Source organism: Camelina sativa, chromosome 19, assembly GCF_030686135.1.
Source record: "Camelina sativa cultivar CO46 ecotype springtype chromosome 19, ASM3068613v1".
NCBI lineage: Eukaryota > Viridiplantae > Streptophyta > Magnoliopsida > Brassicales > Brassicaceae > Camelina > Camelina sativa.
In genome coordinates this window covers 16,048,138-16,102,227 of record NC_141898.1, presented here as the reverse complement: position 1 = coordinate 16,102,227, position 54,090 = coordinate 16,048,138, and the positions used below count along the sequence as shown (strand labels likewise).

The window sequence follows — 54,090 nt, the reverse complement described above, 5'->3', positions numbered from 1 at the left end:
TCTCCTTCTTCTGTTCTGCATCGCTACACCAGCGATGGAGCTCTCACCGACAGTGTCTCGAAGAGACTTCTCCCCTCCACGTCTCCCTTGATTTTGATCTGAGATCTTTGCCTAGCTGATGCAGCGGTTTACGGATGAAGCACCATGATCCACAGGGTCCTCTTCGTTGCCGGAATCAATGGAGAACCCTACCGACGGTGCACGAGGTTGTGATCAGAAGAGAAAGTGGTTTGAGAGAGAAATCGACGCGAATGAGATCCATGCGCGCAACTTCTCTGAAATGGGTTTTTCATGATCTTTTAAGTTAAATGCTTGTGCTAAACTTTCAACTAAAGAAGTGGGACATTTAGAACAGAAGAACTCCAAAAAGAAACAAAGAAAATGTAATGGCCTTATCTTTAATTTATATGAAAAATATGACCTTGTTTTAAAAGTTTTATTGCTTAGGTGCACGTTAGGTTTCACATTTAAATCATACAAAAACATTTTGTGACAATCAAATGATAGCGAGACGCCGAGACACCCTCATATGCACCTGTATTTATTGTCATATCATTTCTGTTATGAAGTAGTATTATTATGTATGTAGACATGTATTTATTATATACTTCTCTCATCAAACTCATTATATACGCTTTTAAGCTTTCTCACTCGTGGTTAGTGATTGTAGGTGTGAATTTTTTTAAAAGATAATTACATTTTTTTAACATCTATAATTTTTTTTTTTTCCCCTATAAAATGATATCCGAGAAGAATATTTTTTGTAACTATATAATTGTGGACATTAAGATATATGATTTACCTCGTTAGCCACAAAAGACCATGCATGGTACACACAAGAAAAAAAACAAAAAAAAAAGAACAGATCATAAATTGATGTGTCTTAAGATTGACTTCCAAACGTATTCGTATTGTGTATAAACTATATGATTTTGAAAGAATTTATATATATGTTATTTACCATATATGCCACACAAAAATGTTTGATGTATTTTAATATTTAAGATGAATATGTAAAAGTTATGCTTCAAAACATATAAGCCTTGTTTATTGTCTACTGTGGGTAATATAAGACTAATAAATTTTAAATATCACTTTAAAAAATGAGAAAGAGCCAAAGAAGGGAAGTCAAGTGGGGGTGTTGCAAACAACATATAGATTGCCTCCAGCTGTTTCTTATATCAGTTCTCTAACATTAAATTTCGTTTTTAGCTAAAACCATATAATGTTTCTTTTTTATTCAGTTAGCTTTCTGTCTACATGTTGTCTTCTTGTGGATGTCTTCTATATGCAATTGCAGTGCATTTATATGAACTACAGGAGGACTATTTAATTTATATATATATAACTGTCCTAATCTCTTGCTTCGTCATATATAGATGAAGTTACATTGTAATAGTTTTTTTTTTATTGGTCGATCACTAGTAAAAGATGTTCATATAGCTACATGTGATTGTTAGGGAAAAATTAGTAGTAAACTATAACTACAGAAAGTTACAAATTAGTGACAAAGTATTAGTTAATTTAATTTGTAGCTAATATGTCACTAAACGTAGGTATATAATGACGGATAGTAACAAAAGAAAAGTGTAGCAATTATTGATTTCTGGGTTTGTATCGATTTAGGGTTCTTCCATGTGACCCCTTTTCGATTACTTTTCTCTTGTATCGATTTAGGGTTTTTATTAGGTATATAATCTTCTTCTTCTTCTTCTTCCTCAAAATCTATTTCGTCGGCGATTCTTTCCAACGGCAACGGCTAAACTTTCACAGATCTCTGTAACATTTTGTAGGTCTTCTCTCTCTTTTTCTTCGGTTTTGTGATCTATTCTACAGCTCTGTCTCTGTATTTCTCAGCTCTATCTTGGAGCGCTGCTTTGTTTCTGTGTTTGGGTGATTCTCTGTCTCTGATTATTTCTTTGGTTGTATCTAATAACCCCTTCTCGATTTCCTCTCCCTTTTATCTTGATCTCCAATCTCAGATCGACCATGTGTTTCTACTTTCTAATAGCTGATCATCTTAATTCATCGGATGTTGGAACAGAACATTCATTCATTATTGGTCCTTGTTGCAAATAGTCTTATCTGATTTTAACGAGAAGTAGGTAAATTAAACATTCATTATTGGTCCTTGTTAAACGATTCTTAAATTGGCAAGGAAGACAAATTTGCAGGTCTGCTAAAGCTTTGTAGTTTAGTTGTGGCTTGTTTTTTTTTTATTTAGCGGCTAAAAGTTAAAGAGATTTAAGTTCCATGGCTCTAAGACCTCCAAGTTTGTTACTTTCTCTTGCTCTATCCACACAGTCTCGTGCTGGGTTTGCTAAGAGTTTTTTTTTGAGATGTTGTAAATTAGTTGATAGAATTTGGAGATGGTTCTTACAAGTTTAGAGCTTGAAGTTTCTTGCATATTGAATGTCATTGTAGCTCAATCATGAATCATATTTTGGATGCACTCAAAAGTACTCTCTTTACATATACATGTGAGCTAAGCTAAACTGAAATTGACTAACTAGACTACTCATTGTGTCACTTATAAGGTCTCTCATTATTATTTATTACACTGAGATATTACAGGTTTTGCTTTGCTTTTTGATGGTCCTTTTCTGCAGGTTTTGATAAGAACACTTCCTTAAATAGAATTCTTAAGTCATTACCATTTTCTTCTTTCTCTCTCTCAGATCACGGTTAAAATTTGCTTGTTGAGTTGGATATTAATGTAGTTTACTTCAACGAGTCTTGTTAGGTTCTTTGGATAAATGTCGATTGTAGTAGAGTTTTGTTGTTCTTTGTTCATGGTCTCAGACTCTCAGTTGGCAATATGTGTACTTATCTCTTTTAAAAATCTATTTTCCTTTGTTCCCTTGACTCTCTCCACTTGGTTATATGAGATGCATTGCAATCGGTTTCACTTGCAAAGATATTGTAATGTCACTTTTGTTCAATACCTGTTTCTTCGAGCAGGTTCAATGATTTTGGTGAGGATGGTGGCCGATCAGCTAAATCTTTGAAACCAAAATTCAATGCCTTTGTAAACCACTTAACAACTCGTACTGGCCAGCAATTGCCACCTTTAATGTCATGTTTTATGTAATGGATAATTTTGATGATGAATGCAATAAAAAGTTATATATATATTCATTTAAATAAATTTTGCAAAACAGGATTTTTTTTTTTTATCAGCAAAACAGGATTTTAATATGCAAACTATGTGGCAAACACCTTGTCCCAATTAGTAACAAAATAGTGACAACCATCCTTAAAGATTTTTGTGAGTATGTAGCCACACCAATTTTTGTCACGTTTTGTAACCATTTGCTACTAATACGTTTGATGGTAGTTGTCTTAAACCAGCATAGATAACTGTATCAATTAGTAGTAAATGGCGACAAATTCGGCTGTATCTAATCTGTAGCAAGTAGTGACGAATTGCGATGAAGGAGTCAGTTTGTGACGAGTAAATAATTACTAATTGTTTTTGTAACAAATCTGTAACAATTTTTTTTGGCTACGAAAAACAAGAGTTTTCCTGCACATTTTTTTGTAACTATATAACTTATTTTTACTAGTGGATGTTTTCTTATAATTAAACGTATTGATTCTGATTGATAACCAATTATCTTAGCAATACCGATAAATATCATTTAAGAAAATTCTGAATGTAGAAACAGTGTTTCCACTCGATAGCTTGATTCAATAATATGATATACAACAAGCAAACTACGTCCATATTACCGCTTCAGGCTTCACTCTTGATCATTTATATCCTATCTTATTTTACATAAAATAAATAGATAAAACGAATTATCTCTCTATATCATCAAGTAAATCGTAAAAAAAAAAAAAGATGCCAAGATTTGCCCTAAGCTAAGAGTACTTTCAAGTTTACCATAAATATGATATAAGACTGTGCATTGACCTAGAACTTTGTCATGATCTTCATCCTCCTGTGTTATTTTTTCAGTCAGTTTCAAAGTTTTGTTGCTGGCCGTTTGAGAATAGAAAATAATCGCATAAATAAGCTCTAGTCATCGAAACTCGATGTTCGTCGGTTTGATATATATATGGGTGAATCATTCAACCATTTGAAAGCAAATTTTAACATGCACTGCAATATCTATATATATATATATATATATATATATATATTCAAAAGGAAAAAAAATTCATGAAGATGTATGTGCTAATATCAAACCCTCTTCAAAACTACTCCGCGAATATCATAGATGTCTAATATATTTATGAGCTGATCAGGATATGTAACGTAGTGGGTTTTGGTAGTACAGTTAACGTAGTGGGTTATGGTATGATATGTGCACATATCTTTGAAAGAAAATAACTCATTGGGATGTTAAACTTTAAACTTTAAAGAGACCTAAAGAAAGAGCAAAAATAGAAATATAATTTGCGATTATTTCTTTTTCTCCGCAAATTTCAAAACTTTACGTGGTCTAGAGCCTTCTTTTGCCGAGAGCCGTTAAGTTCGTTGCTTTGCCACCACTGATCATCCTCTCTAGCTGTACATGTCCATCAGGAATGTATTCATTTTTAGCAGCAGAAAGTATAAATGTTTAAAATATTTATAGATTCCTATACACATGAATGTGTATTGGGATTCTAAAGTGGGAGATGCGTGTTTGTAACTGTTTCACAAATATATTATGAAACTAAAATACAATAAAACTATAAAAGTCAACTATATCGCACACTCATCATTTCTACCATTTTGAGACTGTCTTGACTTAACACGACTACTAGATTTTCTTTTAAGTAAGAAGATACAATACTTAATTAACTTCAGCTTCGTTCAAAAAAAAAAAAAAAAAAAATTAACTTCAGCTTAATGTCAGGAAGATTAGAATATAAACTAAAAGAAGTAAAGAACAATGGACCGACCATTAAAACCGACACATGGGTGCCACTAATGTTAATTTGGCCGTTCCTGCTTTTAACTTATGCATGGAGACAATACGTTGGTTCGTTATTTAATTTAAGTAAAGACGGATTTTTTTAAGTTAGGGAGAAAAAAGAATAGGAACGTTGGAGGTTTGTGTTTCAAGTAAATTAGCTGTCTCTCTGATACATAAATAGCAATGGGTCGAAGAGAGTGTTATCTTCGAAGCCAGATCCTTCACAGCTGTCTTTAGGTCTCTATCGTTTCTCGATAATAATTTGTCGTTTCAAAATGCATAGACGTGGTATTTGATGGGCACAGACTATTTGTTCTTATCATGAAGTGTTTTAGGAACAGTTTTATTTGCTTGTAACATGCACATGATCTAGGTTTGGTTTTCATCATGCTTAATTTATTTTAGCCGCCATTTGTAACGTTGGTTTCATCGTGACATCAAATTGTTATTAAATTCAAGTGATCTAGTTTAGATGAGCAAAGTGTCTTTAGCCAACAACAATTGATGTTAGCAATGTAGAGACTGACGAGATCCAAATAATTGAAAGAGATGTTCAATTTTCTTTTTGAAGACAAACCAAATAGGAGCTATTTGTCAGCGGAGAAGGTGCAAACGTGTATTAATGTATGTAATGGTGTTTGGCATGAAAGAACTGAGGAGATAAACTACATTCAAGGGAATTACCAAAACCAAGGTTTCAATCAAAACTACAAGGATCACCTACATATGTACCTATAGAGTCACATATGTTGAGAACCCCGAAGACCAAGTTTATCCACAAAAGTCTTTAAGACCATGTACAATATAACAACTATCAAAGAGGGATTCCAAAAAAGCAAACTTGAGAAAATGATGTAACAACTCATGGGAAACTACAAGAAGATTGCTCAAGAGATGAAGAAATGTTTGAAAGCGTGGAAAGAGTTTATAAAAAAAAAAAGGAAATGGATATGTTTAGAATTATGTCAAACACACAAATATTAAATAGTTTAAGTAAAAAAAAAACTTAAATTGAAAGATTTGAACCATCACCTTCATTCTTATTTGTTGTATTAGCTTATATCAGACAAATTTATCTCCCATACCCAGTATGAGTATTGTATATCATATTATCTCTATGTATATATAATCTCAAATATAAGTACACTAGATTTTTTTTAAGGTACAATAGTAATACCATATAGACATGAATCATATAAAATGTTAATTCATAAAACTTTCAAATCAAAATCCGTCGCATTTTCAGATATAAAATTTTTAACTACTTTCGCAAAATTTCCATGTTAATTTTCAAGAGTCAGTTTGTTCTTGAAAATGAGAAATGGACTTTTTTTTATTATTATTAATAATGCAACCTATAAATAAATAGTTTTAACTTAAAAAGGCTTGAAGATCAATCTCTCTACATCTTATTTCAGCCCAAGAATATGAGCCCAACACAACCATCAGCCTAACTCTTTAAAAATGATGTGTTTTTAGTTTTTTACATTTTAGGGGGGGGGGGGTTTGTTCCAAACAAAAAGATAGGAGTCAGATATTAATATTAAGAAAGATTTGTACTATAGTTGATAAATATAAGAAACTTGAGGTTCCTCCTTCCTTCTTTACGACGAAGAAAAAGAAGAGTCAAGAATCTCTTTCTCTCTTTCACGCGTTTCGTCGTTCCGATCGAAAGGTTTTTTTTTTTTTTAGCAGAAAAATTTTCAATAAATTTCGTTGGAGCTTTCTTCTTCTTCAACGGTTCGAGATTTGGTGTTTTTTTTTTTACTTTAAATTTGGTTCATCGTATTAAATCTATCATGATGAATTCAATCTTCGGAAAGCGTAAAACTCCCGCAGGTTCTTCTTAATCCTTCGCTCCCTCTCTCTCTCTCTTTTTCGTCTGTTGTTGCTACTCGATTTCATTTTTTACTTAGTGAAAAATTTCATGTAGGTTTAGGATTGGATTTGAAATCGGATCCAATTAGGTTTTTTTAATGTGTTTGATCGTTTTGATGAAGTGATATTATAGCATTTGATTGGTTTGATGATTTGCCTTTTAATTATGTGAGGATGACTTGTCTCTTTTGCTTTGTTTCAATCAAAAAGGGTTATTACATGATATTTATTGTGCAGTGTTTTGTGTAGCCTTAAAAGTGAAGTTTTGATTAGTTGCTTTAGTTGCTCTGTTTCAAATCATATGTTAGTGCATTGTTTTGTGTAGCTTAAAGAGAGTGAATTTTTTTATATTAAATCATGTATTTTTTTTTTTGTTTTGTTTGCAGAGCTACTGCGGGAGAACAAGCGGATGCTGGATAAGTCGATCAGAGAGATAGAGAGGGAGAGGCAAGGCCTTCAAACTCAAGAAAAGAAACTCATCGCCGAGATTAAAAAGACCGCTAAGCAAGGCCAGATGGTTTGTTTTTTCTCTTCTACCCTACGTTCTTCATTACCTACCATGTATATTTTATTTTGTGTGGAAGTTAAAATGACTAGCTGAGTTAGTTAGTTGACAACTCTGTGCTGCTCCTTCTCTGTTTATAGCTATCCCTCTACAGTTTCTGCATCACTAAATGATTACACTGATGCTAAAAGTAGGTGTCTGAACAGGCTGTGTTCTTTCAAAGTTACGACATACTTGTGTCAATTGACTTATCATTTGTTGGATAACTTTCTCACAGGGAGCTGTTAAAGTGATGGCAAAGGATCTTATCAGAACGCGGCACCAGATTGAGAAGTTCTACAAGCTTAAATCCCAACTCCAAGGTGTATCTCTCAGGATCCAGGTATGCACCAAAAGGTCTTAATGAAAGAAACGCATTATACTTTTATGTCCTGCAAAGGCAATAATAATCAACTTATGTTTCGTTTTCTTCAGACTCTGAAATCAACACAAGCGATGGGTGAGGCGATGAAAGGTGTGACTAAAGCTATGGGGCAGATGAACAGGCAGATGAACCTCCCTTCTCTGCAGAAAATCATGCAAGAATTTGAGAGGCAGAACGAGAAAATGGAGATGGTCTCTGAGGTCATGGGAGATGCTATTGATGATGCTTTGGAAGGAGATGAGGAAGAAGAAGAGACTGAAGATCTTGTTAGTCAAGTCCTTGACGAAATCGGAATCGACATCAACCAAGAGGTAAAAACATCAAAATCTTAGCTACCATTTACTCTACTTTTCCACTTATGGATGTTAAATCTGAATAAACTGAAACATCTTATACAAACTTTTAAAAAAAACTCGATCTTGAAACTGTATACTTGTTATATAGAGCCCTTTAGGTTTTACATTGGTTACCATACTTAACAAAACTGATTGGACTTTTTATATCTGTGTTTCAGCTGGTGAATGCTCCATCTGGTGCGGTCGCAGTACCAGCAACAAAGAACAAAGTGGTACAAGCTGAGGCAACCGGAGCTGAGGATGGCGGAGGAATAGATAGTGACCTTCAGGCGAGGTTGGACAACCTTCGAAAAATGTGAAGCCTTTTTGGGTTTTTTTTGTATCATATTTACTGAGGGGTTGATTACTTTTCAACTTCAAAGGCAAATGTTGCCAACAATATGTTTACGTTTTGGGGGTGGGTTTGTAATAATTTCATAATTTGTGATCACTGAGAATTTATCCCTACTGATTATTTGTTCAAACACTTTGTATATACAATTTAAGTGTGTGAGAACTGAGAACCAAAATTGTTGGAACTATTTTTATGTTCTTCATAAAATTTTCCAAAATCTTAATCGAACCGAAAACTATCCACCTCTCAATTCGGTTTTACCTTAACCAATTTGTCAATTATGGAATCGGAGACTCGATGTACTACAGTACGATATTTTTTTTATCACGCCCAATAGCAACCACAGTAATCTCAAATGAAGATAACGTTATCTATCCAATAAGCCATTTGGAAGCTTAGACGCTGCCACGTAAGACTCATATCTCACACCTCCAATCTCCGAACATCATTTTCCCAAATCTCCCTTGTCAAATACCATTCTCCTCAGCAACTTCACACATTTCGAAAGAGAAGAATCTCACAATATCAATCTAGAGAGACAGAGAGAGAGACCAAAAGAGATCGGAAGATATGGCTTCTACCTCCGCGATGTCATTGGTCACGCCACTTAACCAGACCCGTTCATCTCCTTTCCTCAAACCATTGACTCTGAAACCATCCAAGGCCTTGGTTGCACCTGGAGGCAGAGCACAGAGACTCCAAGTTAAGGCGCTCAAGATGGACAAAGCTTTGGCCGGAATCTCTGCGGCTGCTCTCACTGCTTCCATGGTTATCCCGGATGTCGCTGAAGCTGCTGGTTCTGGAATCTCTCCTTCCCTCAAGAATTTCTTGCTCAGTATTGCTTCTGGTGGCCTCGTCCTCACCGTCATCATTGGTGTCGTCCTCGGCGTCTCCAACTTCGACCCTGTCAAGAGAACCTAAGCTTAACCTATATATCTTTCTTACACCATTGTAATCTGTTCTCTTTCTCTGTGTATTCGTTTGATGTTGCAGCAATGAACTTTTGTCAAAAGTAATATTTGTTGTTTCTTGAATCCGAAAAACCAAATGAGATTTGAAACCATAACGCTTAAGCTTCATTGAATCAAAAAGATTCAACAGAATTCATCATATAGTAGGGTACTAAACTCAAGTTTGCATATTCTGAGTTGTTACATGAAAACTCTCAATGTAAAACCTATAAAATACCTTACCTTATGAGCAAATCAAGCAAGAATTTACTTTCGGATGTATAATTCACCGCATCTACCTTCACCACTGTCATCTTAACTCTTTGTTCATCCCCATACGATTCCTCTTTGATCTTCAGCTTTAACATATACTGATGAAACAGTCTGTCTCTAACAATCTCTGCAAATTCTTCCTCCTTCTCTAGTTCGTATTTCAATGCGTAAAGCTTCTTAGCCGGACATCCCATGATTTCTTCTCCCGTTTCTTGAAACGCAGTTACCCAAGTCAACCCAGTGTGGTCTTGTATCTGCACCTGAAGCAGGTATCTGTAGTCGCAATCATCAGACTCTTGGTTGCACCGGTCACAGAGCCACCTGTTTGTTCCAGACCGTGTCACCTTTTTGTTGCATTGTTTATCTCCAATCATCAAAGGGCAAGCTGTGTAACAGAAGCTATCTGTTTTGATGAATGATACAGTTGCTTTCACAGTGATCCAGTCAGGCTTCTCTGATCTTCCAAGGCCTTCCTCTTTGATCTGAGAAACACTTTTTCTTATCTCATTCCTTGAACTTCCTCCAGGCATGGTATCTCTAGAAATGGAGAAGGATGCAGTATCTTTTCCCCCGTGATCGAACCAGTTCCTCAGTTTATGGGCTTCAGGGAAATCTGGATTTATGAAAAGCTGTGTTGAAGAGATTGTCCCCACAGACTTCCCACTGAAGTCGCTTACTTTTCCAGCTTTTATAGCTAAAACCGGGTGAGAGGCTGAATCAACCATCTCTTCAAGTTGCCGACCATCTCGGTTACAGAATTCTCCCCATAATGTTACCTCTACAGCTTTTCCCGATTCATCCTTCAGATTCAGGATTCTCCTATGGGTTTCCATCCCATTCTTTCTCAAGATTGGCACTGAGGGGTTCACAGAAGTCACAACCCCAATCACATCGAGTATGGTATTGTTCTCAGCGTCCTCAATGTCACCTATAGGACGGAAGGAGAACTGTTGCCTTGGTATGGAGCCATCTTCATCAGGGCAAAGCTCCACAGTCGATGTTGACTCCAAGAAAATTTCCCACTCATTCTTTAAGTGGTTGAAATTTTTCTGTGCAGGCTTCAAACTTCCCTTTGAAATCAAATATACCTTCCCAACCTCAGTGACATCATAGAATCGGTCGACAACAGCATTAAAGCAGGTAACCCGAATCTCCCCTCCATCAGAGTCAAGCAGATCAAACGAGAAAACTTTTCCATCTCCTTTTGCATTATTATATCGTCGGATATCTCCTTTCGCAGTTACTCTAGCCTTAATAGCCCACCGACCTTGGTATGGATTGAGAGCAGCAATAGGGATGACTCGAGCTGGAGCCTCGTTCTTCATTATGGGTCCATGATTTCTGTAGCTTGCAGGCGGTTGATATGAAGGTTGAACAGATGGCCTGAAACTTGAAGTACTGTTGGCTGGATTATGAATGTTTGTGCCTCTGGGAGGTGCTTTATTAACTGAATGCTGAACCGTTGGTTCATTAAAACCAACCCTATTCGAAGGTTGTATATTGCCTACAGCTGAAAGCGTCTTTTGGGTTTCTGTATCTGTTTCTCCAAATATTGCGGGGTTCCCGACTGTCTCAGAATGTGGTACTATTGTCTCCATTTTCAGCACCACAATAACCCTGTACACAGATGCATAGAGGCATACGAAAATTACCATCAAAGAAGGTAAAACTCCTTCAAATATATCATGCTCAACAAATCAAATCTAAAACTATATTTTCCACTAACACAATCAACAAAATAGTCTCCATTTACATCACTAAAAGATACCCAGCACATCTGCCAACCAACCATTAAATACCATGAACTACAAACAAAAAAAACACCACAAATCTTTGGCACTAGTTAATTTTCTAACCAAAATCATTCATCAATACCAGATAAAATAGAAACAGTAAAAGCAACTGACTACAACAGTCCTCAGTGAAAGGTGTCTATCTAAAGCGAAGCTATCATTGCTTTTGCAAAATCATTGTCAGTTTGTCACAAATGCCACACTAGGAATGCTCGAAATCATTACAGGCTATTTACTCTCCTTATCAAGGCACAGAATAAGAAACTTAGTACATCACAGAATCAAAGAGCTGTATCCAAAGCCAAAACTAGTGTACAGATTTCGTTCTCATGCCAAAACTATAGATGCGACTATAAAACACAAACGTCCAACAAAACCACACAGATAAACATTTTCTCCCTTCATACGAAAAATCAGTAACAATACTTATCAAACCTCCAATTCACACTTACTGTACTAAAAATTCAAACACTATCACGTCAAACAACAAATCAGAGATCACTTTCAACACAATGGTGGTCTAGATCTAGCCAGAGAGGAGAAAAAATTACTTGCGGCCTTTGACATCGCTGCAAATGTAATCAATAAGCTGAACGATAGATCCTTTATCAACTTGTCCGGACTTGACCCGATCATTAAGCTGAACCGCGACCATAGCATGTTGAGCTGAAACACCATCGGAAATGAGGAAACGATACCTCTCCTGGCTTCTCTCTTGGCTTCTCCCTATCATTTTGATATCTAAAACCTGCAACAACGGCTTCAAATTGACGTCGCCGGCGTTTATCGCCTTGATTGCGTTCGGAGTCAAACTCACCGGCATAACGAAATGTTGATTTCCAGATCCCGGCGCGAAACCCTAGAAAAATGGAGAAAACCAAATCTATGAATGAACCGAGAAAAGGAATGAGGAAATAAACATACGGCGAAACAGAGCGTGAGGAAGACGGAGATTTTGAACCTAGACGGTGGTGGTGGTGACTGGTGTTGAGAGATGATTCCTCTGAAAGTTTCGCTGAATTTTGCGGGAGAAGCTTAAAAGATGTTGTTGTTGCGGTTGCGGGTCGGGCAAAACATTTCATGAGCATTTTTTTTATTCAATTTTGAAACTTTTGCTATTCAGTTCAAAATGACTATTTTGCCCTCGACTCGTAACTGTGACCGACTTTAATAAACAAAAAAGAAAAAAAATTATTCATTCTCAAAGACTCAGGCCTTGATTGGAAGAGGATACGAAGAAGTTTTTTTTTAATTTTATCATCCAATCAACATTTATTAAGAGAGCATATAAGAGAGCATTTAGAAGCTACAATGCTCTAAAATATTTCCCAAAACATTTGACTCTAAAATATTAATATATATTAAATTAATTTTTAAATAATTAATTTATTTTGTAAAAATAGAAAATTATGATTTTATAAAAGATAAATTTATTTGTTATAAAATAATATATATAAGAAACTACTTAATGTTATTATGGAAAATAATATAATAATTTATTTAATACATTAAAATATTAATATGGATATAACGTTTATAATATATATTTCTGTTTTATTTTAATTTAATGTGTTATTATATATTTTAAAAATTTATTGAAATTAAAAATGTAAATATAGATATAAACTTTTATAAAAAATTATAATATATATTAATTATTTGTAATTAATGTGTAACATTATAAATATATATAATTAAAAATTATTAAATTACACATTTATATATATAACACTTTATAAAATTGATTAAATCTAAAATATATTTTTAAAAAATTATATAGCAATGAGTAATAATTTTTTTTAATGAAACACATTTAAATTATATTTTTTAATTAATATCATATATTAAATATAAATATAATATCTAATACTCCACTATACCAATCAACTAAATGTGTTATATTAATCAGAGCATACAGCTTATGCACCTTAATGCTTATGCTGCATAATGCTAATGCTCTAGTATATGTTGTTCCAATCAAGCCCTCAAAGTATTCAACGAACAGCGATGACGTAATAATTATATTATTATTTTTATAGTAAAGGGGTATAGGATTTTTAATTGTATACCTGTCACAACAACTTATATTTATTTTGTTGACAAAAACATTATGAATTAGTATAAAATGAATTTCTGTTGTTTTTTAAAGTACAAAATTTACATGGTCTGGCTTATAGTACATTTTCTCCTTTAAGTAAGTCTAATGTTAAACAACATTATTTTTAGTTAATACTCCTATAAAATGGTCTCATCCTCACTTTATGTTCCTATAAAAACTGTTCCTTCAAACCACGAGAGCTATAGCCTATACTTATGGAACAATAAACCTAGATTTCTTATTAGAACACCCTCTCTAATCTCTAATTCTTGTTTCCTATAACAATTTATCTCAAATATCTAATTCTTCTTTTCTGTAACAATTTATCTCTAGTAACTAATTCTTGTTTATATATAACATTCACTTCAGAAAAAAAGGTTCTTGTGACGTTAGCTTGAGAATGTATAAGTTCTTTTGTCACAAATTTGTGACTTTTTAGTTACTATGTTGTGACATTTAAAAAAAAATCATAAATTCATAATTATTTCGTCACAATATTATTACGAATTAAGTCTTTACTGAAAATTATCTTTATTAGCGACTAAATGGTGTCGATATTATTAATTGTAACAAGAGTGACAGTTTTATTACAATTATATAGTCACAAATAGTGACGTTTATTTGAGAAAAAAAATATTTGTCGCACATTTGTGACTGTTTAGATATTTTATTGGGGAAAAAATTATACAACTTCGTAATTGTTTGTTATAATAATTTAAGTCATAAGTAAATGGTATTATGACATTTTTTGTTAAACATACATTGATTAACCAGTTAAATATATTTTTACATAGAGAATGATCATTGTATTTTATTAAGGAAAATACAAATTAATAATTAAAAACTTTCTTTTATAAACTAAATCAATTACATCTTGAACATTTCATAATTATCCTTAAAAACTGAAAATTATTATATTGTTTATAAAGTAGATAACTATTTTAACTTATAGTTAATTATCCATCTTAAATTTACTTCATGTCTATCCTTCTCATGTCCACCACTTAATCCCTAAAACAACATGAATATAAACAAAAAGATTGTTATAACACTTAATGATTGTTAAACTGTGAAGAAATATTGTTAAAATAGTGTTATATTTTCATTAATTAGTGGCTAAACATAAAATAGTGTTATGTTTCTTAATAATTTTATGTAGGTTGTTCAATGAAATCTTGGCATGAGTGGGGATAATCTAACCTTGCTTAGAGAAAAAAAGAGATTAAGGAATAAACTGTTGACATTTGACAACAAAAGTAAACGAAAGGAAAATTCAGATAGTACATAAAATACGTGAGAGATAGTAGCAAAATATGCTCTCTACTAGTCTATGATCCCCCAGACTATGACTTTTTTTCTTTTTTTTTTTGACAAGAACTTTTCTTTTTATTTAAAGCCACATAAAACTAAACTCATTCAACTTCAAGCAGGCCTGATTCTCCTGTGGCCACCTGCTGAGTCTCCTTCGGAAGAAGCTTCCATGGATTTGGAGAAGTTGTTGGAAAGATCAACATAAAGATGTGCAACTTTTCTCACGTTATTGTTCAATTCTCGGATCAGACCGACGTTTCGTCCTAGGTTGCCTGGGATTTTGGACTCATGGTTTTGGTTTATCTCGTTTATAAGCAATCGGTTGTGGTCCAATATGTTTTGCACTTGAACAAAACTTTTCTGAAACGTTTGAAGAATCTTCCCATCCATCTCAGCTCCATTTCCCATCATCCCAGAGATTGTGTCTCCCTCCATTATTAGATACCTATCAAACAAATTTATCAATTGGATAAGATTCACAAACTCAAGAGTTGTGAGAAGATATATATACATGATGTATTACTATTAATATTATTGTCATGTGCAGACAAAAATAACGGATTTAGACTATTTCTACAAAGAGCAACTTTTCTTGGGTTTAGTAACATAATAAAAAAAGCTTAAATCAAACAATTAAAAAAAAAATCTCTTTGTAAAAACCCATAAGAACACAAAATGGTGTGTGTTTTTTTTATTGACAAATAAAATGGTTTTTTTTTTACTATTTAGTATTTACTCGACTGTTATCCACAAAACCAAGACAGAAACTAGAATAATATCCATTCCTATATATATTTTTTTTTATTTGGACTATAATAATAATAAAAAGAATAGCAAAAAGGGTCTGTGATTTTATACTTGGGACCAAAAGAAGAATCTGATGATCCAAAGTTAGCAGTCAATGTTTAGCAGGGAGGATGAGACATTTGTGGGTTCTGCTACTTGCTTCAGACAGACCTCATTACTATTCACAACCCATCAAACCATGAAAACAGAACTACCATTTAATTTATACATTTTCATTTTCAGAACCACCACTCAATTAAAAATAATAATATTACTTACATATAGACATATTCAAATTATTATTTTATTGACGACAAACAAAAAAAAAATTATCACGGCCATTTTTTTAATGGTTGATGTTAGTTTTCAAGCTTGAAACTATATTAAGAATTACTGAATAAAATAAAATCATTAAATATGTATGTAGTAGTTTCCTATATAATTATAGTGTTATTGATTAGACATATAAAGTAATTATGTAAATCAGATGTATGATGTTGGATCAAGGGTTAATTCTTTTTGATTTTTTTTTTGGGGTCACCAGATATGTATGTTATTGGATCAAGAAAAATTAATCATTCTTTCAAAATACTTTACATTCTAGAGTTTTATTGATTTTTATTAGTAAACAATAGTGTAAATCTAATCATAAAATTAATTTATGGTAAAATTATTTGAAATATATAGAAATTTCAGCGCAAACATGACAGAAATATGTAAGATTTTAAATTCTTTATTTGAAAGGGAATTATATAGAAATGTCAAAAGGGATTAACCCACACTTCCATTCTTTTTTTTTTAAAGGTTATCTTTTAAAGGTTTTTTATAGCTCAAAGCCTCAAACTAAACCTTTTGCATCTGAAACTGAAAACAAATATATTATTATTCTACATATCCATATACATATTATTATTCATAACTCTTAAGAATGACCAACTTAAAAAAAAAACACCAATTTAAGTGAAAAAATGAAAAAGAAATCAAACAAAAGGCTAAGAACAAATCAACAAATACCGACCGATTCAACTTAAGTAAAAAAAAAGAAGACTCAAAACAAACAACAAAAGATAAAAACATTAACAAACTCGTATAATAATCTTTGTGTTAAGTTTCAACACTGAGTAATTTATTAGAAGAAAAAAGCTATAAAAAATACTCATAAATCACAATTGAAGAAACAATGAAGAATAGTGTGTAATGATGATATGAAAGACAAAAGAAGAGAAAAATTACGATACCTGCAGCAACAAGATAGTATATGACGATGATATATATATAGAGAAAGAGAAGAATTTTCTCGAGAATATTGACAGACAAAGATCACCGATCGGAGGAATCTTTGAGATTTTTTTTTTTTTTTTCTCTCGGAAACTCAGATTTTCTTTCTCTTTCTTTCTCGGAGAGTTGATGAGAGGAAAGAGAAGAGAATGAGATTTGACAGTCACGCAAAAGAGGACCCTCACTGTCTTAAAGATGGAATATATATCCAACCTCTTCTATAGTTCTTCTATCTACCAACTCTGTGTGTCCTACCAAGATTGATGTTTTAGAATATTTTTTTATCCCACAAAAATTGATATTTTATAAATTTCAAGAAGTAATCATTGAAAATATTTAAATTTTTGAATTATTATTGCTTTAAAATTAAATAATATCAGTTTAATTAAAGAAAAAATATATTTAAATTTAGTAATCATTGTTTTCTTTAAATATGTAAAAGCTTCAAAATATCAATATTTGTATAATAGAGAAAGTAATCATTGTTTTTTTAAAATGTGTAAAAGCTTCCAAACATAATGTTTATGGGATAGAGGGACTATTCTTAAATACTTCTTACTTCTTCCTTTGTTTTTTCTTTTTAAATTCTAATTCTATTCCATTTTATATAAATTATTGTTCTTTTCTTTCTAGCCGACTTCTTATAAAACAATAATATTATTATTTAAGATATTCCTACAATGACAAAAAAACGTTTTGGCTCATTTAAAATATTTGGTTCCGAACAGTAACGCAAATCATTACAATTTTATAAGCAAATATTTAAAATAGTGCAATATCGGTTTTACTATCATTTTTGTAAACCTTATATCATCGCAACATGGCATATCAACATGGGATTATTTATCACAACTATTGATTTTTTTTTTGGAATTATTTATTGTAAAAATAGAACATTAATAGTCGGGAAAAATATGTAGTTTTCGTTATCAGCCACACATGAAATATACGTGACTTATTTCCTAACCATACGTAACATAAGTTGTGTTTACATTGAGATACTATATGATGAGAAACGTGAATTATATGTTTTATTGTTTTTTTCTTTCTTTCTCTAAGATAGTGCGACAAAATATGTCTCATTCTCAACGTTAGGTCATATAAACAAGCATTATCTTCTTTTGGTTTTTGTCATTAACTAGCATGTTCTCGAGCAAGTTCTCTATAAGGATTCGTTAATTAAGAATATTAGCTAGCTACTGCAAGTTGAGTGTGTGTATAGTTTAATTTCTCCGCATATTTGTAGATAAAAGAATAAGCAATATTAAGTAATAGTTACCAAAAAGATAAACTAATGAAATATGATTAGAGCTGTTAAGAAAATAGTTAGTCACTTGCTGGTTCTTTTTTGAGAATATTTAACAAGAAAACCCCTCAACATTGACCGGATCCATTTTTAAACTCTCAACTATTTTGTTGGTAAATTAAACCCATAATTTAAAATTGCTAATAAATCGAAAACAAAACCGTTAATAAATTTGACCCTCCATCTATAAAAATATTTATATTTAAGTTTAGTCTGCGGTACCAAAATTTGATTGAACTAAAACAAAAATAACTGAGTGTTAGTTTTTTAAACAAAAGAAACAATAAAACCTTGTAGAAAAATGTAAAATGTTGATTTATGTCAATTTTTGTTTTGTTTTGTTGTTGTAAATACGGCTCATAACGAGGGTTTTGCATAAAATATGAGTAAATTTCTACAAAACCAGAATCAAAAAGAATCGTGTGATTGTGATGTGTTTTAAAACAAATGCTTAGCAGTGTAGTCGATCCTTTTTTTTTTTTTTTTTTAAACCAGTATAGCCGATCTTGTAATATTAAAACTGATTGTTTGGTTAGAATTTTTAAAATTTATATATGAAAATATTGTTAACGTTTATCTTTCAACTTAACTACTAATAATGAACTATTTTTCTAATTAATATTTGGTTGAAATAAACATTTTTAAGTAATAGAATACATGTTGGATTCAATTTCGTTGATTGATACAATACTTTATACTGCATAAATTTACAATGTTGTTTTTGGAACGCCAAATCTGTAGCTCTATGTATATATATATATATATATATATATATCAGCCTAACTACACTTACATTATACGAAAACCTAGTATATATATAGTTTTTTTTTTGAACAAATCCTAGTATATATATAGTTATACCTTATTTATATCTTATTATATAAAACTTAATGTTAAAATTATTCATTAATGAGATTATGACACATGTCAATTGTATTAATAAGATGTTGATATGTGTCTAACATACTGTTTAACATGTTCGCAACATGCGTTAAATTAACGATCTTAGATTTTGACACATGTCTAAGTTAATCGCTAAAAAAAAAGTTAAAAAATATTTACCAAAGACAAAAAAAATTAATCCAAAAACAAAAAGGAAATATTTATCTATCACCATAAGGAAACAGAGCATATGTCTTATTATATAAGGATGTAATATTAAGTGGTATACCATATCAAATCAAAATCTTAAGTACGCTAGAAAATCATGAACACTAAAGAGACAAATACAAACCATGAAAGATCAGAATACCTTGTTAGCAAAAGAAGGTATCATGAGTGATTGTTATGATCGAAAAAACACTTGCAGATGAACCTCATATAAGGCTGAATTTAACTATGCTTTATATATGGATAGACAAACTAAATTAATGTATAACTACAATCTTTATATAATGCTACACATATATCTTTGACTACTTCCACTTATCTGACTATTTACATATCTATGAATAATAGACATCATATTATTTTAAAATTTTCATTGATTTTTATTGTCTAACATAGTTTACTAAAATGTAGGGTTCCCAAATTACAATTTCGTAATAGTAAGAACTTTTATTCTATTTATCTTATACAATTTTGGATGACGAATCTACGTACTATCAATATTTGTTTATTCCTTCTTTTAATATTTTAATTGATTATGTTGTAGAATTTTAAATTTTTTGTTATATTATTTAGTTAAATTTGATTTTCTTATTAGAAATTTGTGATATATTTTTAAAATAAAAGTTTCTATATTATTTTGAGTTTATTTTTTTTCTTTCAGTTAAAGATATGTAAGATCAATATTTATTTATTCTTTTTAAAATAAATATTTTAAATTTCTTATGGTATAGTATTTTTAGATTTTTATTTTAGTTTATATTTTATATCTATAGATTATCTAAGACTCCTATATCATCGTGGTTATAACTTTTTATTTTTTAACTGTATTTTAATTTCTCAAATTTTATTGGGTTGGTCATAAACTCATTGCAATCATATATATATTTTCTCCTTAGTTTTTCATCCAAAACATTTTTTGAGTAAAAAAATTTAGTGGTTAAACAAACTGTCACTACAAATTTTAGTGGTGAAAAGAAACTACGTCAAAGTGAAAGACTGAAAACAAAGAGACAAAAATTATTTTTATTTGTTCACAAATACATTTTATAGGTGGTGATAAAGAACGTATTTTAACATTAAAATATTTTAGGGTGTAAGAATACATTATTAGTGGTAAAACATAGAGTAAAATTGTATGTGGATGCTAATAAGATGACGCTTTGACGGATTGATGCATGTAAAACATTTTGTGAATAAGTTGTTGAACGTTTTGAAATTAGACAATAATAATATTCGTAATAGCTAATGTTTGAAAACATTTTGGTGGTCGATAATTTAGCTTTAGATTATTGTAAGAATTGTAATAATAATTTTATAATAGTAAAAATAAATTACTGTATTAAATTAAAAACTTCTCTTTCACTAAAAACTTTTATCTATTTATTTTCGGAAAATATATTTCACTTTTTTAAAAATTTTAATTTTATTAAATAGTTTTAGAATCCGTGTTCTAATCTAGTATCAATCCAATAAAACTACAATGTGTTTCTCCTCAGGTGATGACACCTCAACATTTTGGAAAATTCTAGAGCTGACACCTCAGTTAAAATACGTAACCAATCAAATTATAAGAATTAATACAACTCATCATTTTTCTCGAGTAATAATCCTCGGTTCCACGTCATTTTACTCTAAATTTTTTTCTTTTTCTTATGTTAATATTGATTAAAAAGCATAAAAAGGTAAATATTACAAACCTAGGAAGCATGGAAACGTGGAAGGAGATGCGTTTCTCGCTCCGGAATCGGAAGTGGAAGCGCTGGAAATCGCTCAGAAGCTTCTCAGAATCGTGATTTCCAAATTATGGTGTTTGGAATCGCGGTGGAATCGCACGTTTCAGAGTTGGAAGCGTCGTAGACTTGTGGTATTCGATCAGAAAAGATGAAACAAAAAGTCATGAAGTTGTTTTGGGCCTTAAGTTTAATTTGTCGACCAACTTATTTTATTTTACAAACGTCAATAGTAAAACCTATTAACCTAATATATAAACAAAGTTGATGCCCTTTTGCAGTTTTGTTACCGTAAGCCTCTGAATCTTTTTTTCCAAATTATGAGTAAATTAAAAAATGTAATTTTAGTTTTGGTTTTTAAATAATAATCTAATTGTACTTGTTATTGTGTGTTTTCACTTTTCAAAGTTTTGTTTGAACATCAGCTTTTGGAGTGTTTTAAGAGTGACACATCATTAAAATTGATATCTAATAAGAACATTTTGATTAATACAACTCCTATACATCATTAAAATTGTGTTTCTAGATTATCTCAACCAATAATAATTATTTCATGTTCAAAATAAGTATTTCTAGATTTTAAGGAACTAACACATCGTTAAAATTGTGTAACCAATCAAATTATAAGACATATTATACACCATATCATATCAATATTTTTCAAAAAAAAATGTTTACACAATTACTTAAAATTGTGTAACCAATCAAATTATATTTAAAAACTAAATTGTGTAACCAATCAAATTATAGTTTTAAAACTAAACTGTGTAACCAATCAAATTATAAGAAATAATAAACAAAAAATAATAAATCATTTACAATTTAAAAAAATATAATGATATCAACCAGGTTAAAATTGTGTAACCAATTACTGAAAAAGCAGTGAAAACTAAATAATCATCTACTTAAAAATTACTTTAAAAATTAACCTAATCCTTATACTATTCTACAAAAGTATAATAGTATTAAAATAATACACAAAATCAGAGAAAAATGTTTTTAGTCAAGTGGTTACAGGCTTACAACATTACCTCTATGACTGATTCCAATGGAATTCGACTCCACTAAATCGCGTTCCAAAATATGTATATGTACTTTGACAAATATTAACTTTTCTAAACAATTAAAAAAACACTATAAAACAACATGTGATTAAATTTGTATTAAATACAAAAAAATACACCACAAGTTCAAACCACACTAATATATCTTCCACATTAGGGTAAAGAAAATAAAAGATAACATACATTAGGGTTAGTTAGGCTATTTATACAATTAAGTCCACCCGATTTAGATGTAAACATTTATAAGTCATTTTAAATTTGAGATTTTTCAAATTTTATTTTATTAGTGCATTTTTCTATTTTATCATTGTATACAGCATAGCTTTTACGATTAATCAATTCTAGAAAAGAAAGTTCATATTTTCAATAATTCAATATATCTAAAAAATAGTTACAAAAAGTATCCCATGACGTAGCGCGAGTCTAACCTATTATATATAAATATTTGACCACTTGTAAAGTAAGTACTGTATATAACCACAATTTAATCTGCTTGACTACCCTCTTTTGGGCTTAGGACCTTCTTTCTCATTTAGTGTCTTTCACTAGGTTGAGAATAGAACTTTAGACTGTAAAACATTTCCCGTGTAGCCGCTTTGTTCCTATTTACCATATCTTTTTGGTCTTTTAGCTTGAATTCGATCAGATGTTTAGGGTTTGTGTTCAAGGATCTTCATCATTTGTTGAGTTTTTCTTCAATTATTCGTGATGTCTTCAGCGATGGATAAAGCGTTGCTGGCTATGTCTCTCGAAGAAGTCGAAGAAGAAGTACCCTCTGAGATGTCAGATCTGCCTGAATTCTTATATGTGGAGAGAAATACCATTAGCCTGATTGGACGTACGCTTAACCCGCCGTGCCAGCCGATGAAGAATTTGATCCGCGACATGCCAAGGAAGTGGCAAAAGCCGGGAAGGATGAGAGGTTTTGCCCTCTCGAACGAAAGGTTCCAATTTATCTTCGATTCAGAGCAAGATCTTGTGGAAGTGTTAGCTAAAGGAGCTCACACCTATAATGATTGGTCAATAGGAGTGGATAGATGGTATGAGAATCCCCCGATAAATTATCTTCAACGTATTCCTATCTGGGTCCAGATCTGGAATCTCCCTGTAAACTACTATACGACTAAAGCTATTACAGCTTTGGGAGAGTTGATAGGGGAGGTTTTGGAAGTAGCTTTTGATCCAGACAAACCGCAAATCCAGGAGTTTGTTCGGCTTAAGGTCCTGTTCGATGTCTCAAGACCTTTGAGAAGATCAAAGGAGCTGAAACTCCCGCATGGAAAGTCTTCGGTGGTGAGGTTTCAGTACGAGCGAGTTCAAAAAAGATGTTACAAATGCCAAAGATTGACCCATGAAAAAGATGTCTGTCCCATCTTGATCCGAAAGTTGGAAGAGGAAGCTGAAGCTAAAAAAGTTGGGGCGTCTGTTGAAAAGAGTCCAAAAATCTTGTTCTTAAAAGAAAATGATCCGCTGTTTGGTATACTGAGAGAAGATCAGGTAGGGATCGACCCGTCTACTGGGAGACAAAGGATAGCTAATGATGTGTTAGAAGGTATGAGACAATACCTTTTGGTTAATAACAACGAGGATGGGCAGGTCAAAGCTGATCGGATCATAAAAACGGTGGGAGAGGTAGAAAAAGATCTGATAGCAAAGAAGACTGTTTTGCGTTTGGAGCAGGCTCCAGTTGTGCACTTAGATGTTAATAAGGTTAAGGGTATAGTCTTTAGCTTTGAAGAGATTGAAAGGGCTCCCCAGAGGGATAGGAGAATGGAAGTGGTTTCACAAGTACACTCAGAGTTGGGTAGAGAAGGCGAGGATAGTCTCTGGTTGGGAAAGAGTAATAACCAGCAGGATCCTGGATCTTTTGGGTCTTTCTTGGCGTTGTCTCAGCCTTTTCAAGACAGAGCTACGGATTTTAGGACTGGGTTCAGTGAATCTAGTCCTTCCGGCTCAAAGTCAAAAAGAGGTAAACCAAGGAATAGACCTCCAACTAGGCTCAGAAAACCAAAAACTAAAAACAATACTCAACCTGGAGTTATTTCTCAACCTCAGATGGATTTAACTCGGTATGCAAAGGATAAGAGGAAAGCAGAAGGTGGAGGAACAAGCACTGCAAAATTTAAAAAGCTGAATCCTATTAAGGTGATCCCAAAGGAGGGATCGCCCAGTGCGTAATGAGCATACTGAGTTGGAATTGCCAAGGCTTGGGACGGTCTCAAGATTTGGTGATTCCTCGTCTCAAGGAAATGCGTAAGAATCATTTTCCTGAGATTCTATTCCTGATGGAGACGATGCAGAGTAGAGATAAATTAGTAGATTTACAATGTCTTTTGGGTTATGATAGATTACTTACAGTGGATCTGATAGGAAAAGCTGGAGGTTTGGCTCTTTTGTGGAAAAGTAGTGTTCAGATGGATGTTTTGTATGAGGATAAAAACATCATTGATGTAGAAGTGTGCATCAAACTTTTTCCTATCTTGTATATATGGAGCACCGGAGTTTTGTAACAGTAAAGAGGTTTGGGAAAGACTTAGTAGACGTGGAGTGGGTAGGAAGGATATATGGTGTATGATAGGTGATTTCAACGCTATTCTGCACAATGGGGAAAAGATTGGTGGCCCGAGAAGGGGTGATAATGTCTTTAAACCTTTTAAAGAGATGTTAGAAGCATGTGAAATGGGGAAATTGCCTAGTAGTGGTAATATGTTCACTTGGGGAGGAAGAAGGGCCGAGTATTGGATTCAGAGCAGACTGGACAGAACCTTTGGTAATAAAGATTGGTTTGCTAGCTTCCCAGCATCGAATCAAGCTTTTCAAGATATGAGAGGATTAGATCATCGCCTTGTTTTGGTCAAGTTGGTAGAGTCACAAGAGTCGTACAAAGGCCAGTTTCGTTTTGATAAGAGGTTTTTACATAAAGCCGAAGTGAGGAAAGCAATCGAAAGGGCCTGGAAACCTGGATTTAATAGAGGTGGTTTATTAGTGTCGCAACGTCTTAGAGATTGCAGAAAAGCTCTAAGTTCATGGAAGAAGGAGAATTATGTGAATTCTAGAGATAAGATTCATCAGTGTGAGGTTTCTCTGGAGCGAGTTCAATCAGAGAGATGGCCTAATTTACATCAAGTTCATATCCTCAAAAGAGAGCATGCAAAAGCTTACAGAGCTGAAGAGACATATTGGCGACTCCGAAGTCGGCATAAATGGCTGAGATCCGGTAATGGCAATTCTAAATTCTTCCATGGATCAGTAAAAGGTAACAGAGCAAGGAAACGGATAGAACAGCTGAGAGATGGTCAAGGGGTTCTTAAAAGATCAGAAGCAGCCAAAGGTGAAGTGGCTGTGGATTATTTTAATAATCTCTTTAAATCCTCCAATCCTCAGAGTTAACAGGTCTGGTTTGATGAGTTTCCTGCAAAAGTGTCAGATGAGATGAATGATAAACTGTTGGTCAAAGTCTCCTCAGATGAGATCAGAGAAGCAATGTTTTCCATTGATGCTACTAAGAACTGGCAGATAGTCGGTAAGGAGGTAATTAAGGAGATACATGATTTCTTTGAAACAGGGAGTTTCCCTACAGTATGGAATCATACCCACCTATGTCTGATCCCGAAGGTGCATCATCCGGTAAAAATGGGTGATTTAAGACCAATAAGTTTATGTTCAGTCCTCTACAAGACCATTTCAAAGATCCTTGTATCTAGAATGCATGATATTCTCCCGCACATTGTCTTAATTAATTAGTCTGCTTTCGTGTCAGAGAGATTGATAACAAATAACATCTTGGTGGCCCATGAAGCTGTACATTGCTTAAATTCACATCCGGAAATCTCTTCTCAGTTCATGGCGGTGAAGACGGACATGTCTAAAGCATACGGCAGATTGGAGTGGAGTTATCTGAGGGAATTATTGATAGCAATGGGGTTTCATACAAGATGGATCGAATGGATTATGAAATGTGTAACATCGGTGACTTTTTCGATGTTTATCAATGATCAACCTTATGGGATGATAACACCGCAGAGAGGTTTAAGACAAGGAGATCCCTTATCTCCCTTCTTATTTGTCCTGTGTACGGAAGGATTAACTCAGGGCATTAAGTTTCAGCAGGAAGGTCCGGAAATTCATCATTTGCTATTCGCGGATGACAGTTTATTCATGTGCAGAGCAAACTTGGAGCAAAGTGATTTTCTGATGGATACTTTAAGTAAGTATGGAGCTGCTATTGGACAATCTATAAACTTGAGCAAGTCAGCAATCACTTTTGGATCTAAACTTTGTCCCCTGATCAACACTAGCATTCAGAACAGAATGGGGATTATGAAAGAAGGGGGATCAGGTACTTATTTAGGTCTTCCAGAGTGTTTTAGTGGCTCCAAGATTGATCTGATGAACTATCTTAAAGATAGGGTTAAGGTAAAGACTTCTGGTTGGTTCACTAGATTTCTCTCCCAAGGGGGAAAGGAAGTTCTGTTAAAGTCAGTGGCCCTCTCTATGCCGGTGTTTGCAATGTCATGCTTCAAGCTGCCTTAGAAAACATGTGAGAATATTAATAGTGTCATGGCGGAGTTTTGGTGGAGCGATGCGGAACATGCTAAGAAGATTTATTTGCTAAGTTGGGAGAAACTGTGTCTACCCAAAGAAAAAGGAGGTATGGGTTTTAGAGATGTTCATACTTTCAACCAAGCACTCTTAGCAAAGCAAGCGTGGAGGTTACTACCGTTTCCAAAGTGTCTTTTTGCTCAAATTATGAAAAGCAGGTATTTTCCTAATTCAGACTTCTTATCTGCGACTTTGGGAACACGACCTTCTTTCGCGTGGCGGAGTATACTATTTGGAAGAGAACTCCTGGTGCAAGGACTAGAGAAGAATATTGGTAATGGAAAGACAATCATGAGGGTTTGCGTCCCCCGTGGAGAAGAAATAATGTTTTCAATCCGAATCTCAGAGTGGCTGATCTGATTGATAGGGTTAATCGAGTCTGGATGTAGAAGCTTTGGACTTCCATTTCTTACCGCCTGATGTGGAGAGAATTAAAAAGTTGAAGCCAGTATCGGAGATTGAGGACTTCTATTCTTGGAAGTTCAATAAGAGTGGAGATTTCTCTGTCAAGTCGGCATATTGGTTAGCTTCCCAATCTCTAAATCCTTTGATTAGGGAAGAAGCTAATCGTCTGCCTTCCATAAACCCGCTAAAAGAACAAGTATGGGGTTTACAAACTGACCCGAAGATAAGGATTTTTCTTTGGAAAGTTCTCAGTGGAGTATTACCAGTTGCTGCGGCATTAAATGGGAGAGGAGTGAGAGTTGACAATGCTTGTCAAATATGTGGAGGGGAAGATGAGACACTTAACCATGTTTTGTTTACATGTACCTTATCTAGACAGATATGGGCAGTTTCTGGAATTCCTTCACCGGAGTTGGGTTTTCATAATGGGTCGGTTTCTCTAATATTCATTATTTCTTATTGAATAAGAAGAATCTCGATTGGCCAGAGGAGCTAAAAATAACTTTTCCTTGGGTGTTGTGGAGAATTTGGAAGAATCGGAACTTGGTTGCTTTTGAAGGCAAAAATTTCTCCCCACAAGAATCAATTTTAAATAGTCATGAGGACTGGAGAGAATGGGTGGAAGCCCAGAAGGAATCTGATGAGGAGGAAGAGGAGGAACTAAGTGACGAAGGGGGCCAACCCAAAGTGCGAGAGGTGATTTTAGCACCAATAAAAGCTGGGTGGAAACGTCCGCCTATAAATTGGTTGAAATGCAATATTGGCATCTCTTGGTCGACTAGAAATAGATTGATGGGTGGAGCGTGGGTCCTAAGGGACCATGAAGGCAATGTGGTGATGCATAGTAGAAGAGCTATGGCAAATGTGCAGAGTAGGCAAGAAGTACAGTTCCAAGGGTGCTTGTGGGCAATTGAGAGTATGAGAAGTCACATGATTGAGAATGTGATTTTTGGTTTACAGGACCAGGTGTTAGTATAGGTGGTTACTAAGTCTGTGTTGTGGCAGTCATTTAGATACCAATCAAATGAGATAGGCCGATTGTTGGGAGGGTTCAAAGGTAGTAAATTCTTTTTGGAAAACTTATTTTCAAACAGAGGGGCGTTTTTGATTGTGCAAAGTGTCACTCAAGACTGCAGACTACAGTCGTATGTGGAGTTGGGATACCCAAGGTGGCTTCATCACTTGTTTGCGGAAGATAAAACTCTGTCCTTTGATTGAATTTCAGTTTTTAATGGCTTGAGTAGGGTTAGCCATTTTTTTTGTATAGGTATGCACTTTGGTGTTTGAAGTGAGACTTAGGAGTCGTAGAGAGTATCTCTGGGTTCGAAAGGGGCTTAAGGCTGGCAAAAGTAAAAAGCGTATGTCTTAGGGCATCTCCAATAACTCCTCATTTTGAAGGGAGCAAATCCTCAAAATGAAGATTTGAAGGTTGTTTGCTCCAACAATCAATCCTCAAAAAAATCCTTAAAAACTACTTAATTTGCAATATAGTCTTTAATATTTACAAAATTCACTAATAATGATAAAAACTCATAAATAAATATATAAAATACATTTTATTTATTATACAATCCAAAATATTATTTATTTTATTATACAACATATAATATTACATAATAAAGGTTACATGATAATATAAATTACATATATAATAATAAAACACACATAAACATAAATTTTACAAAGTTACATGTGAAATAGCAAATTAATCAAGCATTTTTGTGATTTGGGAGGTTCAGGATCCGATTTACCTAATTACTAGTATTTTGGTACAACTTGTAATATATGTGGGTTCAAGTAATTTATGTGTACTTTACTTTAATTTGTGTTAAGTTTGTTTAATGTATTTTTATTTTGTGAGAATCTTGTTTAATGTATCTTTTTTGTAACTTTGTTTTTAATATTATATTTTATAATGTAAACTTTGTTTTTAATATGACAAATTATTTTTTGTTTATTAAATTTATTTTAGTGTGCTTAAGTTTTCTTAATTAAATTTTATACAATTATTTATGAAAAACATAAATATAGAGACTAAACTGAAAATAAAAAGTAGTTTTGATGTTTTGAATAGTAAAACCTCAAATTTGAAGACTTGTTAGATTGTCAAAAAACTCAAAGTTTGAGGTTTGAAGGGCTTGTTGGAGATGCCCTTATGTTGTATGTTTGTACGATATTTATATCAGTTTCAATCAATATAATACCAGTTGATCCAAAAAAAAAAAATATAACCACAATTTTTGTGAAATAAAATTTAACAACATTTGTTTTAAAAAGATTTATCCAATCTCCCATATTGCGGGGCTGTCAGTATTAAAAATGTAATCCAAATTAAAACAATTGGCCGAAAAAAAAGGTAGAAATTAGAAAAGTAAACAAATTTTGAGAATCGTTTGTGGGTTTTTTGCGAAGGTAAAAGAAGAAGATTTTACTTAGCGGAAGTTCATCGTCGCGACGTCGGCTTGTCTCTCTCTCGCTCGCGCACATAGGATACTTTATTCGACAAAATTGCCACTGCAAACAGAGAGCTCTCCTCGGTTTACAAATCTAGGGTTTCTTCGCTGGCCAGCCAGCAATGGCGAGTGTGTACATACCTGTTCAGAATTCGGAAGAGGAAGTTAGGGTTGTTCTTGATCAGCTCCCTCGAGACGCTTCTGATATCCTTGATATCCTCAAAGCCGAACAAGCTCCTCTCGATCTCTGGCTCATCATCGCGGTCCGTTCTTCTTCTTATTTCTGCTTCTCTCAATTTGAAACTTCTTCCAGCTTCTCTATTTAGAGAGTCTACGAGCAATGTGTTTTTAAAGTATTTCTTCTGATTTTTGGTTGGTTTCAGAGAGAGTACTTCAAGCAAGGGAAAGTTGAACAGTTCCGCCAAATACTGGAGGAAGGGTCAAGTTCTGGTACGCACAAATTGCTGCTTTAATTTTTGTCTAGATTTTCCGGTAGTTAACAGTTTTTTGGAATTGAGTAAGAAACTCATTTTATTGTTTCCTTCTTGGCTAGAAATTGACGAGTACTATGCTGATGTTAAGTACGAGAGAATAGCAATCTTGAACGCTCTAGGTGCGTATTACAGCTACCTGGGTAAAACTGAGACCAAACACAGAGAAAAAGAGGAGCAATTTATCTTGGCAACACAATATTATAACAAAGCATCCAGAATCGATATGCATGAACCTTCCACTTGGGTTGGGAAAGGTACTTCCAGATTCTTTCTTGGTTTTGTTTTAATGCTCGTTATTTTCGTTTTATAGTGATCCATAATAAACAAAAACTCGTTTTTTAGACTTATGATCTTCATATTCTTTAGAAGGAAAAACCTATACAAAACTTTCGTTTCCATTTCTCCCTTCGCATTAAGTATTTGAAGGTGGTGGTGCTCTATGTTTACTGGATCCAGAATCCTCACAAGTATTTGTCTGCTTACAGGTCAGCTCTTACTGGCTAAGGGTGAAATAGATAATGCACTTCAGGCTTTTAAGATTGTGTTAGACACTGCCCCTGATAATGTTCCTGCTCTTCTGGGTCAGGTATAACGATTTGTGCTCTCATTTTCTGCCACTTAGCTAAAATATTTATAGGTAGTTGGATTCTATATACAACATCTCAATTCTTAGCCATAGGCCATTCATCAAATTTTCTTAAATGTCTTGAAGCATAAATATGGTTGCCAAGTTTCTTGGAGCGTAATTGTGCTTGAGAAAGCTCTGGGTCAAAATTTAGGAACTTAAAATTTTGGGAACAGTTATGTATTTTAACTTTGTTAGTTCTTTAAGCACAATTAAGTATGTCTTGGAAACAAATTTTGTGTTAGCCATATCAGATTTTCTGGTAATTAGAATTTGGTTCTGATGCTTTCCCTCTTACCAACCACCTAGCCTGAGACAGTATTAGCCTGTTATTTACTTTTCTGCAAATTAATAATTTGATGTATCACATATACAGGCTTCTGTAGAGTTTAACCGGGGACGTTTTTCCGAGTCATTACAACTATACAAGGTATGCTTCTCCTTATAACCTTCTATATTTCTCTCACTTCTTCATTTGGGCTGTAAATCTCATATTCTTTGATTTTAAGGTGATACAGTCTAGTCTATTTGTTGAACAAATTGATAATATTTTAATTTTCCATGTATCGACTGTCTTAAGAGGGCCTTGCAAGTATTTCCCGGGTGTCCTGCAGCTGTGAGATTGGGAATTGGTCTTTGTCGTTATAAGTTGGGGCAACTAGATAAAGCACGGCAAGCGTTTGATCGTGTTCTGCAGGCAAGTGGGACTGGGATGTTTATCTCATCTTTCTTATTACACAGCAGACTGAGTGATTCAACAAATAGTGTGCTATATACCATATTCTGTATCTGCAGCTAGATCCTGATAATGTTGAGGCTCTTGTGGCACTTGGGATCATGGATTTGCAAGCAAATGATTGTAAGTGTAACTCAGTTCTAAATCTTCTGGTAATGCCTGTATGATGAAGAAATTCTATAAACTGAACTTCTTTTTGGCCTTTGCTGATGATGTTACATTAAGTATAGCTATAGGAATGAGGAAAGGAATGGAGAGAATGCAGCAAGCATTTGAGATTTATCCCTATTGCGCATCAGCCCTAAATTATTTGGCCAATCACTTTTTTTTCACCGGCCAGCATTTTCTTGTTGAGCAGCTGACTGAAACGGCATTAGCCGTCACAACTCATGGCCCAACAAAGTCACATTCTTTTTACAATTTAGCACGGTCATATCATAGCAAGGTTTGACATTTTTATCCTCTCTTGTATATTCCATTCGTACGTTGTCTCGAAGATAAGTATGGCGAAGAACTTTCTGGTCTGCCCTAGTACACGTTACGGTGAAAAACCTATGAGCTTGCCTTGAAAAGGAAGTGGAGGAAAAAATTGAGTGAAATATGCGGAAATATTTAATTTGAGTAGAGATATATCTGATGGTTTCTTTCTTCGATGGGCTGTTTTAGAAGAACACATCTTTTTCTGTTTCCTTTGTGTAACCTCCCTGTCGATGTCTGATGATGGTCTTGTTGTAGGGGGACTATGAAAAGGCTGGGATGTACTATATGGCAGCCATCAAAGAAACTAATAATAAGCCACAAGAATTTGTATTTCCTTACTTTGGTAACTTTTCCTTCACTGTTCTACTGAGTCTCTTAATTCTTCGTATGTTACCATCTGTCATTAGCAATGAAAAAGCCTGAGTTTCCAGTGTAGCTCAGTTTGGATTGATGATCTTATATGTGCAAAGTTATCCTGTATGGTCATTTAATCTGCTTTTTGTTGATGTTGCAGGTTTGGGTCAAGTACAACTAAAGTTGGGGGAGCTTAAAGGATCTGTATTTAACTTTGAGAAAGTATTAGAAGTCTATCCTGATAACTGCGAGACGCTGAAGGTTAAATGACTACAGGCATTTTCATTGTTGATCTTTCATTTTATATTTTGTTGTATTTTTTTTAAAAAATTGAAAAACGCTTCATGTGCATGTTTCTTTTCTTTCTTTAGGCTCTAGGACACTTATACACCCAGCTTGGACAAACTGAGAAGGCCCTTGAGTACATGCGGAAGGCCACAAAACTCGATCCACGTGATGCCCAGGTTAGTTTGGTTTACATATTCTTAAGCCTGATCTTTCGAAAGGTGTTGATACTTGCCTGAAGTCTTTAGTAGTAATCATGATCTCCGTTGCCTTACTGTGGATCACCTTCGAGTGACACTTCTACTTTTGTTGCCGGTAACACGAGCACGTTTAGCCTTAGTAAGGAAGAAAAAACATTGTAGCAAACATTTCTGCCATATATCTTTAGAACACCTTGTATGTTTTTGTCACTCTCAGCTCATAAGTGTGGTTGAAGATTTAATAGGGCTATGGATCATCTGCTGACTACTGCAATCCATTCTTCCTTGAGTTACTGTTTTGTCTTATTTTTACATGCTACGTTGGTCTTGTAGGCATTTGTTGGCCTTGGTGAGCTGCTGATACCATCTGACACAGGGGCTGCACTTGACGCCTTCAAAATGGTTAGTCTACTTAAAGTGTGATATTGATAATTGTATTTTATGTTCTAGTGCATAATAGCCTATTGTACATTATTAAAGAAAGACGTAACATTTTTCTGAGAACCATAAATGAAATTTTTCAGGCACGAACCCTCATGAAAAAGGGAGGCCAAGAAGTGCCTATAGAAGTCCTAAATGATATTGGTGCTTTACATTTTGAGAGAGAAGAATTTGAGGTTTGTAATGAGGTTGTTCCTGCTTGTTTGCTTTGAGTTTTTTCTATTGGCTACAATACCCTTTTCCTTGCAGTCTGCGCTTGATAATTTTAAGGAGGCTATGGGTGATGGAATATGGATTAGCTTCCTTGATCAAAAAGAAAATTTAGAACAGTTGGGTGTATCTGTTCTAGGATACAAGGATACTGGCATTTTCCATAGGCTGATTGAAAGTGGTCACTCTGTCGATGTACCTTGGAATAAAGTTACAACATTGTTTAACCTGGCTAGATTACTTGAGCAGCTACACAAAACAGAAGCAGCGACTTTTCTGTATCGGCTGATACTTTTCAAGGTTTATTTCCTACAACTTTATTTCGATATTATTTTCTATTTCACTTTATGATGAATTTTCTAGAGGTTGACATGAGGAGAAAAGAGGAAAAAATGTGAGGAGCCGTTTTTCTGATATTTTGTATTCAATAGATAATTTTGAGTTTTCTCAAAAATAGTTTGCTTCTGTTAAACCCTTCTTTCCCGGGGTTTGTTGTTATTTCATGTACTAAAAAATACAAAAATGAGAACATCGAGTCGGCAGCATGACTTCCGTGGTTTTAGTGTACTGGTTTCTGCTCGTTTGGGTTCAAAGCATCGTTTGGTACATGTGCCATATAATTTTCAGCTTTATGTTTCTTCTATATCTATAGTTTTTGGATACATTTACCATGTCTTACATAATATGCTTCAATGCTCACTCTGATGTATGCTTGATCTTTTTGTTTTTTCTTACGAACATCTGATGCTGACTCTTGATTTCTGTCGACTTAATCTGGCTGCCTATCCGGTGCAGTATCCTGGCTACATAGATGCTTATTTGAGGCTTGCTGCGAGTGCAAAAGCTCAGAACAATCTTCCACTGGCCATTGAACTGGTGTTCTACCATCTTCAGCATTAATTTTATCTTATCTGTATCATCTTGCTTTCTCTTTCTGACCGAGTTTTCCTACTTTCTCCTATAGGTGAATGAAGCTCTGAAAGTGGACGATAAGAATCCAAATGCGTTGTCTCTGCTTGGTGAATTGGAGCTTAAGAATGATGACTGGGTTAAGGCAAAGGAAACCTTTCGAGCTGCTAGTGATGCAACTGATGGGAAGGACTCATATGCTATTCTTTCACTGGTATGTATATACTTATAGTTCCACTTTTCTTTAGCGTTTCAGAATAAATAAAAATCAGATTAAGTTCCTTTTGGGTTGTTCAAAACACATCATATTCACAAATCGATTTATATGAGCACCTCACATCCAAAAATGGTTGTCCCATGCCTTTTCTGTGGGTCCAATCTAATCAGCTATAACTGTGATCTGGGATCTCTTGTACAACACTTCAGTCAAGATAACAATAGGGTTCTTTTTAATATATATATGGAAGACCAGCCCTTCATTCTGTATGTTTCCTTTACCAGCAGCCTGGTGAGAGCTGTTTGTCTAGCAGATAGATATCAAACTACCTTAGACTGGATTCTGTCTTGATAACCTAGTCTGGCGGGGCCTTAGATGATTAGAACTATTATTCTTCAAGTTATATATATATATATATGTTTTTTTGTGTGTAATATTTCATCCTGGAATGGTTTAGGGGAACTGGAATTATTTCGCGGCAATGCGCAATGAGAAAAGAAATCCAAAATTAGAAGCTACACATCTGGAGAAGGCCAAGGAACTCTATACAAAAGTATGATATATTAATTATTTCCTTTCTCTCTTCTCATTAGTAGTAATTTGAAAATATTTCCTGATAGATGTGCATATGGGTGTGTTGAGTGGATGGTGGACATTTGAATATTATTTTCATAGAGTAATTACGAAGTTCCTGCAGTCTGATATTTTGAAGCATAGCTGTTACACTAGGTGTCTTCTTTGTTACTATTAAATTTCGTCAAGTGTAGGTTGTAGAAATAAATTACATGTGTGTTTTAGTTAATTCTCGAGGACAGGAAGTTCTGGGCTAGCACAGTGCATTTAATAAATAGAGTGAGATAATGGAACAACATTTGAATGAAAAGTCAGCTGACCATATGAGTCAAGTGATCTGCTGTAGGTTCCTATTAATTCAGTTATCTTCTTGATAAAATGCCTGGAGAAACCTGAACGTTATTGTTGGAATTTTCTATGCTAGTAGCAGTGCATTCTCAAACAGGCGATGCTATCTTTCCACCAATGTTGATCTTCTTACTAATTGTTGATCGTTGGAATTAACAGGTCCTGACTCAACATAATTCCAACATGTATGCTGCCAACGGCTCTGGCATTGTATTGGCAGAGAAAGGCCAATTTGATATTGCCAAGGATGTTTTTACTCAGGTCAGCTTTTATCATTTACTGTTCATGGTTTAGGCTAGCTACATTCTTCAATTTATTGAAACTTTGTGAATGTTTTAGGTTCAAGAAGCTGCAAGCGGAAGTGTATTTCTTCAGATGCCTGATGTATGGGTGAATCTGGCTCATGTCTACTTTGCTCAAGGGAATTTTGCCTTAGCCGTGAAAATGGTTTGTCATATATATATACATATATACATATATTTTTTGGGGTTGATTTCTTTGTTTTGCTATGTATTCTGTTCATTAACTACGTTGTTTGGCAGTATCAAAACTGCTTGCGGAAGTTCTTTTACAACACAGACTCTCAAATTCTTCTTTACTTAGCCCGTACCCATTATGAGGCTGAGCAGTGGCAAGAGTGCAAAAAGACACTATTAAGGGCCATTCACTTGACTCCTTCAAATTACACATTCAGATTTGATTTGGGTGCTGTAATGCAGAAATCTTCATCTTCCACACTGCAAAAGAAAAAAAGAACAGCTGATGAGGTTAGCCAAAGATCATCTTTTTCCAAGCGACTGATATATTCCCTGGCTTCTTTCGGACTCTAGCCTTTAGTATCCCACGCTTAGAAGACAGGCAGATATCAGCATACATTGATTGAGAATTAATCAGATTATGAGCTTGCTTCTACAGCTTGTGTATCTAGAACTTTTCACGATAACGCTAGTAGCATAGTGTGCTGGTCATCCTTGCTAAGTAATGGCTAACCTTTGAAACCTTAGAAGTGATACTAGGATTTGTTTATGAGGAGATATTTAGACTATTAATTTGTTTGATGCTAATTGATTTCCACCTGACAAGGGAATCTGCTTGATGACTCCGCAGGTACGCTCAACAGTTGCAGAAGCAGAGAATGCTGTTCGTGTATTCACTCAATTGTCTGCTGCTTCAGACCTCCATGTTCATGGGTTTGATAGCAAAAAAATACAAACCCACGTTCAGTATTGCTCGCACCTGCTGGAAGCAGCAAAAGTTCACCGTGAAGCAGCTGAGCGTGAGGAGCTGCAGAACCGACAGAGACTAGAAGTTGCTCGTCAGGCTGCTTTGGCAGAAGAAGCACGCCGTAAAGCTGAAGAACAGAGGAAATACCAGGTAACTATAGACTTGCAAGTTAACCATTTGCAGCAACAAGATTGTTTTGGTGATGGTGGTTTCTATGGAAGGTTTTCAAATCATTGATATGCCTTTATGGGTTCTTTCTCTTGGGCAGTTGGAGAAACGAAAACAGGAGGATGAGCTGAGACGCCTAAAGCAAGAAGAAGAAAAATTTCAACGTATAAAGGTGGGAGGTCTCTTGCTTTTCATTACAATGTATATACATTATCAGATTTCTCAATGTTTCTGTGTAGTGTCAAGGAAAAAATACTCTTTGATCCATTGAATTTGGTTATTGTTAAGGGTATGTGCTTTTGTCAAGATGGTATCTTGAGAGATGTTTAAGACGACATACTGATTTTGTTTTGTAATAATTGATGCGCTAGGAACAATGGAAAACCTCCACTCCTGGATCTCATAAGCGGAAGGATAGAGTGGAAGATGATGATGGGGAAGGTAAGCCCAGTGAGAGGAGAAGAAAGAAAGGCGGAAAGAGAAGAAAGAAGGACAAAGGCTCAAGGGCTCGGCACTACGAGGATGATGAAGAAGAAGCTGTTACTATGGATGATCACAATGAAGTGGAAGATGAAGATGGTAACACTAATTATAACAGGGAAGATGAGATGGCGAATCAAGAAACTGAGGAACCTGTGGATGATGATGCTCTAGCAGCTGCTGGTCTCGAAGATCCTGATGTTGATGATGATGAGGTAATACATAAACTGTGATCCAAATCATTGAACAAACGCAAAAGAAAATGTCTTCAAACTGTCTGTTTTGGTAGGTACAGGTGCCTGCTTCGGTTGTGAGACGAAGAAGGGCGCTATCATCATCAGATGAAGAAGGTGAATTGATGGAGGATCAGCCAAATTCAAGCCCCCAGAGAGAGAAAGAAGAGAGCATTAGGGAAGAAGAAGGTGCTAACATGGAGGAAGAAGAGGAGGAAGAGGCCAGTTGAGATCTTTCAATACATGACGAACAGATCTCTCTTGTGTAACTTTAGTGACAAAGATTCCATTGATTCAATTTTTCTAGAAGTCAGAGTGTGAGGACAAATTACATTCACAGGCGACGGATATGATCAGTATGAATTTTGGGCTTTCTTAGATATTGAGCCTTGTTTTTATTGTTATTGTTAATGGAAGAGTAATATTGTTTGTTTTGGTTGTAACATAGAGATACAAACAACTTGACACATAGTGAATGGTTAGAATGGAAAGTTGTATGTGAAGAAGAGAAATCAAATAGAAAAAGCAAAATAGTAGTAACTTAAAACAAATAAGTATAAAGAAATAAAAATACAGAAGAGTGTTGTCAGAAGGAAGTGGAAGAGTCAGAAACGTGGGTGTGTGGTCTTGAAGGATTTGATACTGTTTCTGCAGTTTCTTCTGTTCCCTTTTGCTTTAATTTTGTGTTTTTAGGATTCATGTTGCTCTCTCTCTCTGTAGACTGTAAGGATCTCTTTCAACTTTTCAGAACATATTGACTGCAATTGTTTTTATAAACAAAATTACAAACACACAAAACAAAGTATATACATAATTTTGCTTTGTGGTGAGTGTAAGAGAATGCAAATCTAAAGCAGTAATAATAATTCAGTTTGATGAGAATGAGAAGTCGTCTTTCTCTCTCACTGAGTCAGAGCAGAAAGCTTTTGATTGGGTGTGTGGCTTTTTCAGACCTGACCAAAGTCAGTCAGGGAACAGAACTCAACTCAACTCGAATGCAAAACCTGTCTTTTCTCATCACTCTTCTCTCATCATTTTTCCTCATTTTTTTTTTCTTTTATCTTTTGTTACATAAACATTAAGAAAATAATTTTACTGTTTAACCAACACAAAAACTACTTATTTACTATCTACAGTGCTGTATATATATTTAAAAAAAAAATCAAAAGATTAGGTTTAAAGAACAAGTTTTTGACAAATCTACAAGAAATATATGATAGAAACTTGAATCCATATAATTGTTGCTAATCCATGACTTGGTTACTTATTCGGTTTAAAATTAACAAGCAAATAAAAACATCTCACATCACTAATCTATCTGTATATAGTTTTAGTTAGCAACATAACTAATACCAACTAAAAGTTTTTATCGCTATTCACATGTGTTGACAGTTTTCTTTAGATAAGCATTAGTGTTTTTTTTTTTTTTTTTTTTGACAAGAGACGAGTGTAAACAATATAAACATTGAAATCATACTAATTTAACTACTTTACACAAGTTCAAATATTTTATGCTAATATAATGCATGGTAAGAGGGGGGGATCTATGAACGGAACACACAAAAAAACTCCTAATCACTTAGAAAAAGAAAAAGAGAAATTTGCATTACCAACTTAACAAGAAACAGAGAACACAATAGACGATCATCAAATGAAGAGCGAAGTAGAAACAGAAGACTTAGAAGAAGGCCATTCATCAAGAAACCTATAAAGCCTCTTGCTCCTTTGCTCTTCTTCGTCTTCATCATCATCATCTCTTTGTTTCAACTTCTCCTCATCAAGCATCAATGGTCTCTCACGCGTCCCCAAGTCAGTACCAAGGATGAAGCAATGTCGATCCGGCTGCTTCTCCCTACACGAGCCTTCATCATCTTCCATTGCTGAGCCAGAGCAGCTTTTGATTGAACCGCAAGGTTCTATGGAGAAGAAATCATCCATGTATCCACTTCTTCTTCTTCTACTTACCCTTAAAACATTGTTTTTTTTTTCAGAGGAAAAGGGTCAATTTTTTGTGTTGCCATTAAGAGTAAAACAGAGGAGGAAGGTGAGTTTGAAACCTGGAAGAAGAGAGAGAAGACTCGAGAAAGAGATTTGGCGTGAATTGAGGAGGAGGAGTAAGTGGAAGAGGCTTTCTTGAGGATGAACGGTTCTTGCCTCTGTGCATATGCCTCTCGCAGTACTTGGAGTCAGGATAAGCTTCTTTGGAGCATCTCCATTTCTTGCCATCAGTTCTTCTACATCTTCCTGGCTCTGCATCTATCTTTCTTCCCATTCCCATCTCGTACACGTTCCACCCAACTACCAAACTCAAACTCATTACATCAGCACAAAACCCTGAAGATACTAGAATTGATAACTCATATAACAAGAAACCATCACATAATTCAAAACAAAGAAGATAAAAAAAGGTTGCTTACAGTGTGGAGAAAGAGTGGGAGAGAAGAAGCTTGACGGTAAAGGGGAAGAAGAAGAAGAAGAAGAAGAAGAGAAGAGAAAAGGTCTTTTGATGAGGAAGAGAAGATGAGGTGGAACTGGAACATTTGCAGCTAAGTACTTGAACACAAGTGCTTGGTTTTCAAGCTCTTCCCACTGTGACTCTGTGAATGGAATTCTAGTTGCCATGAAGAGAGAGAGAGAGATATGAAGAAGAAGAAGCTAAGAGAGATTAAAGATTGGGGTTGTATTGGAAAATTGAAAGTGTAAGAGAGTAGTAGGTATGTTTTTATTGATAAAGTTGTCCATTGGTCACCTGCAGTCTGCAGAATCTCTGTGCTTCATGTCCTCTTCTTGTTTATTATTCCTTTTTATTTTTTTTTTCTTTTAATTTTCTTTTCACTTAGTTTTGGTTCCATCTTAAGCACCATTTCAGTTTTTTTTTCCCTTTCTTAAAGCTAGATTTTGTGACAAGGGGCATGTGTATGTAACTTAAGTTTATCTCTTCCCATGAATTAATCTATTATGTATTATATTCAGATGTTTTGTAACTTTGGATTTTGTTAAGAGAAACTTTTCATTGAAACACGAGAACTTTGGTAACCGAAACGAGAATCTAACAAGTTAATGAGCTTAAGCGGCAAAAAGTGTAACAAGATATAAAATCAGAAATAATTAGGAAAAATTCTTCTTTTTTTTAATGGCATTTGTAGATTTTATCATTTTGATTTAAATACTTAAGATTTGTGCGTTTTAAAGATTTGTCTTAAAAAAAAATTTACGTATAATATTTTGGATTTTCTTTGTTCCATTCTTTAGAGTTTAGTATTTGTTATTAAATATGTATTTTATCAAAAAAAAAAGGTAATTGTCTTAAATACCACTAAAATAGGTTTTTTTTTTCTTTTTCAAGTAGGCAAAATTGACAAGTTTTACAAAGGCATTAAGCAAATGACAAATCTAAAAGTTTGTGGGACAAAATGGCAATTGCAGCAGTAATCCCATAAAATTAAGTAGTAATATTGGATTCTATTGATTTCGTTTTTGTGTCACTTATATACCTCAAAACTCTATAAAATAGGTGAGAAAGAAAACAAAATTAAAAGAAATTACTTATTTGTGAAAGTTGTAATAAGTTTATAAATTAATTAATATTATCTTAAGTTTATGTATATCGTGTAATGGAACTAGACATCCTTTGTTTAGAAAGAGGACTCGTGGTACTTGTAAACACATCGACAGTTATAAAATTAAGTGTACACGGTCCACTTGTGTTAAATATTTATGAGAAAATTTTAAGAAAAAAGTATGTGAGAGTGAGAGAGAGAGAGAGGTGGATGAGTCAGAGAGCAAATAATGAGTGAGTCTGCAAACTCTGATAACTTCTGCACCCTCTGCGACTCTTCCCTTTCACAGCTCTCACTCACTCCCATACACACCCATCACTACACTCATGCCACATCTCTTTCTCCAATTTTTGTTTAGTTTTGTGTTTTTCTAAATTCCATTTTATTTATCCAGAAATGAAACATACTAGATAACAACTTTCCCTATATACAAAATAAAATAATTATTAAATAATTTTATTTAAAAAATATATTATACTTATCGGTAAAAATATTATTTGAAATTTAATTTTTTTCTGTAGTATATATATTTTTAATTTTATTTGAATATATAAAATATAAATATAATAATTAAGATTTAATCCGTATAAATTAGTAAAATTTTAACTTTATATTATCACACCATATGGACCAAAAGTTCTTAAAATTCACTTTAAAGATTTTGTGAAAATGTCATTAAAGGATATAATTAAGTTATAAATATAATATAAGAATTTGATTTTAGTGTTATTTTTTTTAGAAAAATACAGTTAGTATATAAATATAAGTATTATTAAAAACTGCGGGTAAATTAAAAAATAATGTTTCGAATTTTCTGGTGACGACACATCATCTTTCTACAAAGAATGCTTCTGTACTAGGATTTATCCCGTGGTACACCACAGGTCCATTTCTTTTATTTTTTTGTTTGTTTTATAAATCAATAACTCCGTGCATTCTGAAAAAATTAATTCAAATATTTTATTATAAATTCGAATATGTCATTATAATTTCGAATCAATAAATTAGTTCTTCTATTTTTAACTATAACAAAATAACTCAAATGTAAAATAATCTATATCTAGATATACTTTTTTGGTTACAAAAATCCTAAAACAATTTTTTAAAATTTATATCTGTTTATAAAAATTCAAATCACATCATATGCTGAAAAAAATCTAACATTTTATTAATTTTATGTATTAAATAGTAATTCAACTAATTAAATATAAGATTAAACAAAAGTAAAAAGAGAATTATATTTTAATCTAATATATTGCTTTAAATTAGGTAGATAGATTTTAGGAAATTTGAAATTAATATTATCAAATAGGGAAATAATTGTGTTTGGTTGGAAGAATTGTAGAGAATTTAGTTGGTACATGTTTGGATACAAAGATAAAAAAAGATGGTACAAAAATGTACTTAAAAAATGTTAAGATAGATTAATATATATGCTTCTCTTACCTTTCTCACCCATGTTACTTTGTGCTCCTCTCGATAAAAAAACTAAAACTAAAATATGATTAGGCGTTTAGGGTTTATGTTCCAAATTCCAATCTTACATAAATATCTAGTTTCACAGCCAAGAAAAGATGATTCCGTTAATTAAATAGCATTTAGAGTTGATGTTTCAATCCGATATTCTATAGAAACAAGGATTCGATCTGTGGTATAACATGGAACAATTTTTATTTTCACATATAGTTATATAAATTTAAGTTTTAATATTTTTAGATTTAATCTAAATTACATGTGTAACTTTTAGACATTTAATCTTGCGATTGTGCATTTAGAGTTAGATAATAGTAAGGAGAATACATGTGTAACACTATCATCTAACTCATCTTACATCGAACTAAATGCTAATTATAGCTACCCACCATATCGGAAACTCTTAAAGTTTATTTTATCATAATAATTGTTTAGGTTTTATAGTCATCTCTGTCCAAATATGCACTTAGAACATTTAGAAGTATATATTGCATATATTTATACATTTGGAATATTATTAGGTGTTATGAAGCTCTAAAAGGCTATAAGGAAAGACTTGGTATTACTTCTGGAGATAAACAAGATGATTGGAAGTATCAGGAATGGAAAAGAAGGCACTCGACCATATACATGGTCGAGCATGCGGTCGGATTTATAACAAGCTCCTCAAAGATCAATTCGAATGAAGATTTTCCGTTGCGATTCAGCTTTTCCATCCTTCATAAATGTTGTAGGCAATCGAGTTACCTTTCCAACGCCGGTGGTCTGAGGTCAATCCGAGGTTTATTGCAAGAGTTATTCCTGTTTTATTGAACACATATCATCTATGAGAGTTACTTGACGGACCAACCATTCGACCATGGCACTCGACCGTGCATGGTTGAGCACTTCAAGCCGCCTATGTATTTTTTCTGCTAGCTACATCAAAATTTCTTTCCCTCACTATATATATCCTTTGTACTTTGTGGCCGCAAATGAGGTAGAAAATAAATTTTTAGGAGTGAGAGAGAGTCAGCAAACTTAGTTTTTCCCCCTTTGGGTTTTATTTATTTTTCTGCATCATTATCTATTTTTGTTCTTGATTTTTCCAGAATTTTCTTAGTTTGTAATCTTTATAACTTTCAGTGTGTTGAGAATCTGGGTTTGATACTTTGTATTGAATTAAAGATCTCTCTCTTATCTATCTTATCTTTCATTAATTTCTGGATTTGAGTATTTCATCATCATGATCTGTTCATCTGAGTAGTGAGTTAGGATTCTAGAGATGGATTGAGCTGGTTTAGGGTTGTGGTTGTTTAGATTGGTTAAGCTTGTTTGATAATATATCTCTTCTGGGTTAGATGTGCTCTAAGCTGTTCTTATATCTGAGAGGGTAAGAACAGATCTTAAGCTTCCTTGCATCATACCAATGTTTAGGTTGTTAGATAAAGCTAATGCTGGAGATTTTCATACTTATCCCAAGAGATTGGTTGTATAAGGTGATTTTTGACAAGTAATGGTCTGATTCTTAATGCATGTTTAGTATGGTTTCACCAATAAGAGTTGGGTTAGGATGTTACTTAAACTTGATCATTTATGTCATGAGAGTGGATTCTTATTGACTGTTTATTACTGCTTATCATCCTGTTTCATTACTTTCTGTTCTGTTTTAAGTTGTTACAATTGCATATGTTCTTCAGTTATGCACCACTCGACCACCTGCTCGACCATGCATTCGACCGAGTGCATACTCGAGTGCCAGTTTACTTTCTTGTTTATGTTCTGTTTCATTCCAGTTTGCTCTTAATTTCATTTGTTAGTAGTTTTCTCTTGCATAACATAGTTTATTGCACTTGTTCTATAGTTTAGTTATGCATTAGTACTGTCTTAGGTTTCCTTAGTTCATTGCATTTCATTTCTGTCATTAGGTTGTTAGAAACAAATCAACTTGATATTTGGCTTAACTTGAATGCATTGATCATGTCTTGACTGCTTACATATCACACTCTTTATGGATTGACATCTTTTATGCTACAACTACAGAAGGGTATTGAAACACCTTGCATCCCATTTGATCATCTTAGCCTAAGTCTGTTTGTATTTTATCATACATTCACTCATTCATAGGTTAAGATAGAAAAATACTAGTTTCAAAAATCATATAACATCTTTTTCTATCTTAAAGTAACCACACGTAAGAAATAAAACTAAGGAGACAAATGTTTTGAAACATTAGAAAAAGGAAAAACTGGAAATAAATGAAAAATAATTAAATATTTGTTTCTTTATGCATTCTTTATGCAAAAGCCTAATAGTATTATTTGTAATCTATGTGATATGTCAAATCCCAATTCACAATAAACTATATGAGTAATATCCGATGACCGATTTGTTATGTCTGGGAGGTTTTAAAGACTTGTTACCGACCATACAAATCACCACATAATCTTTCCATGTGTTTTGTCCTCACTCGCACAGTTCCGACAATCACTTTCCGGAAGGTCACCCATCCTGAAACTACTCCAACATAAGCATGCTTAACTGTAGAGTTCTCTCAAAACTCTTGACCAAAAATATATGTGCACTTTGGTGACATAGGTGGCCAAAATCAATTTTTTAAAAACCTTTCAGAAAACCGAGGTATCACAAAAAGAGATCAGAGGATTAAGCATGAAGAAGTTGAAAGAGATGCGGAAGCAAGAGAGAGAATAATAGAAGATGACCAAAAAGAGTCAAATGTAAAAATATACCAAGAGAGACACAAAAACATGTCTTACTCACCAGCAACTTCACTAACGTGAGATCTCTAAGTTGAATATCAAACAACTTCGACATAAAGCTAATCAAACATACTTGAAACGACCCGTCCCTTTTTTATTTATAGAATAATACTATTCAACTAGTGGTCCCATACCCACTAGCCGCCTAACCACAATCAAACCAAACAGCGGAAAAATAACCAACATATACCATTAAACAAATAACCAATAAATAATAAACCAATAATGTGGGCGATGGAAAAACAATACGTCTAGGAGTGGATAACTTCATTGATGTGCATCCTCCTAGATCAATACAAACATTATCTCCACAATCTCTTACACCACTTGAACATCTAATCTCCAAAACTGGTAGAGTTCGATCTTGGGATCTCGAGAAACTATCCTCAATGGTCCCACTGGCAGAGCAGGAGATAATCCAAAATATTCATCTTTCTCAAGTGGAAAAACCAGATAAACTTATTTGGAACTACACTCGGTCCGGTGACTACACTTTCAAATCTGGATACTGGTTTGTAACACACTATCCGTTTGACCATGGTGTGGTCCCTGATATATCCACGGATCAGTGGAACTCAAGAATAAGATCTGGAAACTGCGAATCCTACCAAAGATCAAACACTTCCTCTGGCGCATAGTATCAAGAGCATTATCGACAACAACTAGACTACAAACAAGGGGTATGAATATTGATCCTATATGTCCAAGATGTCACCAAACAGAGGAAACAATCCAACATGTTTTATTTTCATGTCCTTTTGCTCAAATGGCATGGAGACTTTCCAACACATCTTTATTAAATTTAAATCAACTGCCATCAACTACAGAGGAGACTATCTCTCAACTGACATCACTCTCATCTCAAACCATTAGCACTTTTGATTTCCTTATGCCTTTTTGTCTTTTATGGCATGTTTGGAAAGCACACAATAATATGGTCTTCAATAATTTCCGCGAAAGTGCAACTAAAACAGTTTTAATGGCGAAGTCAGACACAAAGGAATGAATTAATTCTTTAAAACCTCCGGTGCCCACATTGACTGTCCCCAGCGTGAACACTATCACTTGGTTGCCCCCAATACATCCGACTCTAAAGTGTAATTTCGACCCAAGTTATGACAATCATACTCAACAAGCAACATGTGGTTGGATTTTTAGAAATCATCAAGGTGACTCTCTTGTGTGGGGTGCAACTAGACTAAATTATGCAGGATCTCCTTTAGAAGCTGAAACAAAAAGAATTTTAGTTTCAATTCAACAAGCTTGGATAAGAGGATATCATTCAATTGTCTTTGAAGGTGACTGTGAAGTTTTAATCAAACTGGTTAATGGTCACCACTTGAATGCCTCCTTAACAAACCTTCTACATGATATAAAAAATTACACCAAGTTTCTTTTACCTTCACAAAGAGAGAATGTACTAGTGTGGCGCATGCTTTAGCTAAATTTGGTTGTATTGATAAATCATATTATGCTGATTCTGTATTGAAGCCTATTTGGCTTCTTGATACTCTTTGTAATGATTTTTCTTAATCAATATATTTCATTTGTGGAAAAAATAAAAAATAAACCAATAATTCAATAGCAATAATAATCCAACCAACAGAATCATAAAAAATCAAACCAGCAACCTAGCAATGGTCTAATGACCCAGCTCTAACAACCTAACGTAAGTCAGACCACATCAACGAGCCACTAGAACATCCTCCTCTTCTTCGCCTTGATTCCACGATCACAATTTGCCTTTACCTACACCACAACACATATGAGATGCGTGAGTATTTTATAAACACTCAGTGAGGTAATCCTCCCATCTACTGGGCTATACACACAAGCAATTGAGATAAATATAACCATCAAACAACAATCAACAAACAAACCAGGACAACTACATCGACCAACACCAACTGGGGTTGCATCGACCAACGCAAGCCTGCATCGACCGATGCAAGACTCACCTGCATCGACCGATGCAAGACTCACATGCATCGTTCGACACCAAGATTGCATCAACCGATGCATGCTCGACATTTCACGAAATCCCTATTTGCATTGATCGACACCTCCACATGGCATCGACCGATGCTCCTAGGTCAAATTGTGCCGTCCTTGCAGTGCATCGACCAATACACAAAGTGCATCGATCGACGCACATGCCGAGCATCGTTCTTCCGCAAAGCTTCTCGCCGGATCTCCATTCCTAAACCACCGAAACACGATCCAAATCCACAAAGAAGCCTCACAAAGCCCCAAGTGACACAAAAACGTTCTAACAAGCCAAGGAATCAATCACATAACACATAAACACGAAAATCAGAGAAATCTCAAGGTTAGATAAGCCATGGTCCTGCACTCACCTTTGCCAAAGAAGATTCTGACTCTAAACCGACGGATCTACACTCCTAAAAATCTCCTACAACGATCCCAACTACATATTTCTCCAAGAACAGTCACAAATCTTCCAAAAAAATCACCAAAGCCTCAAGAACACTGCTCTCTTTCTTTTTTCTCTCAGAAAACGACAAAAAGAGGCTAAGAAAGTCGGAGTATCGTTTTTATACTCACCCTTAAGGGTTTCCTAACCCAAAAAAGCAGCCCAACCGAGTGTTTAACTTCAATCGTCTTGCGACAAACCTGTCTTGCGTCACCGATGCACATCTCAAACCGCAATTCTGGTTCGCGGATGTTATAATACTTTTCTATTTTGGTGGCTTAAAAATTTCTAGGTTGTTCTCAACTAAAATAAAATTTCTATAATTTAATATTCAATAAATTAATAATGACTCTATATATACGATTAGACTAGTGTATATATAGTACAATTCAAAAAAATTAGAAGATACAATAACTTTTTTTTTTAAAAAGGTTGCAATATCTCGAAACAAAAATGAGGGTGTTGATGATCGACACCATGGGAGAGAGCCAGTCGACACAACCAATTTTTAGGGTGATCGCTTTGTTTTAGAACACCTGATTTAATAGATGTTTTTGGGAAAACTCTAAACGTCTCTTGTTAAAAGTCGAGCACATGGTTGTTTTGTGGCAGATACGAGGCCGATGGCCAATTTCCCCACGAGAACTATGGTATCGAGCCAAATAGAGCCCGTTCTTTACCCTTGGTTTATATGTCCCGGAAACCAAAGTTCGAAACCAATATACCCCCAAAACCAAAGTTTGAAATCTATTTTTCCCTGATTCTGGATTATAGCGGTTTAATGTCTAAACCCGAGAACAAACCATATATGTCCCAAAAATAAACCAATTGTTGAACCGGATTCATACTCCAACCCGACCCAGCGCCGATCATGTCTTGGATTGCGTTAAATCCGGTGAGTTTTTACGCTCAGAAAAAACAATAATCACTCCTTAGTTAGTATCTTTCTCTGAGTTGCAGAAGAGTTTGATGGAGTTCTCAGATTTTTTCTCCCGATTGTTTTTAGTTCGATTTGTTATTTTTGTGGAGGATAAAGAGTTATTTTTTCTCCCGATTGTTTTTAGTTGGATTCTTTTGCAGCCACTAAGATGTTAGAGAAAACAAGCTTAGATAGAGTAGCAGGGAAAGTGTGTGGACAGCTTGAACATGAAGGAAGAAAGGCCTCGATTCTTCTACGGAGTCTTGTGGCATAAAACTTTAAAAGCAACTGGTGAGCTGACGGTCCTTTTCCTAGTCTGATCAAACCAGTCAATACATGCTTCAATTCAGCTACACTAACTGAAGGTTGTTTAGCAATTTTAAGAAGCTGATCCTCAAGAACTGCCTTTCTTTCCATAAAAGCAGACTTGTAAGAGGACATCTCGACTGATCCTTTAAGATCTGGGCAGTTTCTTTCTTCAGCATCCATTGCCTCCAGTGCCTCATCCACTTTATTGGGTCGAAATCGGGTTTGCTTTGGTATAATTAAGGTTTAGTTTTTTCTTAATCGGTTAGGTAAATAATAAACCGATATAATCTATGGTATGGGTAAATTGATGTAGAAGAATAAAATCGGGGAGAAATAGATTTCGAACTTTGGTTTTGGGGGTATATTGGTTTCGAACTTTGGTTTCCGGGACATATAAACCGAGGATAAAGAACGGGCTCTATTTGACTCGATACCATAGTTCTCGTGGGGAAATTGGCCGTTGGCCCGGCAGATACGTGTGTTTTTCAATCCTTAGAGTAAGAGAGATTTTTTTATAGATTTTATGAGATAAGGTGAAAGAAAAAGGTTGAAACAACCCGAACTGTGTTTTTTTTAATCCATTATATATTAATCCCATAATTAGTAATCATTTTTTCCCGAAGTACATATTTTATCCAACCAACAAATAAAACCAGCAGAAAACATAACCAAAAGCATAAATCATTAAACCAGCAATGTCATACAACAAGAATTAAAAAAACCAGCAACTTAATGACAATTCTAACATCAATTGTTCCAGAACTAATTTCCTAACAAAAGCCACAACATAACAACCATAACACAATGGGTTCCTAGATAATTCTCCTCCTCATTGCCATGATCTCACAATTTTATTTTGCTTTTAGTTGCACCACAAACAAAAATGAGATGCGTAACTATTACCAAAAATATTTAGTGAGGAAATCTTCTCATCTACAAGGCTATAAACACAAGCGAAAAAACAAACACAAACAGAAAACAATCAAACCATGCAACAAAGAAACACCAGCCACGTCCGCTGGACAGTGGTGTCGAATGACGCCCACGCTCAACGCGCCAGAAACCCTACTGGTGTTGATCGGCACCCTTCAGTGATGACGATCGCCACCCATCACAACCATTCCGAATCCAGTTGGTGTCGACTGACACTCTCCTAGTATTAATCGAAACCGATGCCGCAAGCGTCCCCCATCGTTTATAAAAATATAAGGACTATAAATAAAATAATTCTTCAGAAAACAATTACTTAAAAAACTTCTTGTTTTTAAAACAACAATATAATTTTACTACTCCCTCCGTTTCAAAATATACGATGTTTTAACTAAAACACACAGATTAAGAAGTCTTTACTTTTAACAAGTTCAACCAATCAGAAACAATACTGCATAATATAAAATACTAAACTAATCTAAAAGTTGCATAGAAAATTGAAAATATCTTATATTATGAAACAAAAAACTTCTCTAAAACATCTTATATTTTGAAACGGAGGGAGTATAATTTAAATTTTACACAATTTTCATTGAATAATATTCACCGTTGATAGGTTTACGCAAAACATTTTTTTTGATACACTAAATATTATTATTTCTTTATTATTTTATTCAAACATTCTTTTAGGATATTTACTTTAGTTAATCAATTTTCAAACTTTTTTTATCATCATTGAATCGACAAGACCCGATTCATAGCCAGTCCCTACTATATGGGGTAACACAATTTAGTGGAGTCGAACTCCGGTGAGATCGGTCGTAGAGGTGGTGTTGTGACCACTTGACTAAAGACACTTCCCCAATTTTCAAAATTTTATTCGCCCCTATTTGGTTAACTAATGAATTTGGAATTAAATAAAACAATAAAACATACTAAAAAATCATTAACAAAAATATTAATTTAGTTAAAGATAAACCGACATATAATCTCATTTAATTGCAAAATATAAACCCTAATTTTCTTTTATAAATGTAATGCAATAGATAATCTTGTTTAATTGTAAAATCAATGTAGAATTCTTTTCTTTTATAGGAGTAACTAGACAATTAGAGCTTTTATAATTTATATTAATGGGCTTGCAAATATCACATATATAAAAGTAAGGTTTTACTCTCTCCTTATTGGTCCATTTGACAATGCAATCTTATTATATAAAGCTTGATGTCAAAGTTACTCATTAACAAGATCGTGACACGTGTCAATTGTATCATTTTCAGATGTTGACACATGTCAATTCTAAATTTATTAAAATTTTAAAAAATAAAAATGTAAAAATTCAAAACCTACCATAAAAAGGTTTTATATAAAAGTAAAATAGAGAAAAGAAAACCTAATTTTATTTAAAGTCTTTTAAAGATTTTTTTTTTGTAAACTTCCAAATGTAAAAAAAAATAACTATTAACAGTTTTAAAATATTAAAGGGCAATTATAACAAAATTATAAAATTTAAACAGCTTTAAAATTTTAAAAAGATCATTATAAGGAAATTATATATATATATATCATAAAATTCGAAATTAATATATATTATTTATTTTAATTTTAAGTTGCTAATTTTACAAGAAAAAGGATTATTTTTTATATAAGATTAAAAAATGATTGTGAAAATATATAATTAATTAATGTTTCTAAAAAAATGTATATACTCACCTTTACATAAAGAAAAAGATGGTTGAAGTAAAAAAAAAATAGGTCGTCTCATATTTTATTTCACCAATCAAATAATTTATTCAAAAAGACTGCTATTGTAATATATAAGATATGAGAATGTAATATTAACGTATGCGTTTTTGTAACTATAAAAATGTTAAAGTGAAGAGACATATAATAAGTTATTTAATGTGTTCATAAAGATAATTTGTTGGTAGTAGTAAAGACTAAAGAGTATATTTTAACAGTAAAATATATTTGTGTGTACAAATACACTTTTAGTGGTAATGTATATAGTAGATTTGTAAATGGATATACATTAGTGTATTATAGCAAAAAAAAACAACTATTTTCTATAACTAAAAGCTTATCTCTTTACTTTTATACATTGTTTTTACTTATAAAAAGAATTAAATATATATATTCTTTGTTAAATTAAATTTTATTTTAATAACTTTGAACTCATCTACAACTATTTTCTTTAACTAAAAGTATATCTATTTACTTTTTTCTTTTCAGCCAAACAATAAATTAAAAGGAAATTCCTTGATTAGTTGTCCAAGCTGGAGGGAAGAGGTTTACAAAAGAAACTTCAGAGATAAGAGAACGAGAAGCACGGACAAGACAATCTGTCTTCGTATTTGACGCACGCGGGATCCAAGAGATATAAAATAGTAGGTAGGACTCAGCGAGTTATACTCATCGAGTAGGTTGGAGAAGGACGACCAATCTTCAGGGACTGCACAATATTGAGTAACTCAACCGAATCAGTCTCGAAATGTTGACAAACGATCCCTGCAGCACGTATCCGCTCCATGACCCACAACAACCCTTCTAACTGCGAATGTAGGGGGAGGGGCTCCGTCTTAGACACTTGGCCCCAAACAACAACGTTCGCTCCTCACCAACGCAACACCATCAGCCCAATCTTGAATGCACATTAGTTGCTTTCCAAGAACCATCAATCTGACAACTAGGTGAAGAAACCTGGAAATCCGAAGAAGGAGATGGAGCTGACATGACAGCCGTAAAAGAGAGCGCCTCTTCCAATGCTAACTTATCGCCCAAAGCCTGAGCAATTATATCATTCGCCTCGATCCTAAACCTTGAAAAACCTTTTTATTTATGGCCTTCCAGATTACCCATAAAATACATGGTAATTGAACAAGTTGATCACGATCACCTTGTTGAGAGGCACTCCTCCAAAAAACAAAATCCAAATTTTAGTACACCGAGTCATATAGAAAACCCTCTGACGAGACCAGAATCGGAGATAAATCCCAAATTTCACACTAGCAAGGGCATTTAAAGAAATCATGATTAATAGTCTCAACCGCAGAGTCGCACCTTTTACACCAAATATCACATTGGACAACTCCTTGTATTAATTTATTTTTATAGATACTTTTTTACTACTTTGACCAAAAAAAAGGTAGTTTTTACATACTAAAAAAAATTATTTTATATTTTTTGTTATATTTAATTTTATTTTAAAACTTTAAACCCGCACATCGGGCGGGTCGTAATCTAGTTATTTATATTAAACCAAACAAAAAAAATCTTGACATTTAGCTCACATTTTAATATAAAACTAAAATTAAATAAATTATACATTAACTATATTTCTCCAGTCAATTGTATTAAAATAAATACTAAATTATAATTGTAACTCCCAATTTCCGAAATATAATTTTCCATCACTTCTCTTCCTATAAATACTCATTCTCTTATTCTCTTAGTCTCTCATTATTTCATTCTCTCATCCTCTTCCACTATATCTTAAATTTTGTTTTTGTGTGTTTTTTGTTATTGTTGTTGTATGGGTTAAAAAAATCAATTCAAATATTATTATAAAAGCTTAATTTTAAATTTTGAGGAGAGTTTGTATGATATGTATATGGATGAATTTCAAAAATATCCCTTTTGCAATACTATTTTTTAAAAATACCCCCTTTCAAACTTTACCAAAAAGCCACTAAAAATTTGCAAATTTTCAAAATTTGTGTGTAAGCTTATAAATATATACACAAATTACCTTTATATGTGTGTAAAATTTTTATATATATTTTATAAATACAATATAAATTAAAACCTTTTAAAAACTGTTTAAAAACCTTTTAAGAACCTTGTAAACCTTTTAAAAACCTTTTAAAATGTTTAAAACTTTATAAATATTTGGATTGAGTCTAGAGGTAGTAGTTACTATCTAGAAGTACCTTGTGAACCATATAAAACTTTATAATTTTTCATATTTAAAAAAAGGTATATTTGAAAATAGATAGATGAAAGGGGTATTTTTGAAAAGAGGCACACCCAAAAGGGTATTTTTCAAAAATTCTCATCTTACATTGTTTTTTATGTTTTAAAAGGTTTATCTCCATTGTCTATTTTAAATTAACATCTTATAAGTAATCATGTTTTCATACTTTTTTACAATATTCACCGCACAATAA

General features: G+C 33.7%; 8 protein-coding genes and 1 long non-coding RNA gene across 11 annotated transcripts; 6 read left to right on the top strand and 3 right to left on the bottom strand.

The window, feature by feature from the left end:
* Positions 1–1,545: 1,545 nt before the first annotated feature.
* Positions 1,546–3,148, top strand: LOC104766585 (uncharacterized). The gene is made up of 2 exons (XR_764071.3): positions 1,546–1,789; positions 2,962–3,148. It is a non-coding gene; the product is annotated as an uncharacterized LOC104766585 (long non-coding RNA).
* Positions 3,149–6,399: 3,251 nt separating this feature from the next.
* Positions 6,400–8,591, top strand: LOC104766584 (vacuolar protein sorting-associated protein 2 homolog 1). Its single transcript, XM_010490497.2, has 5 exons — positions 6,400–6,746; positions 7,172–7,302; positions 7,568–7,672; positions 7,765–8,025; positions 8,229–8,591. Exons 1-5 carry the CDS (start codon positions 6,707–6,709, stop codon positions 8,367–8,369), a joined length of 678 nt encoding a protein of 225 aa, XP_010488799.1. The 5' UTR covers positions 6,400–6,706; the 3' UTR covers positions 8,370–8,591.
* A 290-nt stretch (positions 8,592–8,881) lies between these two features.
* Positions 8,882–9,420, top strand: LOC104766583 (uncharacterized). Its single transcript, XM_010490495.3, has one exon. The coding sequence runs from the start codon at positions 8,975–8,977 to the stop codon at positions 9,323–9,325; it is 351 nt and encodes a 116-aa protein (XP_010488797.1). The 5' UTR covers positions 8,882–8,974; the 3' UTR covers positions 9,326–9,420.
* LOC104766582 (replication protein A 70 kDa DNA-binding subunit A) lies at positions 8,903–12,743 on the bottom strand. The gene is made up of 3 exons (XM_010490494.3): positions 12,382–12,743; positions 11,972–12,279; positions 8,903–11,244 (listed from the first exon to the last, which is right to left on the bottom strand). The coding sequence occupies exons 2-3, from the start codon at positions 12,241–12,243 to the stop codon at positions 9,594–9,596; spliced, it is 1,923 nt and encodes a 640-aa protein (XP_010488796.1). The 5' UTR covers positions 12,244–12,279; positions 12,382–12,743; the 3' UTR covers positions 8,903–9,593.
* A 1,997-nt stretch (positions 12,744–14,740) lies between these two features.
* Positions 14,741–16,987, bottom strand: LOC104766581 (protein ELF4-LIKE 3). Its single transcript, XM_019241251.2, has 2 exons — positions 16,854–16,987; positions 14,741–15,274 (listed from the first exon to the last, which is right to left on the bottom strand). Exon 2 carries the CDS (start codon positions 15,262–15,264, stop codon positions 14,941–14,943), a length of 324 nt encoding a protein of 107 aa, XP_019096796.1. The 5' UTR covers positions 15,265–15,274; positions 16,854–16,987; the 3' UTR covers positions 14,741–14,940.
* A 5,824-nt stretch (positions 16,988–22,811) lies between these two features.
* On the top strand, positions 22,812–24,281 carry LOC147920650 (uncharacterized). Its single transcript, XM_087501172.1, has one exon. It carries the CDS (start codon positions 22,812–22,814, stop codon positions 24,279–24,281), a length of 1,470 nt encoding a protein of 489 aa, XP_087357298.1.
* LOC147920649 (uncharacterized) lies at positions 24,281–26,636 on the top strand. The gene is made up of 4 exons (XM_087501171.1): positions 24,281–24,485; positions 24,598–25,434; positions 25,525–25,634; positions 25,944–26,636. The coding sequence occupies exons 1-4, from the start codon at positions 24,281–24,283 to the stop codon at positions 26,634–26,636; spliced, it is 1,845 nt and encodes a 614-aa protein (XP_087357297.1).
* Positions 26,637–29,343: 2,707 nt separating this feature from the next.
* LOC104766579 (protein CTR9 homolog) lies at positions 29,344–37,983 on the top strand. Of its 3 annotated transcripts, none has more exons than XM_087502940.1 (24): positions 29,344–29,826; positions 29,947–30,013; positions 30,117–30,311; positions 30,543–30,643; positions 31,059–31,112; positions 31,263–31,379; positions 31,478–31,541; positions 31,649–31,863; positions 32,154–32,241; positions 32,413–32,513; positions 32,624–32,716; positions 33,071–33,139; positions 33,262–33,354; positions 33,428–33,688; positions 34,184–34,264; positions 34,353–34,511; positions 34,972–35,067; positions 35,595–35,696; positions 35,775–35,882; positions 35,978–36,202; positions 36,543–36,809; positions 36,928–36,999; positions 37,199–37,522; positions 37,597–37,983. In XM_087502940.1, exons 1-24 carry the CDS (start codon positions 29,686–29,688, stop codon positions 37,768–37,770), a joined length of 3,267 nt encoding a protein of 1,088 aa, XP_087359066.1. In that variant the 5' UTR covers positions 29,344–29,685; the 3' UTR covers positions 37,771–37,983. The 3 variants fall into 3 exon arrangements, with proteins under 3 accessions (XP_087359066.1, XP_087359067.1, XP_087359068.1); XM_087502941.1 differs by having other exon boundaries at positions 29,367–29,826; positions 37,603–37,983; XM_087502942.1 differs by lacking the exons at positions 29,344–29,826; positions 29,947–30,013; positions 30,117–30,311; ... (1 more) ...; positions 31,059–31,112; positions 31,263–31,379 and having other exon boundaries at positions 31,472–31,541; positions 31,644–31,863.
* Positions 37,984–38,988: 1,005 nt separating this feature from the next.
* On the bottom strand, positions 38,989–40,374 carry LOC104766578 (growth-regulating factor 6-like). The gene is made up of 3 exons (XM_010490491.3): positions 39,958–40,374; positions 39,598–39,838; positions 38,989–39,506 (listed from the first exon to the last, which is right to left on the bottom strand). Exons 1-3 carry the CDS (start codon positions 40,160–40,162, stop codon positions 39,188–39,190), a joined length of 765 nt encoding a protein of 254 aa, XP_010488793.2. The 5' UTR covers positions 40,163–40,374; the 3' UTR covers positions 38,989–39,187.
* Between the last annotated feature and the right edge of the window lie 13,716 nt (positions 40,375–54,090).

Coding starts and splice junctions, on each gene's coding strand:
- LOC104766581 (XM_019241251.2), bottom strand. CDS start 15,264: ATGGAGGGAGACACAATCTCTGGGATGATGGGAAATGGAGCTGAGATG.
- LOC104766582 (XM_010490494.3), bottom strand. CDS start 12,243: ATGCCGGTGAGTTTGACTCCGAACGCAATCAAGGCGATAAACGCCGGC. Junction 11,245..11,971: donor AGCGATGTCAAAGGCCGCAA/GTAATTTTTTCT, acceptor ATCTGTGTACAG/GGTTATTGTGGTGCTGAAAA.
- LOC104766579 (XM_087502940.1), top strand. CDS start 29,686: ATGGCGAGTGTGTACATACCTGTTCAGAATTCGGAAGAGGAAGTTAGG. Junction 31,113..31,262: donor AGTCATTACAACTATACAAG/GTATGCTTCTCC, acceptor GACTGTCTTAAG/AGGGCCTTGCAAGTATTTCC. Junction 36,203..36,542: donor AAAAAAGAACAGCTGATGAG/GTTAGCCAAAGA, acceptor ATGACTCCGCAG/GTACGCTCAACAGTTGCAGA.
- LOC147920650 (XM_087501172.1), top strand. CDS start 22,812: ATGTCTTCAGCGATGGATAAAGCGTTGCTGGCTATGTCTCTCGAAGAA.
- LOC104766583 (XM_010490495.3), top strand. CDS start 8,975: ATGGCTTCTACCTCCGCGATGTCATTGGTCACGCCACTTAACCAGACC.
- LOC104766578 (XM_010490491.3), bottom strand. CDS start 40,162: ATGGCAACTAGAATTCCATTCACAGAGTCACAGTGGGAAGAGCTTGAA. Junction 39,839..39,957: donor TCCCACTCTTTCTCCACACT/GTAAGCAACCTT, acceptor TGAGTTTGGTAG/TTGGGTGGAACGTGTACGAG. Junction 39,507..39,597: donor TCTTCTCTCTCTTCTTCCAG/GTTTCAAACTCA, acceptor CAATGTTTTAAG/GGTAAGTAGAAGAAGAAGAA.
- LOC104766584 (XM_010490497.2), top strand. CDS start 6,707: ATGATGAATTCAATCTTCGGAAAGCGTAAAACTCCCGCAG. Junction 6,747..7,171: donor AAAGCGTAAAACTCCCGCAG/GTTCTTCTTAAT, acceptor TTTTGTTTGCAG/AGCTACTGCGGGAGAACAAG. Junction 7,673..7,764: donor GTGTATCTCTCAGGATCCAG/GTATGCACCAAA, acceptor CGTTTTCTTCAG/ACTCTGAAATCAACACAAGC.
- LOC147920649 (XM_087501171.1), top strand. CDS start 24,281: ATGAGCATACTGAGTTGGAATTGCCAAGGCTTGGGACGGTCTCAAGAT. Junction 24,486..24,597: donor TCTGATAGGAAAAGCTGGAG/GTTTGGCTCTTT, acceptor GTATATATGGAG/CACCGGAGTTTTGTAACAGT. Junction 25,635..25,943: donor GGCAGATAGTCGGTAAGGAG/GTAATTAAGGAG, acceptor ATCTCTTCTCAG/TTCATGGCGGTGAAGACGGA.